This window comes from Zea mays, chromosome 7 (assembly GCF_902167145.1).
Source record: "Zea mays cultivar B73 chromosome 7, Zm-B73-REFERENCE-NAM-5.0, whole genome shotgun sequence".
Classification (NCBI taxonomy): Eukaryota; Viridiplantae; Streptophyta; class Magnoliopsida; order Poales; family Poaceae; genus Zea; species Zea mays.
In genome coordinates, this window is record NC_050102.1 from 50,861,347 (window position 1) to 50,933,435 (window position 72,089).

Sequence of the window (72,089 nt, forward strand, 5' to 3'; positions counted from 1 at the left end):
CACAAGAGGCGTAATAAAGAAAGGAAATATAGCAAAATCCGGCAGCATCTCCTTTGAAACTAACATAACAAGGAGGGGAAAACATGAAGTTCATACATGATATAAAGACATATAATTCACATAGTAGAAGCTAAATGCAAAGTGGTAAACTCATTTATGCCCCAACTGAAGCAAAACAAATGGGATGAGGAACTCAGCCCACCCCAAGATAAACGCTCAACCAAGAACAAGGCAAATCACTAGACTTGACCAATTCTGATTAACAACATTATTAAATGGTGATTCGTTTATTAAAGGTGTAGTGGCCGTGCTGCTACATCCCTCTATTCCCAAAGCAGAAATTAGGTGCCTGCATCAAACAATGCAAGATGTGAGATAATACATCTCAGCAAGTAAACATAACAACAACAAATAGGACATTGTAAATCAACTGTGCTTACACAACCACATGGTTCAGAACTCCTTTCTTTCTTTTGAACAGTAAATTGCAGCAAATAAACAAATAACTAAATTCTTAACGCCAAGAAGAATCACCATGCACAAGTCCAAATCAACCACATCCACATAATAGATTCCACACCTCTCCCATGAATGCACATGGCTACAGATGCAATAATGACTTCTGCCTCCATATCACTAAGGATATGAAGCTGCACCATACCCCTTCTCGGGCAACATATGATGCTCAATGTACCGGTACGGTCGGACCATAAGATCGCGACGAAACTTCAATGCAATGGATGATGAGTGCATTATGCATGACAACATCATGAGTTCTTTCCAAATAAAAATGTGCTAGACATATACTTCCACCCATTCCACATAATAACCACTTGAGTAACATAATCAAACCTCAAACTCAACATATGAAATCCATGAAACATGAACATTTCAAATGATGGTACTCAAAAAAAATATGAATATGAACACAATAGCACAACATAATCAAGTATAAGATTCCTCATCTGACAGACGGAATAACCATCACAGTTTTACTTGCCTTCACCGGAAGTTTGGGCAAATCCCTAAGAACGATCCGAAGTCCACCACCTGTTTTTGACACCCAACTTAGTGCACCAAATTCACATAAAAAGCCTCAAAACAACGCCGCACCTACGCGCAATCTCAAACCCCGCCGCGGGTAACAATTCTCCCCACACCAACCAAACTGCAGCGGCGCTGCTTAACAATTCCATAACTTTAAAATTAAGACAGCAGTGGTGTCTAACAAAAACTCCAGAGACAACTACATAAAATTCCCCACAAGTTTTGTATACAATTTATGATTAAATTCTAACATCTAATTACCCCTAAACGGTCCACAAAATAAACCCTGCAATCTGTTTTTCCTGTTTTGGGCAGCGACATACTCGGATTCAAACAGCGATAACTTTTAAAATATAATTCCGAATCAAGCGCATAAGTACTTGTTGGAAAGATAAGAAAGAGCCCTTCATGATTCTTATACTGATTAACACTAATTACTCCCGAAAAATCCCCAGAAACTGCTAATACTGCTGCTGTTCATCCCCCTGAAAATCTGTTTTTTGGACATCCACATACCCGGATTCAAACGGTGATAACTTTCAATTTATAACTCCAAATTGAGCGCATAAATACTTGTTGGAAAGGTAAGACAAAGTTCTACATGATCCCCCAACTGATTTCCATTAATTTCTCACGAAAAACAACCAGAAACTGCTAGAACTACTGCTGTTCATCCACCACCTAAAATTCTGGACAGCCCCCTCTACCCAATCGCAAACGCAACCTCTAATCAATTGAATTGCAGCGCAAATGAACAAGGGATGAACACAAAAATCACCTTGGATTCTCCCCCTTTCCTTCCTCCCTTCTTCCCTCCACCAAAACGATTGAAGATTCGCACCACGTGACGATGATCCGAGCGGCAAGGATTGGCACCTTGGGAGGAGGAGATTGGGGGGGGGGCTAGGGTATGGTGGTGTGGCTGCAAGGATTGAGAGAGGAGGAGATGGGAGGGGGGCGGCGGCCAAGGTGTGGGGGGAAGTGGGGGCGGCTGCACAAAGGGGAAGGGGGTTAGGAGGGAGGGCGGCTAGGGTTTGGGAGGAATAATGGGCCGAATCTCCAACCGCGGCCCAACTAGCCCACGCGACAGCTCCCGACCCCATCGCCAGCGCCAAACCAAATAAATTCTACTGCCATAATTGTGAATGTTTTCCACAAATTCCAAATCCCCAAAACAACAACTGGATGAGGAAGAAAAAAACTAAAAGAACAACCCCCAACTTCTCTTCTTTGCAAACCGGGTATCACAATAGTGCCCTCGTCCGCCTCCGATTCCTGCCTATCCCGAGACTCTTAATGAATGGCACCAATAGGAGTATGGTGTGCCATTCATTACTCCTGAAGATGAAGCTGAGTTTGATGACTCCTTCTTCAAGTCTGCATCTACTGTCTCCCCTGAACCTATTCCTGGTGACCCTAGCCTTCAGGCTCTGGTCACCCACCTCCTCCTCCGTTCCAGGGTCCTTCATCTTCGTTAGCTTTTCCTCCATCTAACGAGCCTCCACGGGACTTGACATATGAGGAAGAGTTGATGCATACCTTCTTTTTATGCTATCCTCCCTATCCTCCATATCCTCCTCCTTCGAGTCACTATGGTGGTATTGACCCTAGGGATTATTGAGTCTTGTACCTCTCTCTGTTTTTGGTACTTGCTGCCAAAAATGGGGAGAAGATCTGAGGGTGTAAGGGTAGTTAGTTTGAAGCAGGAAGCACGGTCTGGTAGTTTTTTTATTGCCTGGCCACTTTATGGCTTGTATCTTTCATTTATGTAATCTTGATGTAATAAACACTTGGTATGTTCTAAATATTTTAACTATGGGGTGTGATGGTCATCTGGCCATCAACATTTGTTTTTACTCTCATTTGTTAAAATCATTGTATGATCATATGCTACTTGTCTTGCTACATGATGTATGATGAGATTAGTCAAGTAGTCATATGCATCTCGTTTTATATATATATGATACTCTTGCACCCCTCGGATAATTGTATTTAGTATGGACTTGGTCACCTTCTCCAAATGTGTTGCTAGCTTGACATGTTAAGTCAACACGCTAATTCAAAATTTTATGCACACATTTAGGGAGAGCCATCTATATACAATTATCTAAAAGAATTTTACTATTTCAAATATTTATATGTTCGACCTTATATGTTTTGGCATCAATCACCAAAAAGGGGGAGAATGAAAGTGCAATCAACCCTAACTGAGGGTTTTGGTGATTTAATGACAAAACAAATAAGGGTACTAACAAGTTTGCTCCTAAGTGTATGCTCAGAATCTACAGAAATTAAAGGAGTTACAACTTTTTTTGAGAATTCAAATGGAAAGTTTCAAGGACAAAGCAAACACATGAGTGGTGCCTTGAAAAGACTCCATGCGACGAACGTATAAAATTTTATGTATATCTTGAGTCGTGGGACCTATTTCTTCCTTAGTAGTTTTCGCACAGGTAATGGTGTTTGCTATAGCTCAAGCCTCCAAATTCAAAAGCTATTTCAAAAACCAAAATCCCTTGGACACTCTATGTATGACTGTTGTTAGGATTGAGAAACAGAGAATGTTTCTGTTGAAAAGCAGTTGAGCTTTTTCAGCTGAGTTGAACTTCTTCAACTGAGTTGAGCTTTTTCAGCTGAGTTGAACTTCAACCGCAACTGTGGACCTCTCTGACCAAAAACCAGTTGAACTTGCCTCCGGGCCAGTTGAACTGGGGTTTTCTCTCCTAAACTTTCTCGTCAAAACCATTTGAACTGGTCCCTAGGGGCAGTTCAACTGGTCTCTAGGACATCTTCCCAGTCTGACATGTAGTCTGCCAGTTAGACCAGGGCAGTTGAACCGCCCCCTAGGGCTGGTTCAGCTGGTGTCAGGTCAATTTGACTAGACTGTCCAACAGTCTGCCAGTCAGACTAGCAGACAGGCTGATAGCCAGACAGGGGCGGTTGAACCGGTCCTCCCCCGAAAAATCCAACCCAATGGCTCTTTTTTAGGAGAGTATATATATAGCCTCCCACATCTCTCTCCTCATATTGGTCGCCCACACATTCATTGCACACCTAACTTGAGACAAAGGCACACTTCTTCTTCCTCTCACACCCAAACTAGCTCTCGATTCAAATCGATTGAAGGAGGAGCCCCTTTGGTGTGAGGTTTGTGTTTATGCTCTCGGATTTAGTTTTTCCTCTCCTCTCTCACTCTCATCTCTTGAGCTTATTGCAAACACCTCTTGTGCGTTATTGTTGTTCTTGAAACGCTAGGGTTTCAAGACGGGTTGAGGTTGCTTGGGAGTCTCCAAATTTGTGGACAACCCCAAGAAGTTTGTATTCCCCGCTCTTGTGAGCAAGTTTGAGAAAAGAATCCCTTGACCTTGGTGGTCGGGTTGTGGATGATTATGGTTGAAAAAGACCTGGCCCTTTGTGGGCTCCTCAATGGGGAGTACGGCACCTTTGTGGTGTGGTTGAACCTCGAGATAAAATCTTGAGTCTTGTGTTCTTGCTTGATCTGTGACTGTGATTTTATTTGGCAATATAGACATATAGGTTTATCCGTCGTGTGGATATTGTGGTGTATTAACTCCCATATTTTCACTATCCACACTTAGCTTATCTTTCGCGTTTTCACTATAAGAGATCCAACTTCCATTTTCCGTGTAATTCATAGTCTAGAATTATGCTAGCAGTTGGACTGGTTCAGAGTAGTTCAACTTGCCTTTATAGCAGTTGAACAGGCCTGCACCAGTTGAAGTGTAGATTTAACATTATCTCGAAGTTTGTGGTGATAAATTTTAGGTTTAGCCTATTCACCCTCCCCCTCTAGGCTACTTTCAGTATTGCCCCATCCCCTTTGGTGTATGGGTCACTGTAGAGACACTGATGCTGAGGTTTCTACGGTCGGGGTTGTCCGGTCCCACGAGTCAGCAGGGATACGTATCCATCGTCATGTTTAACAGGAACCCCTCGGTACCGCTTCCACAGTCCGGGCATGGCTCGACGATGTCATGTCGTGTCGACGTGGCTAGACTGTACCAGGTTGGCTCTTCCTATGAGTCGGCTGTCATCTTGTTGGGTTTCTTAGAGGACCAGTTGGTCGGCATCCTCGCCTTGCTAGATTATTCGGTGGGCAGGTTGGTCGGTAGCCCCGCCTCGTTGGGTTGCTCGGGGAGTAGGTTGGTTGGCAGCCCCGCCTCGCTGGGTTGCTCGGCGGACACTTGTTCGATGGGTCGACCGACTTGGTGGGCCATCCTCAGGTGGCCTTTTGGGCCTTCCCACCGAACCGCTTAACAGGCGTGCGGTTTTTTGGGAAGTCTTAGGGCCTTCTTTGGGTACCCTGTTCCCAGGTACCCAACATAATAAGAGGCACATCAAACAGACTGAATACAACATTATGTGATGCATTCTTGCAAGAAAAAATGATCATAGATATTGTCGCTGCCTCTTTTGGTATGTACCATTATGAAACATATTGGAACGACACAGGTTATAGAATTCCTATAGAATCTAGTTTGTCAATGGGTGATGAGGCCATTAGGAAATATGACATTTTGCTAATAGAACTTTGGGATGCATAGGTATGTGTTTGATCAATTGCACAATGTGCTAATTTAGTCATACATGGTTAACATCGACTCATAAGATGTCATCAGTGAAAGCTTTAGGTCTTTTTTATGGATGTGTGGTTGTCTCCAAGGTATGAGACATACAGAGGATCATTTGTACAGGTCAAAGGAAACTTGTTGTAGGAAGTTTGATAAATTTTTTAGTAGAATTAACAAGCTGCAGCTGATATTATTAGGCCACTGATCCTGAGTTTAGCATAGTGCATCTAAGGTTGCAATCTACCCTATTTTGATAATTGCGAAGGAGCAATATATGATACACATATACATGTTGTAGTTCAATCAAATCAAGCTGTACAACATACATGGAGAAAGGGCTACACTAGCAAGAATGTGTTGGCCATGTGACTTTGATATGAGGTTTACATTTGTTGTTGTAGGATGGCTTGACTTGGTACATGATGTTAGGGTGTTCGAGGATGTTGTTGACAAATATGACTACAAATTTCCACACCCACCACAAGATGAGGATTTCTTCTATAAACAGGACGCGACATGTATTTCGAACAACTAGAATTGAATTCAAATCTTGATACATTGGATGTGCGGGGAAGTTTTATTTAGTGGACGGGGGTACCTGAATAGGTAGGGTTACCTTCCTCCATATAGGAGTACAAAGTATCATCTCCTAGAGTTCCAACAAAATCTAATGCCAAGAGGTTAAAAAGATTTATTCATTATGCACACTCCTCACTTTGAAATGTTATCGAGCAGTCTTTTGGAGTGTTAAAAAACAATTGGAGGATTTTGTTAAATTTACCAAATTATCCAATGCGGAAGCAAAGGAAGATAATTATCATGTGCATGGCTATGCATAATTTTATTAGATAGAGTGCTACAACCGATAATGACTTTGATTTGTGCGGTGTTGATGAAAACTACATTCTGGTAGTCGATGAAGGTGCATTGGCTTTTCAAGCAAATGGAACTAAAACCCGACACCATCACCAAGACATGGATATGTATCAATTTAGAGATTGTATAGCAGATGGGTTGAGTAGTAGGCAATAGATTTCATGATTTGTAATGTTGTATTGAACTTTTTTGTAATACATACTTTTTCATGAATAAAAAAATCAAAAGGAGACGTTGACAAACATTTATACTAGCTTTGGCGGGGATGAGTACAATAATTGGTGGGAGAGGGGCAATTTTGTCTTTGTAAACAACAATAATGTTATTACTAACTAATTTAGTCACTTCATCTAAACAGACCATTACTAAAGTTTAGTCTCTTATTTTGGTCACTTTGTTTTAGCTTCATAAATCCAAACAGATTCTTACTAGTTTAAGGATTAAAAATGACTAAACTTTAGTAACTAAAGTTTAGACTGTGGTAACTAAGAGCATGTACAACCCCATTTAATATGACGTCTTTTAAAGGATATTTAGGAAGATATATGAAAAAAGTACAAGAGATAATCTCTTTGCGAAGTATATGTCTCTACTAGTATAATACCCGTGCGTCGCGACGGTACAGAATTGTATTTATTGGTTGGGAAGGGCAAGGTCGTACCCGCAATACAATCAATAGTTGAGCGAAGTAAACCATATGGATCCTCTCTAAAAAGTACCAATAATAAATAAATTTAATATCAAAGTGAGCATATTGTCTATAGAGCATATATTAAATTAATAAGAATGAACATTACATTTTATTTTAGCCAAAAGACCGAGAAAGATATGAGTTGAAAAAGAACTCAATCCCTATTTTTATAGAGCTCTCTATAGCTCGTCCTCCGTCAGCTAACGGGGTGTTACTATATATGTACGGCTTCGTGTCGTATTGGGCTTGGTGGCTTCCCACGGTCTATATATGGTTTAATAGCCTTAATGACTTATAACTCAAGATATTGACTCCATATAAACACACAGTATGACTGCCAGTTTCAAAGACCCACAACATCTTCCACTGAACCTATGCCCTTTTATTTTCTCTTAGACACACACATTAAATACACAATTCATGGACAGATAGAACCATAAAGATGTCTCTAGCTATTGCACAATAATCTGATAGAGAAGAAAACATGCCTCAACAATTATCAAACAGAGGCCATGCAGGGATTCATGATGCTGCATGCATGAGCCATACATGAGTTGAACGGTGTCCAGTATCGTCTTGCATCATGCACGAGGGGTGGTTAATTCCGATCCAGCTACAACATATGAGCTAATGATCCAAAGGCCTCGAACAACAACCATCCACTACGTATCTATCGTCCATGCTTTGCATCAAAAGCCACCAACCATCTCTATTTCGTTCTCAACCGGCCTAGCTCTGGCGAAACAGTACACGCTCAGCTTCGAATGGAGCTACAATAAAATGCTCGCCAAGGACCCTTCGCAAGCACGTGACGGCCTTGTAGCTCCTCACTCCTGAGGAAGCACTTCTCCTAGCCACTAGCAATGACTTGTGACACCTCGTCTCTCTTCTCTGCCACAGCGCTCGTGACGATGGCGCTCATCATGCTCATCGGCGACGGCAGCACTATGTGTCATTCCATGCAACATCTTGCTCATGCTCCCGTGCCCCATCGCTCCTGTCGTCGTCCCGGGCATTCCTATTGTGCTGAAGTCGCGCGATCGTGCTCGTGGCCACCCTTCCACTAATGCTCGCCATACTGACGGTTCCCATGGTGGGCGACGTGCCACAGATCCATGTGGTGCCGAACACCGCCGCATTGACCCCTATGCTGGCTGTAGTACCCGCCGTCATGCCAAAAGTGACGCTGCCACCAATGCCCTCCATCATGTCGAATGTTGGCGCCTTATCGCCAATGCCCGTCATCATGCCTAAGGTTGGTGATTTGCCACCGATGCCCTCCGTGTGTCCCGTGCCTAACCGTTGATGCCCTCCATCCCGACAGCGTCAGTCTCCATTAGGTCCCACAAACGCGACACGAACTCGGTGGACAGGCCTATGAAGATGCTCGTGGAGTCAGTGAGCCAAAAAAATCAGACGTACGTACATGTGTACCTTGGAGGACGTAGGCGAGTTGGAGTAGATGGAGAGCGTCAGGCCATCGGCGGCGAGCATATCCACCACCGCTATCGCTTGAGGGGTCTCAGTACAGCTTTTTGTAGCCAGGTTGGTGTGCAAATTAGGATGAGTAAAACGGCTCCACCCCCGCAGCTGCTGAACCGCTTTTCCCACGTTTCTATGCATGGAAGACGCGACATGTTTGGGGTTGCTGAAACCATTTTCCCCGTCCCCTACGGAGCGGCGTGCATGGGTTGTTGGGCTCCAGTCGCGGTACATTTGGCGTAGACCCACTTGCCATGCCGGTCTTTGCTATGAACGGAAGACATGGCACGCGTGGGTTTGTGTCATTGTGTGGGTGACTAAGACGCTCGCGCGACGTGTGGGGCGTGGATTCGCTAAGGACGGACGTGGATATACGAATTGGATTAGATACGATCGATGTGAAGAGAATGTGTCTTATGGACTATTTCAAACAATAGAAGAGGTTATTTGTAAAAATATGACGTGGGATGACCGTCGAAATTGGTGCTTTAATATATATTAGGAGCCCTGGGCTTCCTGTAGTTAGAGGAAGCCCAGGCCGACCACCCCTGCGATCTGGTCCAGCCCGGCGCGTCCACTGCACCCACTCGCCAAGCCATGCTGTCGGGCACATCCCCCACCACACGTCTGTGCATGCAAAAAAGGAAGGCATGCATGAGTCAAACACCTGCATGCGCGTAAATTTAGGAAAGAGATATGTGACGATTTCTATTTTTAAATGTTTGATTTCCTCCATAAATATAAGATCGCTGCAACAGACATACAGCTAGACTTGTCAGGACCAATTTATAATATATACTAATACTAATTATGCTGCACAATATAGATATTTATGCAGTTCCGTACACTACGTAAAAATTTGTTACATACTACATGCACAAAATTAGGATGACAAAAATGTATGATGAAAGGAAACAGATTGACATGTATGGAAATAAAAATCATATTTAATGCTTTATTTCCTCCATAAATATAGGATCGCTCCAACAACTATGTAGCTAGGCTCGTCAGGATCAGTTTATGATACATACTGATACTAATTATGCTACACGGTGTAGATATTTATACAATTCTATACAATGCGTACAAATTCTGTTACCTGCTACATGCACACAAAATTAGGATGACAAAAATGTACGATGAAAGGAAATAGATTGGCATGCAAGGAAAAAAATTGTATTTAATGCTTTATTTCCTCCGTAAATATAGAATCGCTCCAACAGCCATGCAACTAGACTCGTTAGAACCAGTTTATGATATATACTTATACAAATTATGTTACACAGTGTAGGTATTTATGCAATGTTGTACACTGCGTAAAAAATATGGCATGTGGTTCACTGGTGGACGCATCTCCAGGTTTGAGCCTAAAAATATTAAGTTTTGAGCATAAAACCCCTCGGTTATAAGCCTAAATACCAAACCAATGTGAGAGGTTGATATCTCTGGTGGGTTGTATTCACGATCCTATTTTTATGGCAGTTCCGAAAAATATGGGAGTCGCATCCATGGGTTTCTATTTTTATGTAGATCCAAAAATTATGTCAGATCATTGGAGTTTTCATTGCATGCGCGAAATTTTTGGATGATATTTTCGTTTCACTGGACGCATGCAAAAAAATAGGATGACATGGTTCACGCAGAGCATAAATTCATATAAAAAGTCGCATTAATACATACACTGTGTAGCATAATTGATAAAAAAACCTAATATCGATTCAACTAACAGCCCCCACAGGAATTAGGGACAGTTTTATGGTAACATAAAATTGTATTCATCGTCGTAAAAATCATCACTGAAATACATAAATAGTGTAAGTAGCACGCATAAAACATAATCATCGATGGCATAAACAAGCGACGGCGCTCCTGAGGCGGGCACCTAAATATGACGCATAAAACATATCATCAAATATGATGCATAAACACTGGCCCCCTAAAATCGTCGCCGCTCGCACGCCCGAGGGAACCGCCGCTGCCGCTAAAATCTAATCCCTAGCGGCGTGGGGGTATTTTTATAGCAGCCCGGACCTGGTCCGGCTTGACCAGATTGCACCGTTTGATACTTTGATCTGGGCTTCCTCTAGTTATTGAAAGCCCAGGGCCCGTAATCTCTACTACTTATTAAGTAAGCAATAGTAGTCTGCCTCTGACATGTTCTGCCTCCGGACGCGTTCTGCCAAGGGTTGTTCTGCCTCCACCTCTCCTGCATGTGGACCCCCACGGCCGCACGCATCATGCAGTCCCGCGCAACAAAATGAACAGTACATAGACAGGTCGCAACCACTACAGCCTCCCCCACCGTTCTGTTCCATCTCTTTCAGTGTGCAACATAAGAAACATAGCTGCGCTTATAAGCCATGTTCCGTCACTCTCACTAGCCGATGTGGCACTAATCAAATAAATGGCATACCAGCGCGCCTGTGGCAGCGGTTCGTGCGGCCCAATGATTTTCGTGTGGACCTAAGGCCCATCGTCCCATCGTGCAGCCCACCGTCCCAGCGTGCATCCCACCGTGCGGCCGACCGTGTTGTCGCATTTGACCTAATCCTCGCCGGCGGCTCCAGCCACGGGCTTGCGCAGCTTCCTCCACTGCGCTCAACTCCGGTGGTCTCCCCTCCCTCTCCTCCACCCCACCATCGGACTCCAGCGGTTCCTCTCCCTCCTCCACCTTGGCTCTGCGCCGCCACCCTTCCTTCCCCGTTGTTGATCGCCTCCTTCCACTCTCCATCCTCCTCCCAGATCTGTCCACGTGCGGCTGTGCCCGCGATTCCGCCCGCCCTTCTTACTCTCACAATTAGATCTGGGGACGCAAACCCCATCTCATCGCTATGACAGTCGCACGATGATCCTCTCGCCAGAGGGGCGTCTGATCTTGGTGGAGTACGCGATGGAGGCGATCGACAACACCTTGCCAGCCCTTGGGACCCTGGCGGACAATGACATGGTCCTCGTCGGTGAGTTCCTCTCCCTCCTCCACCTTGGCTCTGCGCCGCCACTGTCACACCCGGGTTTTAGGGGCACCAGGACCCGGGCGCGAACATAAACACCAGATATGCTGGGACCAAGTCTCACACATATGATGTATAGTGGCACAGGATCGAATGTCACATCTTTATATATAACAAGAGTTCTATACAAAATAAATAATTACATTATAAGGAGACAACGGTCCAGCAACCCAAAGTTGACTGGGAGACGACGACCTAGACCTCTCACGAACACATCGCAGCATCCTCCAAGCACCTCATCCTGTGGTACCTGTTCTTGACCTGTGGGGGGGTGTGAGACAGCAAGAGTGAGCTCACATACGTTCATCGCTCAACAAGTTGTGGGGAATAATGTGCATGAACTCGCCAAAGGTGGGAGCTCACGTGAAGTGTAAGGCTTACCAAAGAGGATGGTTAGAGCTGAGCATTGCTTTTAAAGTTGGTCAAAATTTTATTAGCAATTACTAAGTATAAGTAAATACCAACCCAATTAAATAGTAGAACAGAAGTAACAACATCACCTGCGATGCAATGCATATGACAAATTGAATTTAAGTTCCATAAATTAATAGGCAGGGTAACACTACGAGGCCTTTACAAAGTTCCACTAGCTTCAGAAAACCCGCTACAGTTTATAGGAAGCTCCAATGCAGGAATTCCCTTGCAGGACCGCCATCACAGCAAAATCCTCCCGAGGGTCTCCCTACACTGACCACTCCCCTACTGCCCTTGCCCCTTTCGGGTAAGGTAGTCCTCCACTAGCTTTCCTAATTAATCAGCCAAGGGCGTCCCATTATACCCTTGTGGTAGCACTGTTTTCCCGGGTGGTCGCTCCATGTTCCAATTAACATAATGATCTTATCATGAACGATAAATAACAACGGATAACAAAAGTATAATCATGAGTAATGTATCTTCATACCCAAAACCACATAAAGCACTAGCAAGTACTACCCAAAAAGTTCAGTGGTAACAAGGTATAAAGATAATCAAACTAGGGTAACCTATTGGGTCCCATCAAAATTAACCTATGCAGATCATTATGATTAATCAGAACATGGCTCGGTAAAAAGAAGTGATCAAGGGCACAACTTGCCTGGGACTTGAGATTCCAGGTACCAGGATGATCTTCAGGTGACACGTGCCTCACGCTAGTCGTAGCAATACAAACAAACAGTGTATAGGCAAAATTTAACATCACACCAAACATATATGCGAAATACATATTAATATTCTACATACTGAAATAAGATCACATGAACAAGAATTATTAATTTTGGAGTTATAGATTTTAAGTTATGAATTTCCAAAGGTTTTATGTGCCAGGTACAAGATTAATTAGGAGATAAATTTTAATATGACTATCATGTCAAAACAGTGACATAAAATGATAAACAATAATATTACAAAATTATAGGAACTGGAATTGATCAATTTGGACTTAATATGAATTTTCTATGAATTATACAAGTTTCTAGCATTTATTTTCTCATTAAAAATCATTTTCTAATTACTTTTACTGGATTTTCTATTCTCTGGACTGGGCGCATAAATATCAGAAACAACAGGGGCCATCTCGCAAAAGATCATAAGACTCAGGATTCCCCCCGCACAGGACGGCGGGTTTATTATAACAAAATCGAGGGGCTCTTTAGAAAGAAAGCCAGGGCGAAGGGGTATCACTCAATCTAGGCCGTTGGATCAACAGCTGAGGGCACGGATTAGATCGGGTCTTTAGGTGAAACGGTATTCAACCCGGGCCGCACGATCCGAGATCGACGGCCCACGATCCCCCAAGTTAGCTTCAGTCTACGTGTGATCTAGTCCCCACGATACCGATCTAACGGCCAATTGCTCACCCTCCCCTGGATTTAATCCTGGCCCTACATCTAGATCCGACGTCGCAGAGCACTCCTTCAACACCCGGTCACCAGAGCAGCGGCGCACAACCTACACGGCGGAGGACATGGCTGACCGAGAGCCCCACCCCCACACGGACGCGAAAACTCCCATCCCGTTGATGCTACGAATTGCGGAGACCAAGGCAAACTCTATAGAACCATACACTTACCGGCGACGAAGTCCGAGCGGCCCGACCATGATGAGGCGTCGCCCACGGCGAACTCTCTATGACGGCGATGAAATTAGCCCGCCCAGGATGCCTTCCTACGTCCGAGAGTATCTTCGCTTCCCTCCAGAGGCCCCCATCGAAGCGCCGTGGCCCGAGGACCAGCTCCAACAGCGCGCACGACCGGAACGGCTGTGCAGTCACTCCCTCCCATGGTTTCTTTCCGCTCGGAGTTCATGGCGTGGCGCGGTACTTTACTTCTGGGATTACGGGTGCAAGAGGGGGCACTAGTTCGCATTTATACACCGCAACAAGCGTATGTTAGTTGGGTTGGGGCGAGACATCCGCACCGACGACCCCCCAGGCGGATTCGGCGTGCATTTGGTCGGGGGTTCGGCAGAGGCAACAGAATCGTGGATGCCGGCGAAGAGGATAGATCCGACAGGTCGGGCCCATGTGCCAGTGAGTGTGGAGGCTGGTCGGGCGGGCGAGGAGATTCCGTCGCGTGGAATCCGTCTGGTAGGTGGGGCCCACATGTAGGTGCGACCAGAACCAAAGAAAAGGGGAGGGGAAAGAAGTGGGCCGCGCGGAGGTTAAGGGTTAATGGGCCGAATTCAGGTTCGTTGGCCCATCCAGGTATAGTATTCTTTTTTTCTTTTTCTTTTATTTTCTTTTATTTTCTTCTTTCTCTATTATTTCACAAATTCAAATTTAAATACTAATTTAAATTCAAACTTGTGACTAGTTCATTCTCAAACCATATTTGTGCAATTAACAGTATTAGGTTTGAGGATATTTATTCAAATATATTATTCATGTTTTCATATTCCTTCTCTTTTCTAGATTCAAGAATTTCTTTTAGGATTTAATTTCCCTTTTTGGTCTTTAATATTTTCTTGTTACAAAATGCACACAAAAATAAAATATTCAGCATGATGCAATGATTTATTAGCATATCTTTTTATTAATTGTTCTTGGACATGGTTCACATATGATGATGCATGAAGGTCAAACTCACATAAAGAGGAATTGTTTCTCTATTGGTATTATTTCTAGCAATTTACAAAGTGGGTGTTACAGCCACCCTTCCTTCCCCGTTGTCGACAGAGGAGCAACAACAGGCTTTAGAGGTGGTGTGCCCGCCGCCTCCTCCGTTGCTGCCGTTACTAGAGCCGGTGTGTGGGACCGTGTTCCTGGAGCTGCTGGAGTCTGCGTCGTGGGTCGCTTTGGTGAGCATGGCCATGGAGGGCGGGCCGGGTTGAGTACACTGGAGGCGAGGTTCTAGCGCAGCGCCCGGTTTGATATGCCTTTGATCCAAAATCTGCAATGGCACTCCAAAGATTAGTTCAAGCTGCTGTAAGAACAAAATTTCTGCTTGATTAATTTGTTCACTGAGCTTTGACTTTGAAACAACAGACTGATGTTTGGCCCATCAACTATTAGGTTTGGTTTCTAGGAGAAAATGCTAATTATGCTGCATCTGAGTATGCCTGGGAGTCTGCAACACCACCCGGTACTGCATTAATGATGCTAGATGCTGATAAAATGGTTGCTGCTGCAAGTTCCCGTAATCCTACACTTGCTAGCGCTCTGACAAGGCTTCAAAGGTGTGCATTTAGTGGAAGCTGGGAGGTAGGGCCGTTTGCAAAGGACAATTTATTTTCTTTATTGTTTAGAAAAACTTGACGATCGGGAGTGATATAGTATGTCATTTTATTTGATGCCTTTCTGTTTTTTCTCTCTCTATTGTACTGTTAAACTTGTAGATCCGCATTGCTGCTGTACAAGCCCTAACTACCATTGCAATAAGGTCTGGTGAACCTTATAGACTGCAGATATATGAATTTCTTCATGCTTTGGCTCTTGGAGGTGTGCAGTCAAACTTTTCAGAATTGCAGCTAAGTAATGGGGAAAATCAAGGTGCCAGTGGTACTGGTCTTGGATCTTTAATAAGCCCAATGCTTAAGGTCCTAGATGAAATGTATAGAGGCCAAGATGACCCTGCCAGGTATATTTGACACTAAAATCCCTCATGGCTGCTCTATAAAATGTCTTGACGTGGCCTCATTTTTGTTCTTTTTCTCTCTTATTTTTGCAGAGATATTCGCCAGCATGATAACAGCAAACAGGAATGGAGTGATGAGGAACTCAAGAAACTTTATGAAACCCATGAGAGGCTTCTTGATTTTGTTTCCTTATTCTGTTTTGTTCCAAGGGCTAAATACTTGCCCCTTGGTCCTACTAGGTATGTACTATGTATGTAACTATTAAAGGGCATTCATTTTCTAGATAAAGCTATTGTTGACTTGAAATCTTACTTTGTTGCTGAAATTGCCTAAGGAAAAACTTGACCAGCCAAGTAGGAACTAGGAGGCATTGTAGATAATAAGAAATACGCACCCAGGTTCGAGATAAAAAAACTTGAACCTGGTAGGTGGGGGGTGTACGACCAGGGCCATCAATCCTCATGCCTACACCAATGAGACTGTGTTTGTTCAGGTAAGATTGTAAGAACTTTGTGATTAGTGTATCCATTGCATTAACAAGGGTCAAGTTAAGCTGGTCCTTCAATTTTCAAATACAGGAGAGGGATGAGGAAGCTCTCAAGTACCTCAAGGACATCAAGTGGTACAGGATCAGCGAGCCTTAGGCCTTTAAGCTTGAATTCCACTTTGGTAGAAATCCGCTCTTCAAGAATTAAGTGCTTATAAAACATATCACTTTACTACTCAGGTATGTGTAGTGACGAAAGGTTAGAATTTTACTGCTCAATCAATTACTTTTCTCATGCAAATACCTCCAGCTGAGTACTACTTTGGCTCCTGAGCCTGATGACATATATTGGTCTAATCTTTGGTTCCCTACATGCAACTCTGGATTCGGCACATAGTCACACTTCTGTGTTTTATCGTTTTCATGGTTGTATTCCTTATACCAGTGAGTACTAGGTGCCTTAGCGCAAGTTGTGTCGTCCCCGGCTCCCTTTTCCCCAACCAACACAGTCGGCGGCTCACACACCGCACCTCCATCCTCTCGGTTGTGCAGTCGCCTCCCCTCGTCTCCTCCATCGCCACCTCTCCTTGCTCGCTCCCCAAGTCCCCACCACCGCTGACCCCTCCCCTCCCTTGCGCTCGCCGTGCAACGAACTGGTTGGGCTACCGCCGCCGCCACCCTACAGAAGGGGTTGAGGCCTTCACGGGTCTCTTCATTGGCCACGAGCATCCACTAGGTATACCCAGTTCTTCGCTTTGCATTCTGCTGTGCAAAACTGAACATCCAAATCCACTAGGTCCACGCCTTGGTGGGTATGCAATGCGTCAATGAAAAAAATCATTTCTTCAATCTTGTAATGTTGTTCCTATTGCGTCAATGAAAAAACTGTAATTTTTGACCGGGAAGATGGTAGCACTAGCATGTGGGGATTAAAGTTCAAACTTATGTGTTTGCTCTGTACATGTGAAAAAATGGGTCTGCATCAATGCCAATTTTTTATCTATACGTGTGTATTAATGCTGCACAATTACTAATAGCCAAACATTTTACGAGTTTGACTAGATAGCCTATGAAAACTATCACTAAATTTGCACTGTTGTACTATAACTTACTGCTAGCATGTCATCTTATGAACTCGTTAATGGAATCCTATCATTATTATTTAAAATTATGCTAATGTCCTAGGTATAGGAACAATCACTTCATGAAGGTATGCCATTTACTCAGAACGCACTACTGCTGATCTGCAGTTTAGGTCAATATTTCTAGATTGCTTTTACATTTGGTATTGAAATTGACCAAATGGAATATGATTTAATTGATCTAGGTAACATGTACGTGTTTCAGTATTTTAAATCTGACATTAAACAAGGCTCCATTTCATTCTCATTCCACAATAAAGTGAATCATGTATTGTGTTTATTTATGTTTTTAATTTTAAATCTGCATCCTTGTTTTGCTTATTCCTTTTTTAAATCATGCCCTCGTTTGCTGGCTTCTTCCACTACTAAATTCTTGCTTCCTTTCTTCCTTTTTTTGCTCCTTGGTCATATTTTTAATTGCTTTACATGTCAACGACGTGCAGTGTAGTTGAATTATTTATTTAGTATTCAGGGACAAACAAATGTCATGCAATAGTGAAATGACGATTCCAAATATTTTTGAATACAATTTCTTTTTTTTTGAAAAAGAAGACATTGCCTTGTGGACTTGTGGTTTCTGTGACATCTTATTAGCTCACTCCTCCACATGCTCACTTCACTTGCTAACTACTTGTGATCCCAGATTCCCTTCTCGTGTGTCATGTGTAGCTTACCGTGCAAGCTTTGTTGTTGAGAAAGCTAAGTATAATACACTGCACACTTTAGATGGACATAACTGTCTTAGCAAATTCAAACTTTTATTCGACTGTAAGGCATAGTATCATTTGTCTTTTTGTTTTCTTTTTGTATAACAGGGTCAGATTAAGACTGGAGCACCCTGCAGTTCAGACCGTCTTGCCAAATACAACGAGGCAAGTGATTCCTCGAGAACTGTACTACTAAAAAACACAACATTCTGATAATAATTTGTTCTGTGACTTGTGACACTTGAGGGCCATCTTTTATGTCATTCATGTTTTGGGTTTGGGGTTTAGGGTTTTTGTTTAGTGGGAACCAGTCTTAGAATGGTTATGTTTGGAGATGGTGTGTAATTTAGAATAAATAGCGCGTTTCTGGGTGGCCAATAAAAAGCACAAGTCCTCTAATACAGTCTCCTCAGCTGTGCTACCAAATGCATGTATTCTCAATCGAGCTGAATTTCTATTGAGTCGAGCCTAGATAAACAAAATGCTTCCTGTGTTTTGCTTAAAAGGTCTTTTTTCAGAATTAATTTGTTTTATTTCATGATTGTCAATTTGTGTAATTCACAAAATATTATCAGTGTCAGTTAAACTGCTTTTTGTGTGAATAAGGTGCTGGTGTGGAAAATCAATTCATTCCATGACTGGCTGTTTGTTTCAGTCGTTTTATAGCAATTTAACTATGGTAGAGAGAGTTTTTACTATGCAAGAGATAATGGTAAGACTTCTACTTTTTTGTCATCTACTAAAGATAATGCCTCGGTTTATCGCTTTCATAGACCTCACTTATGTGGGAGCCTTTGGCACTAGGTCTGCCATTTTGTTTATAGAAAGTTAGATTACAACCTTGCAACTGGAACTCTATGGATGTATTCAAGAATGAACCTTGTAAATTTATAGCAGGATGCGGTGCTCAGATCACTCTTGTAGTGAACTAATGTAACTCTCATGTCATTTCTTGAGAATGAAATGTACATCCTATTTGATTAGATGTGTGCCTACGATAAGAAGAGTGTTTTCTATGTAATATGCATCCACTTGTCTGTATACTTATGAGTTGCTACACTGCCAATTGGGTTCTGAGTATAATCTTATATCAAGCTGAAAGCTTGGAAATATGTCAAAAGTCAGCCATATTGTAGATTACAGTATTAAGAGCAACTGAACTTTCTAGCTTGATCTCTTAAACATACGAAGGCCCCTTCCACAGAATTCACTGGGCAGCATGCATTGCTGAAAGGCCTTCGTGTGAGGAAGTTTTGGTTTTATTAGGAGAAAATAGTTTTGTAATGGTAAGTAATCGGATCAGAAAAAATCAGTACTGAAAATATTTTTGGAGCAACATTATCATCAGATGAGAACCTTTCTGTTGCTTTTGTATTGTTCTTATGTCATTCCATTGCTTTTGTGACAATACTTTTATATCAATGGGATGTCCGTGATTGCTAAATTGGGTTATTTTTGTGCTTCCAGGGTTTGGAAAAGGTTCTGTACGGACACATGGTCAAAGTCTGCAATGATCAGTACAGTTTGACTAACAAATATACTGATGGCTGGCTGTCTTCAGGTATTCTCGTTTGAACATTATAGCACTATATGCTGCCCCTGATAATGTGACAGGAGAATTGGCTCGTAGTTTCTGAAAATTCTGCAACCCTTCTCCAATGGTGGATATATTTAAGTACGCTTCCTTGAAGCTTAAAAACCTATTTATTACACTTAAGGAACTAAAGTCTCTTCTCAACCTGTCATATTGTGCTATTTTTTAATCAAGAAAAATGAGTACCCTAAAAAACCACCAAAATTTTATGACGTTACAGTTGGTTCATGCGTCGTATTATTGGATAGCTTAGCACATAGAGCGGTTGAGATGGCACCTAATATAGCATGTTCAGGTTCTAGAATGTCTTCGTAATCTGCATTATTCCCCATATAGTGCTGGGAACTACAATTCTCACGCTGGTGTACCCGGCTGCATTTACATGGTTCACTACCAGGTATGTCATGCAAGTTTTTGCTCTCTATTAGTCCAAATTCACTTATCAATCTGTTAGCATGGAATAAATTCGTGGGATCAATGATCCATATAATTTATGGTATTTCCTTCATTGCTTTGAACTGAAGTATGGGAGGGAGCTGTTAGATTGGACAGTTCCCTTATGTTTCTGATCTTTGTCTCCCACTTTGATCAACTTATGTATTAAAGGTCTAAATTCATGCTTCTTTATATTATGCAGATTCCCCTTCCAAGGCTCTGTGCAGCTGTTCAGCCATTTCTCCCTTCGATGTCGGTGTTTGCCACTGCTCTGTGTGTTGGATCACCATTGACAATAAATATCAAGGTTGTTTTGTCGCCTTTTGGATTAACCATATTGTTGCTCCTTTTTTCATTCCACACCTCATCTTTCGTAGTTTACTGACATCAAGATTGAGATCAAACGTGTCCCCAAGAAGACAACCCTGATCAAGGCGATGGAGGAAGCTGGTAACGATAGAGCTTATGCTGTGGACCTCTTTAGCACCGCCACACTTTATTCATCTTCTATATTATAGATGATTGCCCATAAGAGAATGGTGACACTTATTTGACCTCTTGCTATTCTTTTTTCAGATGTGAAGACCAAGTGGGAGAACAGCTCATGGGGCAAGAAGCTGATTGTCCAGAAGAGGAGAGCATCGCTCACCCAACGTACATAATCGGGCAGATTGTTCTCATCAAGCAGCACACCAGGCTCCTAGGACAGATGAGAGGAGCTTCACACCCTGATAGCAGCGGTGGTCATCGGGCACCCACATCCATGCTCATCCCCTACATCCTACCAGGGGGTTGTGAGTACCAGGGGCACCCTGATAGCTTCACGCCCTCATATTAGAGTGATCGATTGCCAAGGCAGGATTCAAAACAACAATCAGTAGTACTGAAATTTGTGGAGTCTATTTGGAGTATGTTGTGTAGTCCTTATGTATGTGACTGAATTGTATCCTTGGTTATGTGTGTTGTGAGAACTTGCTTATGTATCCCTGGTTATCTGTGATGAATTTATATCCCTGCTGTTTCTATTGCACTTCATTATGTTTGGTTGATCATGAACCTACAGTTTGAGGTCATATTCATGATTTTGTATCCTTGCCTATTTTTGTTTTCATGAACCTGCAGTTTGAGGTCGCATAAAAACCTGGAGTTTAAGGTCACTTAACTAGCTCCACCGCCTGCAGTTTGAGGTCACCTTGCAACAACAACAGTTTTGGTTTCACAATTATTTTGACACATGTTCAAACACACAATGACATGAATCTAAACTGAAAACACAAGCAAGTGCAGGTTCTGACAAGTGCAGGCATATTCTCACACATTCACTTCGCTGAAACTTAAAACACACATGTTCTCACATTAAACTGAAAACACACATTTGCTACTACACATAGGCTATTGTGCGAGAACACACATTTGCTACTACACAATCACTTGATGACCCCAATCAATTTCAGGGACCTGCAAAACAATTATTTTATGTTATGTAAACCATTGCTCTGTGTATGCTAAACCCTGAATACATGAAAGAACTATAATAACAGAACCCTAAACCGATAGGTACAAATGTGCTACAAATTAAACAACTAATGGTATGGATCTAACCTCAGTTCCATTAATAGTTGTAGGATCTGAAAATCCCAAATTCAGACTTGAAGTAGAGGAATCCAAAACAGCAACAACATCCATTGCTTCACAATGTGCACCAGCAAGAACATCAGTGCCAATCCCATCCAATCCTCGTCAGTTCTAAAATTGTCTTAAACATCACTTCGCCACCCAATCCTCGTCAGTCCTTGCCACCAATAACATTTTCTTATAACAGTATAACACACATTTTGTATATAAGTTATCATGGTATTATATGTCCCCGTTGCAACGCACGGGCACTCACCTAGTATACAATATATATATATATATATATATATATATATATATATATATATATATATATATATGTGTGTGTGTGTGTGTGTGTGTGTGATTTTCAGATTTAGGATTATATTATTGTCCCTTAGACCATTTTAGTGAGAGTTTTATCATAGTTTCATTTTTATTAACTTAGATAACATATCACCATATTTATGATATAACACGATATTTATGATGAGAGAGATAGAGTTTTATGATAGAAGAGAAGGTTTTATCTAAATGAAACTTAAGATACACGATTTTATAGATAAAATTTGGTGTGTCACTTTTGAAAACTGTGCAATAAAACTTTCAATGGAAATGACCTTAGCTGTCTTTTGTCAGCAGAAAACTGATTAAAGTGCTCAATGTTGTACAAGCCCTAGTTGGAGCCTAAGGCTGTCAACAGCCACGTACGCCAGGCCGCCCCCTCCCCTTGATCTGGCGGCTACAGGAGCCCTCCACGGCTGCAACGACGTCCTCTACAAGACCCTCTAGCCAGCAGATGTGAATAGGAAACGGCCACAGCCAGCGTGAGGCCGCCATCCCTTTATTCACTGTTCATTCGTACGGTGCTTTTTTAATAAGTGAAGAAAAAATGATAATAGATGATGAATATGGTTAGATAATGATATTTTATAGTTATAGTGGGTATAGGGAGAAAATATAGAGGGAACCGGTGTGGAAGATAAAAAATAAGATAAAATGTTTATGATGTGACTTAAAAAAATGATATATGGGAAAAATTTAGAGAGAACTAGGACAACAACTAAGTGCTAGTTTGTCCATGTGTTTGGAGCAGTAGACCAAGTAGGCTAGGCACGAAAAGACCTTACTCACCGGTCATTCAAGAGACGGATGGAGAGGCACTAGTGTGCAGAGTGCAGTGCAGCTGCTGCGTGTCGCTGCTCCTGTCTGGGGAACCCAAAAAGATGTTGGAGGGAAGCCCAAAAAATCAAAGCCCTGGACGGCCCTCCTCACCACGCCGCTCGCCGCAGCACTAAAGAAGCCGCTGTTTTGCATGCGTGTCACTCTCTCTCTCTCGCTCCTCCCTCTCCCTCCCCGTTCTCTTTCTATCTCCTGTTCTCCTCTCAAACCTCAATAAAACCACGCTTTCCCTCCTCTCCACTTCGGATTCTGCTCTGCCTTCGCCTCGTCACTACCCACGCCACTGCATAGACCGAGAAAAAGGACGAATTTTTTCCTCGCCGCAACCTCACACCATGGAAGAGGCGATGCCGCCGCCGCCGCCGCCGCTCTCATCTTCCTCCTCCGCCGCCGTGGCCTGAGCTCTCCCATCGCTCGCTCTCTCCATCGGGCCTACCTATCCTAGCAGTGAATAAGTCATGGCAGCTTTCGCCGCGTTGTTCGACCCCCTCTACTGCCCGGAGGAGCACCTCGATCTGTACCACGAAGGACCCGTCGAGGTTGTGGACGAGCAGTGGCAGGACCAGCGCGGACAGCAGCAACCGGCGGCTCTTGACGACGAGCTGCCGGCGCTGTTCGAGGCGCTCCGGGACAAGGAGGGGGTGGTGCTGGCGGGTGATGGGGAGGAGGATGGGTACGGCGGCTCGGCAGGCCGGGAGGCCGCAGTCGGCTGGGCGTCACGCGCCGCGGCACGGCTGGGCTTCTCTGCGCTCACTTCCGCGCTGTCCGCCGCCTACCTGGACCGCTGCTTCCTCCCCGGGGGCGCGCTCCGTCTCGGCGACCAGCCCTGGATGTCGCGCCTCGCCGCCGTCGCCTGTGTCGCGCTCGCCGCCAAGGTCGAGGAAACGCGCGTGCCGCTGCTCCTCGACCTCCAGCTCTGCGCCGCCGCCAGCTCCGACGCTGACGCAGCGGACGCGGACGTGTTCGAGGCCAAGACGGTGCGCCGGATGGAGCTGCTCGTTCTCTCCGCGCTAGGGTGGCGGATGCACCCTGTCACGCCCTTCTCCTACCTCCAGCCTGTCCTCGCCGACGCTGCGATGCGCCTACGCAACTGCGAGGCCGTCCTGCTCGCGGTCATGGCCGGTGCGTGCTTCTCCTCGCGAGTTCCAGGCTTCCAGCCAACGTAGCGTTGTTGCATTTCCGTGCCAAAGACTTGTTTTTTATATTCCAAAAAAATATGGCAGATTGGAGGTGGCCTCGGCACCGGCCCTCGGCGTGGGCCGCCGCCGCATTGCTCACCACAGCCGGCGGCGGCGACGACGACTCGGAGCTGCTCGCGCTCATCAATGCCCCCGAGGTCAGCGCAGCGCAATGCTATAGCATCAGCGGTAGCACTGTAGGTTGCTGCATCCTTCTTGTTGTGAGACCGCGTTGCTTACCAACCATTGGACGCATCGCAGGACGAGACCGCGGAGTGCGCCAAGATCATCTCCGAGGTGACAGGCATGAGCTTCCTTGTCTGCGACGTCGGCGGCATGATCGCCGGGAATAAGCGTAAGCACGCGGCGGCGCGGATGTACTCGCCGCCGCTGAGCCCGAGCGGCGTGATCGGCGCGCTGTCCTGCTTCAGCTGCGAGAGCTCGTTGTCCGCCACAGCGGACTCGCGCACCCTCGCTACTACGGCTGCGGGGGTCGGCCCGTGGGCACCGTCAGCGCCCGTGTCCGTGTCGTCTTCCCCTGAGCCCCCAGGTCGGGCCCCCAAGCGCGCTGCGGCGGCGGGGGTCCCGCATCCGCTTCCCCCCGACGAGGAGAGCCGCGACGCCTGGCCGTCCACCTGCGCCGCGTGACGCACCGTGCCGGAACGGTGCCTATGGCGAGATCCCCCGCTCAGGTAGTCAGGTGGCGGTGGGGATATAAAGGAGCATCAGAATCTCGCGCCGGTGACGAGAACGAACCATTTTGCCCATTGCCGCGAGAGATGGGGGGCTAGATTGCAAGAAGAAAAGGATGTAATGTCTGCATGCTCATGTATGGCAGCACATTTTGCAATGATGGTTCTCGATCGTAACTGTTTGGGGGGATCGTAACTGTTCGGCTGGCTACAAGCCGACACTGTTGCAGCTGTTTGGACTGCTGCAGCTGCAATCCATAGAGAGAAAAATACTGTAGAAGCCGCAGCCGCAGCCGGATTGCAGCCGCAGCAAGCCGCAGCGAACAAGCTTATTATTAGTTGCAATTGTAGTGTTGCTAGTTCTTGTTGGTTCTTGGCATTGCTTGCTTGGAAGGCCAATGACAGGGGCCGCCTTTGTCCTGACCGTGCTGCTGCGACCACTATGTAGCAGCACTGCCTCTCTCTGCGCCTGCCGCCTGCGTTGCTTCTCGATTTCCATTTCCCTCCTCTCTCTCTCGATCTCGATCTCGATCTCTCTTTTGTTGATGCAAATGCTGTAGGTCTCCGCTACCGTCCATGAAAATGTAAACACTTTGAGATGAGCCTTCGTTAAGTCGCACACGGGAGATAAGACTTCGTTAAGTCAATAGTCTAGTTCTAAGGATGAACAGGACCATATACGGTCAGACTATGCGACATCAACTATATATACGGTCAGACTGCTATAATATATCGACTGTATCAGTTTTTCATCCGAGCGTTATATCAGTTTTCTCTATAAACTTTTAGTTGATATAAAATATGTCATTTTATTTAAAAATATATTTTATTACATAAATAAATAAAATCACATAATTTATAAAAAACGATTAAAATTTATGTAACTTAAACATAAAAATAAAAATTACATAATTTATAAATATAATTAATAAACTACTACTCATCTTTCTCTTGTACCTCACCATCACTTCTTCCCCCACTAAATTAAGTTGCTTTGTTAACGTTTTCATAGCTAATATATTGGTCATTTTCAGACAATAATATGAAGGAAGATGGGTGAAATGGAGTGTGAGGGCTGTGAATGTACCTAAACATCCTCTCCATTTATAGGATGGATTCTAGATTTTTTTATTTTTTTACTTCAAACGATTGAAAATAGATACAATGCAAGGCTAGTTGATGTAGCGCACGTGTGGACCAATCAAAACGTGCCACCTCAAAAAATTTAATTGATTGGATCAGTACTAGCCAAACCGACCAATTAGGAATGACTGTTAAGCCTGTCGATCAGTGTCGATCCCATCATCCGAGGTATCGATTGGTATCACCTATAGGTATCTATCGACTCTGGCTCCAATGTGGTCCGTACCTATTGATAGGTAGAACTGAGCAACATCTAGCTGAGCTTGATATCTACTCTCATAAGAGCAAGTATAATAAAATGGTGTAGGCGGGCTATAAGAGATGACACGTCAAATTTATGATAATGTAGAAGAAAGATAAATGAACAGAGAATGGAAGCAGATTGATCACTAGTAGCCACTTGAAATCAGGCTCCTCACAGACTCTGAGGTATTAAATGTATAACTTGTATCATGAGAGAGCTATTACATGACTAGACTTTTAGTTGGCTATACATGGCATGATAACATTATAAACCTTATTTCATTGTACTGCTGCTATCTCGGCATGTATAACCTTATTTAATATAGGGTTTCTAGGGTGTTGCTCAAAAATACATGAGACAGACTCGTGTCGTGAAGAGTCTGTCTCCACCAGACTATATACATAATGCTTCTTAAATTTATTTATGTTTCAAAGGATCAGAGTTAAATCATGCTATCTCTTAGTTATTCCTTGTACTTGAAAACTAATTCATAATCTATAAGTATAATCTATAAGTTGTACTTGCCCTAATTCTAAATAATGATAAATAAACATAAATAAGTTACACTGTAGCTATAGCTGTTTCAGCTGTTCGAACTGCTACAACTACAATCTATAAAGACAAAATACTGTATAAGCCGGGAACCGCAGCCAGTGCGAACAAGATTGTTGCTGGGGCTGGGAATGTCGTCTCCGAACTCGGGCGCATTGCGCATGTGCATGTGCTGGGCGTATTAACGAGCAGGGACAGAGGGAAATTAAAATTATGACACGAGGGATATGTTTCTGTCATTATTAGTGCCTGTCAATGTCATTTGTAACACTGGTTCCATTAATAAATGTACTAGAATCGAACACATGCTGGCCCCTGGATTGCTCACAAGTTCTGAAATCTTGGATAAAGTCCTCGCGTTATCTGACTCCCTCCTTTAGTACTCGGGAGTCGGGATACTCCGCGAAAAGCAATTATTTTTAAAAAAACCCTTGGCTGATGAGTCATCATGCTTTGCCCAAATGGCGTGTCAAATGAGGTGGCGTTCAACGTGGACTTTTGACTTCTCTCGCAGCAATCCAAAATGTGTAACCACAGCATACGTCCAAAGAAAAAGCGATGGACAATGTTGACAGAAAAAAGAAGAAAAGTTGACACAGAAGAAAAGTTGTACTCGGCACGAGTGTTCTTCTCTCGATCTCGAAATAGTTATTCTTTATTTTAAACTAATTTTCACCATATATTTATACAGTTCAAACCTTCATAAACTTAATTAATTTTATAAAAAAAATATTAATTTTACAAGAGAAGACAAACGGCGCGACGTGTACTGTAGTTCCAGCACTGCTCTACACCATGCGAGGAGAGAGAAACTATTTTTGTGATCTTTATTGTTTGCAAAGGCACAAATTAGGTGAAGGCGGGAAATGTTGGGGAAGGTCCACTTCCTATCCGTGATATGGTGGTGGCAATGATTTGAGTATCTTGGTAGATTAGTTCTTTATATTGTTGCCAATTCTGAAGCGGCAGGCTTTATCTTAAGATCTGAATACCAACATGCAAAGACTCATCGTCCCCGATGGAATCATGGTCAACTCATTGCTTCTCCTCCTAAAGAAAAAAATGCTGCTATATGTTTATAAAATTAAATTTAATATATACTTCCTCCATTCTAAATTCACCATTCGAATTTGTAGTCTTAGATATACTCTGTATCTATCTCTGTATGCTATTTGTGCGAAGTTTCACTCAATCCGTAATTATTAAACGATTTTCAGTAGGTAATTACTCTGTATCCTCCTAAAGATGACGTTTCGGTAACGAAAATGTAACAGCCTTTATGCCGATTTGTTTTGTCTACAAGGTCATGTTTCAAGGTTATAGGTAGTGTCGGGGACTATAATTAGGATACCCCAAGACTCCTAATCTCAGCTGTTAACCCCTATCAGCACAAAACTGCAAAGGCCTGATGGGTGCGATTAAGGTCAAGGCTCAGTCCACTCAAGGGACACAATCTCACCTCGCCTGAGTCCAGCCTCGGGCAAAGACAGCCGATCCCGGAGGATTCACGTCTCGCCCGAGGGCCCCCTCAAGCAACGGACACACCTTCGGCTCGCCCGAGGCCCAGTCTTCGCCGAGAAGCAACCTTGGCCAGATCGCCACGCCAACCGACTATATCGCAGGAGCATTTAATGCAAGGATGGCCTGACACCTTATCCTGATGCTCGCCCTTCAGTCGACAGAGCCGAAGTGACCGCAGTCACTTTGCCGCTCCACTGACCAACCTGACAAGAAGACAGCGCCGTCTGCGTCGCTCCGACTGCTGTGCCACTCGACAGAGTGAGGCTGACAGCAGCCAAAGTCCGGCCTCGGGCGCCATAGGAAGCTCCGCCTCGCCCGACCCCAAGGCTCGGCCCCCGTCTCGGCCTCGGACGATGAACTCCGCCTCGTCCGACCCCAGGGCTCGGACTCAACCTCGACCTCGGAAGACAGACTCGACCTCGATCTCGGAGGAGCCTCTGCCTCACCTGACCCAGGGCTCGAACCGACCACGTCACAGGGGGGCATCATTACCCTACCCCTAGCTAGCTCAGGCTACGGGGAACAAGACCGGCGTCCCATCTGGCTCGCCTCGGTAAACAAATAATGATGGCGTCCCGCGTGCTCCATGACGACGGCGGCTCTCAGCCCCCTACGGAAGCAAGGAGACGTCAGCAAGGACTCGACAGCCCCGACAGCTGTCCTTCCGCAAGGCTCCAGCGCTCCTCCGACGGACACGACATCACATGAACAGGGTGCCAAAACCTCTCCGACTGCCACGACGGCTTGTACTTAGGGCTCTAGCTCCTCTCTGCTAGACACGTTAGCACACTGCTACACCCCCCATTGTACACCTGGACCCTCTCCTTACGCCTATAAAAGGAAGGTCCAGGGCTCTCGTACGAGAAGGTTGGCCGCACGGGACGACGGGACGGCGCGTATAAGGCCCTCGCTCTCTCCCACGCGGATGCTTGTAACCCCCTACTGCAAGTGCACCCGACCTGGGCGCAGGACAACACGGAGGCCGCAGGTTTCCCCTTTTGCCTGTCTCCTTTTTCCCCCCTTCGTGCTCTATCTCGCGCCGACCCATCTGGGCTGGGACACGCGGCGACAATTTACTCGTAAGTCCAGGGACCCCCCGGGGTCGAAACACCGACAGTTGGCGCGCCAGGTAGGGGCCTGCTGCATGTTGACGAACAGCTTCCCGTCAAGCTCCAGATGGGTAGTCTCCAGCAACCTTTCCAACCCGGGACGGTTCTCCGTTTCGGGAGTCTTGAGTTCATGTCCCTCGACGGCGGCTACGACATGATACTCCTTCCTCCGCAGCGCGACAGCGACAATGGCGGCCGTCAGCCCGCCCGCCGGCGGCGGAATCAACGACGTCTTCCCCACGTGGCGGAAGAACAACATTCGGGTTTGTCCCGTCACCTCCCCTGCCGACGGAGGAGGAGGCGGGGCAACCATGGCCAAGCAGGAGGCGGCACCTCGTCGGCTGTCGAGCGAGTCGACGGCGCCGGCGCCCCAACGGGGGACACGTCGGACGACGACCTCGCGTCTGAGACGAAGACGAGCGTCGTTTCCCCGCAACACGCCAACTCCAAGCAGACGAACGACGCCAGCACGCTCGCGAAAGACCTACTGGGCGTCGCCCTTGTACCTGAGACGACGGTGCAGTCCGCCCCTGACGCGACTTCGTCACCGCCCGTCGACCAAGAGGTACTGACCAGTTCCCATCTCGTGCCTTTTAGATCCAGCTGCGACCCACCGAGCGACCCCGCTTTGGTGGACGCTTTTATAAAGGCATGTTCAAACCCTCCGGGGTATCATATGCGGTCACCCTAGGACAGGCTGACGGCCGTCTCGACCTTCGAACCCTCGGGTTCCGAGGAAGATGACGAGCCCGACTTTTGTTGGGATTTCTCCGGGCTCGGTAACCCCAGTGCCATGCGGGACTTCATGACTGCATGCGACTACTGCCTTTCCGATTGTTCCGACGGTAGCCGCAGCTTCGGCGACGAGGACTGCGACCCAAGTCGTGAACGTTTCCACGTCGATCTAGGGGGTCCCAGCGAAGGCAACCATCTTGGTATACCAGAAAACGGTGATCCCCCTAGGCCTGCGCCTCGCGTTGACATCCATCGGGAGCTAGTTGTGGTTCCAGTCCCTGTGGGGGGTCAGGACGCGCAGCTCGAGCAAATCCGCGAGATGCAGGCCAGGCTCGACGAGGGAGCAGGAACACTTGAGCCGTTCCGGCGGAACATCGGGCAGGAATGGGCAGACCAAGCTCCGGCCGGAGAAGCGCGTCATCTACCCTAGGGCATCCAGCACCGCATTGCCGACGACGTCAGGGCAAGGCCGCCACCGGCATCCAGTGGGGTCGGGCAGAACCTGGCTGCAGCAGCAATACTACTCCGCGCGATGCCGGAACCATCGACCACCGAAGGGCGGCGTATCTAGGGAGAGCTCAAGAATCTCCTGGAGGATGCCGCGGTCCGACGGGCCGAAAGCTCTGCCTCCCGAAGGCAGGGGTACCCCTCGGACCATCGCGTCGTGACTTCCCGATTCATGCGGGAAGCCTCGGTCCACACCGGTCGCACACGCAACACAGTGCCTGCGGCCCCGGGTCGCCTCGGCAACGACCACCACCACCGCAACCGTTGAGCCCACCTCGACGAGAAGGTGCGCCGAGGCTACCACCCCAGGCGCGGGGGATGCTACGGCAGCGGGGAGGATCGGAGTCCCTCGCCCGAACCACCCGGTCCGCAGGCTTTCAGCCGGGCCATACGACGGGCGCCGTTCCTGACCCGGTTCTGTGGGGGACAGATATCCCCCGGGTCCACTGGAAGGATAAAAGACCTCACGAAGGGCCCAATGGCCCAATAAATCATAAGGTCATCCCTTCATGGGCCTGGAGAAGAACGACCAGTGAAGCAGATCGACATAAGGCCGGGTCGGTGCGAGCCCGGATGGCCCAACAACGTTGAGCAAGCAACCACAACAGAGACCCGACTTTCCCGTGCTGGAGCCCCGTACAACAGAACTAGGCGAGGATAAGTCGATAGAACTATAGGAAGATAGACTCAATCAGTTCACTATCTCTTAGGTGCGCATTGTTATCACATCCGCATGTATTGCCTCACGGTCGAATATATAAGGCCTAGGGGCACCCCTTCAGAACGATCGATCTCACTACTCAGCCATCCATCCCAACTCTCTACCCTCTAGTGTTAGAGAGCTCCCTTGTAATCCACCACGTAAAGCATTCTCACTAGGACGTAGGGTGTTACACATCTCCAAGCGGCCCGAACCTGTAAACACTGTCCATTGTTCCTCGTGTATCCGGCACGAACCATTTAGCTACAGTCGGCGACACCATCCTACTCCTAAAAACACCTTGAGGGGCAACCCCGGGAGTGCGGTCGGACCCAAAACACCGACAGCTGGCGCGCCAGGTAGGGGGTGTGTCGCCGATCTAAGCTAGCTCAATGGCCGTCACCTTCCACCGCAAGATCACCCTCCGTCCTGGATCTGTATTCCGCTTTGGAACTATCTCATCCGTAGTAGATGAAGAGGGAACTCTACACCGCATCGCAGATCCGCCAAAGAAGAAGTCTCCTCCAACAAACTCCGAGAATATCGGAGTAAGGAAGGAAAAAGCGCAACCTCCAGCGCTCTGAAAAAAGATCGCCTTCAGCAAGCCAGGGGCCGAGGGCCCGCTGACCCGAAGAACTCCATTGTCTACTTCCCCGACGAAAGAATGGACACAAATCGCAAGGAAGAAAGAAACAAACAAAACCGGGAGGAAGCAAGTTGTTCTTTCCGTGCCTCCGCCCTCAAAGGAGAACGGAAAGAAGATCGCCACGACAGCCGCACCATTCTACCCCGACGTTCTTTTCATCGGGAGAGTGGAGTCACCCCCCGTCTCCGACGACGAGCCGACTGCGCCCGGAGAAGAACCACCTCAGCGGGAATCCCGTCGATGGAGGAACCGGCGCCGAAATATCCGGCGACATCATGAGGCCGGAGAGCAGGATCTAGAGCAGCCTGTCTCGCGAGACGAGGTCTCAGAGATAGGAGAAACTCCAGAGGAACGCGTCTTCAGAGAACGAAGGAAGTCCTGACGGCGTGATCGCCGACGAGCTCAGGAACAAGTCGAGCAGGAGGCAAGGCAACATCGGGAAAATCCACTCTTTGGGCGCAACCTGAATCCCGACTTCGCCCGAGCCATGAACACGCCGAGTGAAGTCGGAGGGGTACTAGCTCGGATAGCTGATGGACTCCCTCGGACTCCCGACGCCGAGGGCTATCGACGACTGTTCACCCAGGCAGCCAACCATCTTCTACCTCTCGCTCACCCGCTGAACGACCTACGACACGCCATCAACAGCCGCCGGGACGTGCGAAGCTCCATCAATGCTTCGCGTGAACGACGACATGAGAACGAGATCCGTCGCCGGGAGGAGTACGACAGGGATCATGGCATCCCAGCTCGGAGTCAGGCCACCAGAACTGAGTCGGCAACGGCCTCGACTGGCGGTACTACCCGGGGACGGTCGAGGAACCACAACAACTACTCCCCTCCCTGGGACAGACATCATCCCCGACGACAAGAAGACACGTGTGGAGTGTCTGCCCTTACTCCATGCCTTAGGGCCATTCAATGGCCCCCTAACTTCAAGGTATCCAATGTCGACAAATATGAACCTAAGCAGGATCCAGGAGGCTGGCTGGCCGTCTACACCATCGCTGCTCGAGCTGCCGGGGCGTCCGAGGACGTGATGACCGCATACTTACCCATTGTCCTCGGGCAAGACGCGCTACAATGGCTGAGACATCTTCCCCGACACTGCATCGACAACTGGAGCGACTTCAGTCGATGCTTCACCGCCAACTTTCAGTCCCTCTCCGACAAACCAGCGCAACCATGGGACCTCAAATCCATCAAGCGCCGGGGGGACGAAACTCTCCGGTCGTACCTCAAAAGGTTCCAGACCATGAGAAATCGTATCCCCGAGGTCACGGAGGCGGCCGTGATCGAGGACTTCTACAGAGGATCCAATGACTCGGCCTTCGTCCGAGCCATATTGCAGAAGGCGCCGACTACCTCTGAGCAGCTGTTCCGGGAAGCCGACCTCTACATCACCGCCGACGAGCGAGCTCAGGACCTCATCGGGGGAGCGAAGCCCGCACCGGCAGCACCACGACGTGACGCGAACCAGCAACCCGACAAACGCTGGGAGAAGAGGCCTCGCGAAGAAGTGCACGCCGCCGGACCACCTGCCTCTCGCGCCCGGGGAGGACCTCGTGGAGGCGAACACACGCTGGACGACATCCTCGACGCCCAGTGCCCGTACCACAAGGACATGCGCCACACCCTTCGGAACTGCAGGGACTTCAAGCACTCCGTCGGACACGGCCGGCCCTTCTAGCCTCTACCTCCTCCTCCGCCACGGGGAGGACCAGGAGAACCGCGACAACCCCAGCAGCAGGAGGAGGGAGGATGTGGAGCCTTCCCGCGTGTTGACGGGGAGGTCAGCGTCATCTTCGGCGGACACGGATCGCAGGAGAACAGAAGACAACAAAAGCTCAACGATCGCCAAATATTGGTGGCGACCACCGGTCCTCCCGCTCCGTACCGATGGTCGGAGCACCCGATCACCTTCACTCGGGCAGATCAATGGCTCAACTTCGACCACCTAGGCAAATATCCGCTCCTCGTCGATCCGGTGATCCGAGAGAGCAGGGTGAAGAATGTATTAGTGGACGGGGGGAGCAGCATCAACGTCACCTTCCCCCGGACACTCCAAGGCTTGGGAGTTCACCTCAAAGAGCTCCACGAGTCAGACACTCCTTTCTTCGGCATCGTGCCGACTGAAGGGGAATACCCGCTGGGCCACATCTACATGCCCGTCACCTTCGGAACTCCGGAGAACTACAGAACCGAGTTCCTGAGGTTCAAAGTGGCGAACTTCAACTGCGGGTACAACGCCATCATCGGGAGGCCGGGATTGGCAAAATTCATGGCCATTCCGCATTACACGTACATGATATTGAAGATGCCAGGACCGCAAGGAATCATAACTGTGCGCGCTGACTTCCAAGGCGCCGCAGAGTGTTTCCGAGTGGCCATCCAGGCGGCCCTCACCACCAAACCGTTAGCGACTTCTTCAACGCAGGCAAACTCTAAGCCTGAGGAAGACCTTGCAGCACCTGCAAATGAAGCTCAAGCCGCGACCTCTATGCGGCCGATTGAAGAAACTAAAAGGATCAACCTTGGGTTCGCTGATGAGCGCAAGACTGCCATCATCAGCTCCAGCCTGGACGATAAATAGGAAGGCGCGCTCGTCTAGTTTCTGCAAGATAACCGAGACGTATTCGCATGGCAACCTGCGGATATGCCGGAGTCCCGAGAGAATTGGCCGAGCACAAACTGAAGGTCTATCCCCAGGCGAGGCCGATTCGACAAAAACTACGTCGCTTCACGCCCGACAAGAGAGAGGCCATTCACGCTGAGCTGGCTCGCTTGGTCGCGACTGAGTTTATTAGAGAGGTGTTACATCCCGAGTGGTTAGCCAACCCTATTCTTGTACTCAAAAAGAATAAAGTGGATTGGCACATGTGCGTCAACTATACGGATCTCAACAAACACTGTCCAAAGGATCCCTTCGGGCTTCCTAGGATAGATCAGGTGGTAGATTCCACCGCTGGATGTTCTGTGCTGTCTTTCCTGGATTGCTACTCCGGATATCATCAGATTAGCTTGGCAAAAGAAGACAAGGAAAAACAGCGTTTATCACTCCGTTCGGTGCTTTCTGCTATACCTCCATGTCGTTCGGCCTCAAAAACGCTGGAACGACTTATCAGAGAGCCATTCAAACATGCTTAGCCGATCACTGGGGCAAGCGTGTGGAAGCCTATGTAGATGATGTGGTAATCAAAACGGAGAACTCGGAAAACTTCATCGAAGACTTACAGCTGGTTTTCAACAGTCTACGACAATATCGATGGAAGCTTAATCCCAAAAAATGTGTCTTTGGGGTACCAACAGGAAAGCTACTCGGATTTATTGTCAGCCACCGGGGAATTGAAGCTGTTGGGGACTTGTTCTCAAGTGCTAAGAGTTAAGAACAAGGCAACATAGAAAATGTTAATCGTTAACGTCCTTCGTCCTCCGAAGCATTATTTCCCTTAGGATATAATGACTTGTGGACGAAGGTTATGAAGGACATACCTTTATAAATTCATCAAACAATAACGAAGGATAAAATATAAAGAATGTAAAAGAGAACATGAACAATCATTTATTATTACTGAACATAAACAAAAATATCATTGAACTATAAGTGTACCTTCAATCGGAAGGAAATGACAGTACAAGCGTGACGCAAAAAGCAAATGCCAAGTCAGCGTGAACAGTACGGGGATACTGTTCACCTATTTATAGACACGGGACACAGCCCTTACAAAATTACATTCATGCCCTTTACATTTGATAATAACTTTATAGTAGTCTATCGAGGTCTGAATAGCCTTTTCATCTTTAAGTCGGTTCCATTCTTTGCTGTTACGCCGAAGCTTTCCTGCTCAACACCTTCGGCTCTGTAGCAAGCTTCGTATCATTCCAGTCTACTGCAATGCCGACTTTAGTCCGAGGGTACCTGTTCACACATTGTACTACAGAAATACTGTTAAATCCTGTTTTTGAGGACCTTCGGACGCCGAAGGTCCCCAACAGTAGCCCCTCGCAATATTAATTTGTTTAAAATAATAAATTTAGATTGCGATATGGACGAAGGCTTTACGCCGAAGGTCCGAAAAAACACCTTCCCTTTGCTAGAATAGCAACATTCAATGACAAGTGGGGTCTTTCAACTTTCAACACACCGAGCGTATAAATACGGCCATACCGCAAACTCATTTTGCACGCTTTCTGGCCAACCACTCCCGCTCACTCAATTTTTAGCTCTTGTGCACTGTGTTTTGCTAAGCTTTTAGCTTTGAAGCTTCGGATTTGAGAATAGTTTTTTAGTGCTTCCGAAGATGTCTGAAGCTGCTAAGAAGGCTGCTGCTGAGATGAAGCTGAGTCTTGATGAAGAGAAGAACTTAGGATTTCTTATAGCGATGTCGAAGACTAACACAGAAAAAATCACCAATGAGATTCTAGAAGGACTGTCTGAAGATACTGGTGACAGTGAAAGTTATGATGTAGACAGCGGTGGCGAAGACTCCGAAGATCGCCCCTGGCGACCAAGCCATTCAGTTTATGGTAAATCAACTATCAAAGAAAATCATCTTGTCAATATGAGAGGAAGGTATTTCCGGGATTTGTCCGTTGTGAGGGCCGACGAAGGGGAGAAGACTTGTCCACACCCTGAAGAGAATGAAGTCGTAGTATTCCGAAGCTTTTTGAAGGCTGGGCTGCGATTGCCCTTGAGCAGCTTCGTCGTGGAAGTGCTGAAGATTTTTGAAGTTTATCTTCACCAACTTACCCCCGAGGCTATCATAAGGCTGAACATCTTCGTGTGGGCCGTGCGAAGCCAAGGTCTGAAGCCTGATGCAAAAAGTTTCTGCAATATGCACGAATTATCATACGAGACAATACCTTGGGGTAAGGAACAGTATCACAATAACTTTGGCTGCTACAGTTTTGTTTCTCGATCTGGGTCAAGCTGCCCCGTGCCAACTTTTCGGAAGAGGTGGCCTAGCGACTGGATGACAGAATGGTTTTATGTAAAAAATGATCTGAAAGCACGGGAAGACATCAAAGGTATAATCATGCGACCTATTTGGCAAAGCTTCGGCCTTCGGAGGCCGAAGGTTGAAATGAATGACGTCGTCGAAGAGTGCCAAAGAGCCTTCGGCGTTGTCTGCTCTTTTATAGGAACAAGGGACTTAGTACAAGAGCATATCGCTTTCAGGGTGTGGCCGCTTGCGGAGAAATGGGAAATGCCACAAGAAACCATTAAAGAGGCCGACGAAGGTGGACTTATCAGATTTAAGTACACTTTTAAATTTGGAGATAAATTTATTGAGCCAGATGATGAGTGGTTGAAAAGCATTGACAATTTAAGTGATGAGCTGCTCGGGACCTACTCGAAGGCTGAAGATAATGCAATGTCAGCAGCCTTCGGAGGCCGAAAAAAGAAGAGACTGAATCGAGTATTTGATGCCATCGGGTTTGTCTACCCTGACTATTGCTATCCCATTCGGAGGCAGAAGAGAAAAAACACAACCTCTGCAAAAGAAGAAGCTGCAGCTGCTCCTAGCGAGCCAGAACCGAAAAGAAAAAAGATAAAGGTTCTTACGCATCGGCCGCGTTATATTGAACCAGCTTCGGTGCCCGAGTTTACCGGGAAAACTTCTTCGGCCACCGAAGCTGAAAAACCAACCGAGCCAGCCTTGTTGCCAGAGATCGCAGAAACGGCCGAAGTGCCACCAAAGATAGAATCAGAACAATCAAACATTTTGTTGTCAGAAACAAAAGAGAAAACCGAAGCGCCGTCCACAGAAAAAATTGAAGAGGTAAAAGAAGCAACTGAGGGCTCCAAAACATCAGAAGTTTTGAGTCCTACAGCAATCATTGGGACAGCAAAAAATGAAAAAGTGCCAGCCGCAACTCCGAAGAGGAAGAGAATGGCTAATGTGCTAGATGTACTGGAAACGATCAAATCTTCGAGCACACCTCCGAAGAAGGCTGCTGGTACTCCTGAAACAACAGCTGAAATTTCTGGTTCTAGAGCTCCAGAGCAAGAAATTGAAGCCGAAGCTGGGCCCTCAGAGCCCGCAAAAACTTTGGAGAGTGAGGCAGAAAAAATAACAAAGCCAACTTTTGAAGAAACTGGTGTTGTTACCCCCGAAGCATCCTCCAATATTCGTGATTATATTTTTCGTCATGCTTCGGGGAAAAAATTATCAGAAAAAGAAGAACAAGAGGCCCAGCACTATGCCCAAAAGCTGAAATATCCAAAGGGGGCGTTAATATTTAATGGCAGTGGAGAAGAAGACTTCTTGTATTGTCTTCCCGACAGCAAGGAAATTTCTGTCTGCCGGGAGATGAGCAAGAGCTTCGGATTCCTGACTTTAGAAGACGGGCTCTCAGTGCTTTCGAAGAACGATCTGGCCGATAGCCTGGCTTACAATAGCTTAAAGGTACGATATATGAAATCCTTGTATTTTTCCGTTCGTTTAAACCCACTGACACACATATTTCTTTTTGCAGGGCTTGATACTTAGCAATGCACTTAGAGCACAAAAAGATGCTGAAGACGAAGGGTGTACAATAGCCCTGAGCAACCTTCGTTCCGAAGTAATTGAACTGAGGAACGAAGGTCTCGAAAAAGACAAAATATTATATTCATTGATAAATAAAATAAAAGAGGACGAAGCTGCTTCTAAAATTCAAGCTGAAGCTCAGAAACGCGAAATTGAAGACCTTCGGAAGCAACTGGCCAGAGCCAAGGAAGAACGCATACTTGAAGAAACAAAACGTGAACTCAGCGATCAATGGGCAGATCACCTAGAAGTGACTGTTGAAGAGCTTCGTTCGTCCAAAAAGAGATGCTACAGTAAATCTATAGATTGCGTCAAGAAATTAAAGGCTAGCTTCGCCAAGGTCGGCGCATTCTCAAGTGAGGAAAACTTTTCAAGAGGCAATCCCGAAGGTGTCATCGAATGGATTAACCACGAAGCTGAAGCTTTTGAAGAAATTTTAAATAGCCGAGGAGATATATGTGCCTTCTCTGGCGCCAGAGGGATTGCCACTATCTTAGAGAAGGAGGGCTGTGAACATGTAAAAATTTTAGCACAGTCCGAAGCTGCTTTGTCCTTTGAAGATACAAAAGATCCTTCGGCCGAAGCTAGTATAATTGGTGGAAAGTTTTTTACTGACATCTGGGATAATGGTGGCCGAGAGATGGCCGGAGAAATTATTCGAAGAAGTGAAAAGGGTATTCACGATGCTAGGGAAGTAGCTGAGGCTGCTAAAAAGAGCGCAGAGGCCGAAGGTCAATTAGGTATCAACTAATAGTTTCTATCGTGTTGTAATCTTAGGCTTTAAGATTTGTTTATGATGTGTAATAGCAAAGTAGCCGTGTTCTGTCCTTCCTTAGATCCTACTGAAGTACCCCCGGGTGCCCGGCCTAAGGGTGACGATGAGATTAAAAAGATGGCTGAAGCTATTATGGATGAGGTTGTCGATCGACTGTTGAACGAAGCTGCAGAAGTGGTACTTAGGGAAAACTAGGTGCTATTGTAAAAACATTTTATATGTAACATGTGTAATATCTTGTAATCCTGTATATAACATATTTGTTTTATTTTTCTTTCAATTCTTTACGATGCATGAAACTTTACATACGTACCTTTTTTGAGCCTTTGGCGAAAAAAACACCTTCCCTTCTTTTCATGCTTCGTGAAGAAGAATTACCATTTATCACAACAATATCCGAAGCATCCTGGAAAGTTTTTGAAGCTTCGTAGAAACATTCTTCAAGGCTATACTTCAGAGATCGATATTGTTTCTCCTTGTTACTTGGCATAATTTGCCCCTTTTTCAAAGCGTTTTTCCGAAGATTGATATCATATTTCCTTATGCCAAATGCAGTATGATGTATGATGCTTATGTTATGCAAAGATGATGTGATGATGCTATGCTATGTAAGGTGATATCCCGAGGATACACGCATATTTGCGCGATAAAACACATAATCTTTTTGTGAATCAGCATTGACTTTTCGCTATAAGCCTCCCTTAGGAGCTTCTTCGCCTTTTACTTCAGCGGAATCAGCGTTGACTTTTCGCTGTAAGCTCTGCATTCCCTTAGGAACGTCTTTGGAGCTTCTTCGCCTTTTACTTAGGCGGTATCAGCTCTGCATTCCCTTAGGAACGTCTTTGGAGCTTCTTCGCCTTTTACTTAGGCGGTATCAGCGTTGACTTTTCGCTGTATGCTCTGCATTCCCTTTGGAACGACTTTGGAGCAGAAAACTTACACTGCGCTCCCTTCGGAACGACTTTTGTGACTTCGTCAAACTTACTCTGCGTTCCTTAGAACGACTTTTTGTTGCTTCGAAGAATTTTCGATAGTCCGAAGGTCCTTTTTTATTATCACAAGTCTGTGAAGAAAACATATTTTTCTTGTAGGAATCAACGAAACTAATTACATGAAACCTAAACAATGTCCTTTATTACAGAAAATAAAACTGAATGAAAAAGATTGCTATTAAGGTAGGATATTTGTCAATAAATGTGCTTTGATTCTGGCACAGTGCTGTTGACCGTGCGAGCTTCGGACTGTTCTCTGAAGTCCCTTTGATGCGGAGCATATTGGCTCCCTTCTGGCTGCTGGCCTTGTTGCAACGGAGGTGGAGGCGGAGGCTGTTGCCAGGAAGCTTGAGGCTGACTCGCCGAAGCAGCAGAGACTGCAGGATGGTTGCCCACATACTCTGGGATGTAGGGCGAATGATACGAAGCTGTATGCATGACCTGCTTCGGCTGGGCTTGTTGTGCTGCTGCTTCAGCTATTTCCTTTTGCTTCTGTATAGTAACATGGCACATCCTGGTAGTATGGCCTTTGTTCTCACCGCAGAATAAGCAAAAGATTCTTCTCGGTTGATCGCCAAATCTTCCTCCGAAGCCCCTGGCGCCTCTGCCTCTTGGAGCTGGTGGCCGGAAGGAGCTTTGCTGTTGTCCAGAAGCCTGTGAGGAGCATTGTGGCCTTTGCTGTTGACTTCCTCTGTCATCATTTTGTGTAGAATTGTGAATTGATCTCACATGCCTCGGGTAAAACCTCCCTCCGAAGCCTCTGGTCATTTCAGAAAACCTGAAAGCCTCCTCCCTTCTTTGGCGAAAATCATTGTCGGCCCGAATGTATTCATCCATTTTCTGGAGAAGCTTCTCCAAAGTTTGAGGAGGCTTCCTGGCGAAGTACTGAGCTGACGGACCTGGCCGAAGCCCCTTGATCATGGCCTCGATGACAATTTCATTGGGCACCGTTGGTGCCTGTGCCCTTAGACGCAGGAACCTTCGGACATATGCCTGAAGGTATTCTTCGTGGTCCTGAGTGCACTGGAACAGAGCCTGAGCAGTGACCGGCTTCGTCTGAAATCCTTGAAAGCTGGTTAACAACAAATCCTTCAGCTTCTGCCATGAAGTGATCGTTCCTGGTCGAAGGGAGGAATACCAGGTTTGAGCAACACTTCTGACAGCCATAACAAAAGATTTGGCCATGACTGAAGCATTGCCACCGTATGAAGACACTGTTGCTTCGTAGCTCATCAAAAACTGCTTCGGGTCTGAGTGGCCATCAAACACAGGGAGCTGAGGCGGCTTGTAGGACGGGGGCCAAGGTGTAGCCTGTAACTCAGCGGACAAGGGAGAAGCATCATCAAAAACAAAATTCCCATGATGGAAATTGTCATACCAGTCATCTTCGTTGGGAAAGCCCTCCTGATGAAGGTCTTGATGCTGAGGCCTTCGGTGTTGCTCATCCTGAGCAAGATGACGAACTTCTTCAGAGGCTTCGTCTATCTGCCTCTGCAGTTCAGCTAGCCTGGCCATCTTCTCCTTCTTGCGTTGAACCTGCTGCTGAAGGATTTCCAGATTTTGAATCTCCTGATCTAGATCATCCTCCGGAGGTGTTGGACTGGTAGCTTTCCTTTTCTGGCTTCGTGCCTCTCTAAGAGAAAGGACGTCTTGATTGGGGTCCAGCGGCTGCAGCGTGCCAGCCCCTGGTGCTGAAGCCTTCTTCGGCGGCATGACGAAGGTGATGCTTGCCGAAGGTGTTGAAAAGCTCAAGAAATGGAAGTGAGTTCACCGGAGGTGGGCGCCAATGTTGGGGACTTGTTCTCAAGTGCTAAGAGTTAAGAACAAGGCAACATAGAAAATGTTAATCGTTAACGTCCTTCGTCCTCCGAAGCATTATTTCCCTTAGGATATAATGACTTGTGGACGAAGGTTATGAAGGACATACCTTTATAAATTCATCAAACAATAACGAAGGATAAAATATAAAGAATGTAAAAGAGAACATGAACAATCATTTATTATTACTGAACATAAACAAAAATATCATTGAACTATAAGTGTACCTTCAATCGGAAGGAAATGACAGTACAAGCGTGACGCAAAAAGCAAATGCCAAGTCAGCGTGAACAGTACGGGGATACTGTTCACCTATTTATAGACACGGGACACAGCCCTTACAAAATTACATTCATGCCCTTTACATTTGATAATAACTTTATAGTAGTCTATCGAGGTCTGAATAGCCTTTTCATCTTTAAGTCGGTTCCATTCTTTGCTGTTACGCCGAAGCTTTCCTGCTCAACACCTTCGGCTCTGTAGCAAGCTTCGTATCATTCCAGTCTACTGCAATGCCGACTTTAGTCCGAGGGTACCTGTTCACACATTGTACTACAGAAATACTGTTAAATCCTGTTTTTGAGGACCTTCGGACGCCGAAGGTCCCCAACAGTCCGGATAAGATTGAAGCTATCATGAAAATGGAGGCACCACGATCACAAAAGAAAGTTCAGAGACTTACCGGATGTATGGCAGCCCTGAGCAGATTCATATCCAGGCTGGGAGAAAAAGGTTTACCATTTTACAAGCTACTCAAGAAAGTGGATAAGTTTCAGTGGACTTCAGAAGCACAGGAAGCCCTAGATGCACTGAAAAAATTCTTGACGACACCACCAGTGCTGAAGCCGCCACGGCGAGCCACGTCAACTCAACCAGCTGAAGATTTGCTGCTGTATATCTCTTGCATGACTCACGTGGTAAGCACCGCATTGGTAGTCGAGCGAGCAGAAGAAGGACATGCCTACCCAGTGCAACATCCTGTTTATTTCATCAGTGAAGTTCTGGGCCCCTCGAAGAAAAAGTATCCTCAAGTTCAGAAGCTATTATATGCAGTACTTCTAACTGCCCGCAAGCTACGTCACTATTTTGACGACCACAAAGTCATAGTAGTCACTGGTTTTCCGATAGAGGATATTCTTCACAACAAGGAAGCCATTGGCCGAATAGCCAAGTGGGCCTGTGAACTGGGATCTCATGACATCGAATTTCGACCTCGCACTGCTATCAAAACTCAAGCGTTGGTTGACTTCGTATCAGAATGGACTGAACAACAAGTGCCAGATAACCCAGAAACCGCAGAAGTATGGCGAATGTATTTTGATGGCTCGTTGAAACTGCAGGGAGCAGGCGCGAGAATTCTCTTTATCGCACTTGGAGGCAATCACCTCAAATATGCCCTCCAGTTGCTATTTCCAGCCTCCAACAACGCAGCCGAATATGAAGCTCTGATTCATGGACTGAACATCGCTATATCACTAGGCATCAAGAGACTGATGGTATACGGAGATTCTTTGGTAGTCATAAGCCAGATAAACAAAGAATGGGACTGTTCGAGCGATTCAATGGGAAAGTACTGCACCGCCGTCCGGAAACTAGAAGATAAATTCGAACGTCTGGAATTTCATCATGTAGAAAGAGATCGAAACACGGCAGCTGATGTATTGTCCAAGCTAGGATCCTGTCGAGCTCAGGTCCCACCTGGAGTCTTTGTACAAGAAATACCACATCCAAGCATCTCAATGGATCAGGCAGAAGAATGTAATATCGTGAATCAACCAGAGTCAGATTCCGATGACTGGAGAAGGCCGATCATCAGATATATAAAGAATGAAGAGGAACCAGATGACAAAAATGCAGCTGAGCGCATCGTTAGACAGTCAGCTCACTACACACTCATTGGGGAGACACTATACAGAAGAGGCGCATTGGGTGTCCTCATGAAATGCATTCTCTCATCTACGGGGAAGTAACTTCTAGATGAGGTCCATGTTGGGCAATGTGGAATACACGCAGCATCCAAGACACTAGTCGGGAAGATATTCAGGTCGGGATTCTATTGGCCAACAGCGAAAAGCGATGCAGCCGAGTTAGTTCAGAGGTGCGAAGCTTGCCAGTACTTGTCAAAGCAACAACATCTACCAGCACAGCAACTGCAGACCATACCAGTAACTTGGATGTTCGCATGCTGGGGACTGGATATGATTGGACCTTTTAAGAGAGCTCAAGGAGGATACACTCATGTACTGGTAGCAATCGACAAATTCACTAAATGGATAGAATTCAAACCCATTGCTTCTTTAACCTCAGCCAAGGCCGTGGAATTCATACAAGACATAATATTCAGATTCGGAATACCGAATAGTATCATAACTGACCTAGGATCCAACTTCACAAGTTCAGAGTTCTTCGATTTCTGCGAGCAAAAGAGCATTCAGATCAAGTATGCTTCGGTAGCACACCCAAGAGCCAACGGGCAGGTTGAACGAGCTAACGGGATGATATTGGAGGCACTCAGGAAAAAGGTCTTCGATAAAAATGAAAAGTTCGCAGGAAAATGGATAAGGGAATTGCCCTACGTCGTTTGGAGCCTAAGAACTCAACCTAGCCGAGCTCTGCATGGAAACACTCCTTTCTTCATGGTCTATGGGTCAGAGGCAGTCTACCCGCTGATCTCAAGTTTGGGGCGGCAAGGTTGGTCTTTGAAAGCATAGCAGAAGCCGAAGCTACTAGGCTTGAGGATATTGATATACTCGAAGAAGAACGGCTGAACACAGTAATTCAATCAGCACGATACCAGCAGACTCTGAGACGCTATCACGACAAGGCCGTGCGACGACGACCCTTTTCAGTGGGAGATCTCGTCCTCCGCCGAATTCTAACGGAGGAGGGACGACACAAGTTATCACCCTTATGGGAAGGACCATTCATAGTAGCAGAAGTCACTCGGCCGGGATCATATCGTCTCACTCAAATGGACGACACAGAAATTGGGAACTCCTGGAATATAGAACACCTCAGGAAGTTTTATCCCTAGCTGTATTTCAAAAGCTATCGGGACGACAATGTACTCTGTAAAATGGGAAATATGTCATCAATAAAAAAGGCTTCAAGAATACTCAGTTTGTTCATGATCGACCTGCATTCTTATTTAACTCGGGGTGACCACTATGCCCTGCTAATGGAGCAATCGGCTTAAGTCGGCAGCGACTTAAGACAGTGCAACATGCTCGCGCTTACTTAACTCGGGGTGACCACTATGCCCTTCTAACGGAGCAATCAGCTTAAGTCGGCAATGACTTAAGACAGTGCAACATGCTCGCGCTTACTTAACTCGGGGTGACCACCATGCCCTGCTAACGGAGCAATCGGCTTAAGTCGGCAACGACTTAAGACGGTGCAACATGCTCGCGCTTACTTAACTCGGGGTGACCACTATGCCCTGCTAACGGAGCAATCGGCTTAAGTCGGCAGCGACTTAAGACGGTGCAACATGCTCGCACTTACTTAACTTGGGGTGACCACTATGCCCTGCTAACGGAGCAATCGGCTTAAGTCGGCAGCGACTTAAGACGGTGCAACATGCTCGCGCTTATTTAACTCGGGGTGACCACTATGCCCTGCTAACGGAGCAATCGGCTTAAGTCGGCAACGACTTAAGACGGTGCAACATGCTCGCGCTTACTTAACTTGGGACTACTACTATGCCTATTAACAAAAGCAATCGATTTAAGTCAGCAACAACTTAAGGCTATTTCACATGCTTACGATTACTCATATAGGGGTGACCTCTATATCCCGTGAAGAAGTTTCAAAATCATCACACAACATTTTACTCCTGCAAATTTACGTACTGTTGAATTCTAAAACAATAGAAGAGTAACAGTAGCATTCAAATGTCGAGCTGGTGTCCTCTAACAAATATCCGAGCATGATAACCGCGCGCTCAAAGCACGCAATGTTTCTCTATTTTGCAACATCCTTCTCAGGAGCAACCGACGAAGAAGGGCGACTTGAGGAATCAGGAGCAGCGTTCACATCGGCCCTTATATCGTCGGGAACAACCACGCCGGGTCTCCTCATCAAGATCCGCCCCACGCGAATGGCTTTATCCATGGCTCTGTCGCGTTGGGCCCTCAGAGTAACGGAAGTTTCTTCAGCAACTTTGACAGCCAACTGAGTGGTCTCTAGCTCCTGGGCGATGGACTTCTTGGAAGCACACAGTTCCTTGATAGCAGCATCCTTAGCTGATATCAACTGCCTGAGGCGGATCACGTCGTCCGTGGATTCCTGCAGCTTACAGCGATGATTGTCTAACTCCTCCATGGTGAAGCGATGACTCCTCTCCAGGATGGTCAACGAGTTGCTAGAGTCACGATACAGCCTATCAAGATTGTCACGAGAAGCAACAAGGGCACGTTTGTCTTCCTGCAAACAAGAATCAGCTTCTTCAAACATCAAGAAAGCAATAAGAACACGTCAATACAAGGCACAGTTTCATAAGTCACCTTTTCAGAATCAAGCTGAGCGCGAAGAGTAGAGTTCAGCGTGTTAGCGTCATTCAGAGCAGCAGAGGCCTGGGCCAGCTCAGTCTGGCTTTGGGAATACTTTTCCTCAAAATCAGAGCACCGCCGGACCAGTTCAGCCTACTTTGAGAATGTTTCTCTTCAAGAACAGATAACTGCCGAGCCATATCAAGCGAGAAACAATCAAGCAAAAGGGTCAAATTGAGAAGCAGTTTAATAAGGTAGACAAAGGGAAGCAGAAAAGCACTAACCAGCATTCGTCGCCTCTAAGTCAGAGACACGCTGTTGAAGCAGCACCAGATTCCAACGTGCCAGAGATGAAGCTCTTTCTGGAACAGAAACACCCTGTAACTTCAGCTGACTAGCCATCTCGTCCACCAATGCCTGATATTGAGAGCAGATGAGTGCAAAGACAGCAGTTCGTTAGGTGCTAAAATCAGACTAGAATAGATCATAGTGCCTGGAGGTTGGAGAAGAATGAGGGGATTCCAAAATCATGAGAAATCAATTGATGGCTTGGCGCAGGGTCACCATCCGGAGCAGCTTGCAATGAACCAGCAGGAACCAATTCAGTGTCATCAGCAGAGCCCAAAACTTGGTCGTCAGGAACGCTAGCCTCTAAAGCGATTCCCTGACCAAAAGCTTGGGCTACCACCATGCAACCAGAGTGTGGAGGAGATCCTGCGTGAACATCCATGGAAGTACAAGAGGGAGACCCCGCTCGGACACCCTCGGGGGCTGGGTCATAGTTTGTGCTATCCACTTGAGCCGGATCATCTCCGGCAACACCCTCGGGGGCTGGGCCGCGGCTTACGCTTCCCACCCGAGCCGAATCATCCCTGGCAACACCCTCGGGGGCTGGGTAAGTGTCAACACCATCCTCGAGGCCCAAGTTCTCTGTGGTAGCCGCCTCTAAGGCTGAAGGTCCCTCAGCTACTTCCATGGGAGCAAGACGATTCAAGTCAGTTTTCTGACCCTCAAGACCGCGCTCCAAGGTCGATGAGGCGCGAGACGCTGCCCGGGATGACCCCAACCCGGCGTCGAACGCATCAGCACAAACATCCATCGCGTCACCATCCGCCAACTCTGATAACAGATCCTCTGGAACCATATCTTCAAGAGTCTGATCAAAGTTCGCCAGAGACAATTCTTGTAGACCAATGAGGGCAGACAGGGCAGGAGAAGGAACTCCACTACTTTCCCCATTGGCAACATATTGCCGACTGTTCTTCCGAGTCAAAGGGACCTCATCTTCTTCCTCCCCGTCGTTTTCATTAGCAACACAGACAACACACCCATTGGGGTCAGCGTCAGTAAATTTAGGCACAGACACTTCCTCAGCAGCAGGAACCGAAGGACCAACATCCCGATCCAAACTAGATACTCGCCGAAGACGTATCTTTTTCTTTTTCTGCTCATGAGCAGGAGAATCAAGTTGATTGGCTCGGCAAGGGCGTTTCGGGCGAACACTGACAGGCCTATGAATATCCAAGGTTGTACCAGCTTCCGGGAGAGGCGCCACCACCAATGTCCCAGCAGGAGCAGCATCAGAAGAGTCCTCAGCCAGCATATCAAGCATTGCACTTATCTCTGCATCACTAGGATCCAAAGGCACCTCAAAGTGGACCTACCGTTCATCATCAGGAATTTCTCCAAGCGAGGCAACCAAAGCACTAACTTCTTCGGCAGAGGGTCGCACTCTAAGGCCCAAACCGCCGTCAGCAGCAGGAGGATTCGACACAAAATGCGTAAAGGCCTTGGAAGGAGGCAGGTTTCAGGCCGAGTATGCGACAGGGGCGCCAACATTTGATACCTTGCCTCTGAGTATCATTTCAAGCCGGTTCACCAAGTCTACAGCAGGAATTCTTCTGTTGGCGACCCGGGTTGAGTCAGCTAGACCTCGCTACAGGTAGGCCGGGTATGCCCTATCCTTCAACGGCTGAATGTTCTTGAAAACAAAATCAGCAACCACAGCCTCCGCAATTAGACCCCTCTCCTTCAGCAGTCCAACCTCAGCCAGCAAAGCCCCTGCCTCAGCCACCTCCTGGTCTGTGGGAGACTCGGTCCAACTCGGAGTACGAACATCCGACTGTCTCCCTGACCGTGGGGGGAGAGAATTTCCGTGGTTCTCAACAATAAACCACTCCAAGCGCCATCCCTTGATACTATCCTTGAGTGGGATTTCAAGATAGTCAGTCTTCCTCCCACGGCGCATTTCCAAACTCGCACCCTCCACCAGCTGATGCTGCCCCCCGGCCATCCCAGGGCGACAGTGATACAAGTACTTCCACAATCCAAAATGTGGCAGGACGCCAAGAAAAGCTTCGCATAAATGAACTAAATGGAAATTTGCAGAATGGAATTGGGATTCAGATGGGTCAAATTAAGACGATAGAAATCAAGGAGACCGCGGAAAAAGGGAGAAATAGGAAGAGCGAGACCGCGGAGAAGAAAAGGAACATAAATCATGGATTCGTGGGTATCCTCTGTTGGAACAGTGACCCCGTGGCAAATCCGCCAAGAACAGAGCTCCTTCGGAGGAAGGACCCCGATGGACACGAGATGGAGAAGGTCAGACTCAGAAACAACAGACATATGGTTACCTGCGAAAGGCAACTGGCTGTTGGGGTCGATAGGGGGAATCACCGCAGTAGATGAACTCGAGGCCTTTCGCTTGGGCGCCATCTCAACTCCACCGGCGAACAGAGCAGGAGCCGAAATGCAAAAGGACAGAGAAGATCTGGAGGCAGGAAAGCAAGAACTAGGGCACGGAAAGCAGAGGCGGCTGAAAGCGCAGTACATATGGGGTCTTCTCGGGTCGGATACCGTTTCCAAAAAGCGCCCAGTCATCACTCGGCGGTTACTTCTAAAACACCGGCGTGCCATGTCATCACCCGGCGGTTACTTCTAAAGCACCGGTGTGCCACATCATCACTCGGCTATTACCTTCAAAGTGGCCGACGCAGCCCGTTCTAACTCGGCTGTTATTTCTAAAACGCCGACATTACCATCATTCACTCGGCAGTTATCTCTAAAACGCCGACGTCGTCTTCAGTCACTCGGTAGTTATCTCTAAAACGCCGACGTCGTCTTCAGTCACTCGGCAGTTATCTCTAAAACACCGACGTCGTCATAAGTCACTCGGATGTTACCTCTAAAAGCGCCGACGTGGTCATCAGTCATTCCAACGCTGATGTGGCTTCGTCATCATTTGGACGCTACTTCAGAAGCGTAAATGTTGACAATAATAACTCGGCCATCACCCCTAAAAGCGACGATATGATGCCCGAGTTACTCAGCTACTATTCCAGAGGAATCGACTCCACAGATAAGGCAAACGGAGGAATGATTCGAGAACTCCAAGTTACGACACAAGCATAACAGATAGAGAACATCACAGACAATAAATTTCGCGATAATCATCAACTGACTATGAAGCAAAATAATCAACACAGGAGGAGACGAAATCATTCTTCATTAAGGGAAGTTACAGAACTTACAAATCAACTCGTTATGAGTTGATACTTCCCTACTACTACTACTACTACGCTACAATCTACTACTCTACACTACTAACTACTACTACATTATTTCATTATACTACTTCTAACCTATACTAACATCTAAAGACCAGTGGCATCTAGCCACTGGCCTTGTTGCTGCCCTTGCTGCTGCCGCCACCGTTGCTGCCCCTGCTGCTGCCGCCGTTGCCGCCCTTGCTGCCGCCGTTGCCGCCCCTGCTGCCGCCGTCACCGCCATCGTCGCCGTCGTCACCGTCGCCTCCTTCGTCGTCGTCGTCGTTTCCGCCATCGCCGCCACCGCCCTCCTCGGACGAGTCCGAAGAGTCCTCCTCGTCCGAGGAGTACTCCGACTCATCCGAGCCCTCGAGCCCGGAGCGCTCGACGGCCCGGATATAAGTCCAGACCTCTGCGGCAATCCCCTGGGAGTTATCTAAATAGTTAGACAACGCCGGTGGAGAGACGGGAGCCGGAGACCCCTCGGACTCGGAGGAGAACTCCTCCTCCGAGTATTCCGAGTCGCCGAAGTCCTCCGATGGAGGAGTCGGCTCGCGCTTGCGTTTGTTACTCTTGCCCATGGTGGAAATGAAGGGAGAAGAAGAAAGCAAGCAGCAGAGAACAGCAAGAGATGTGAAAAAACCGAAGAGGCAAAGGCACTATTTATAGAAGAAGAAGGCAACCGCTCACCTCCTACCACGGTCACTGAACAGTCGCAAAATTTTCAATATACGCTTCAACCCGTCTGAAGATACGTCAGACGGCTGACGTCGTTTCACGCAACGCAACACCCATTGGGACTCCAGTCAACTGCGCGGGCGATATGATTACACCCGCCGTCACATCACATTACTACTCAGAAGCAGCCGGCTAAAACACTCAGCGTACCAAGCCATCCCTTGCCCACACCCATTGGGGGGGACGCCCAAGAATTATCAGTATATTTTTCAAAACTGTCACATCCGTGCAGGGCATGCAATGAATACCTCAAGACAAAAATGAGATATCAGTAAGGATCAAAGGAAAGCCAAATATAGCCGGTGAAGTACAAAGTCTGACCGACAGAAGTGACATGAAGACTAGCCAGGGAACGTCCATCGAACGTCCAATCAGTCGTAGATCAAATAAATTGCACCACCTAGCAAGATATGGGCAGATCACGAACTCGACCTCAAAGACAAAATACATGCTGACCTCTAAAGCATAATATCGATCACATAATGCTGACCTCTAAGGCATTCAGAAAAAGAAAGGATGACTCTCAGCAAAAGGACACGAAATGAAGACCTTCGAGTGGATTATTTTCAAAAAACCACTCGAAGCTCGAGGGCTACACCCATTGGGTGCACCTCCGGTGCACCCCATGAATCGCCATTTCAAGTCAAGATAATGCTAACTTCTAAAGCATATGGCAAGATTAAAGGCAAGGCTGACCTCCAACAAAGTGCAAGCGGAAAATAAAAATGTTTTCTGATGAAGACCTTCGAGTGGATTATTTTCAAAAATCCACTCGAAGCTCGGGGACTACACCCATTGGGTGCACCTCCGGTGCACCCAATGAAGTTCAGGGTCCTACAATACGAAATGCTGATCTCCAAGGCACGAGTGTGAGACAGAGCACCCGTTTTCGAGTGATCAAAGCAGAAGGAGACAGTAAGAAATCATTTTTACCAAACTGCCCGGAAAGCATTTCTGGTCATAAACGAAGACCGCAAGCTGGACCTAGGATCTTTGGGCCGATTATCTCAAAATCAACCCAAAGATCGGGGGCTTGTGGGGGACAGATATCCCCCGGGTCCACTGGAAGGATAAAAGACCTCACGAAGGGCCCAAGGGCCCAATAAATCGTAAGGTCATCCCTTCATGGGCCTGGGGAAGAATGACCAGTGAAGCATATCGACATAAGGACGGGTCGGTGCGAGCTCGGATGGCCCAACAACGTTCAGCAAGCAACCACAACAGAGACTGGACTTTCCCGCGCTGGAGCCCTGTACAACGGAACCAGGCAAGGATAAGTCGGCAGAACTATAGGAAGATAGACTCAATCAGTTCACTATCTCTTAGGTGCGCATTGTTATCACATCCGCATGTATTGCCTCACGGTCGAATATATAAGGCCTAGGGGGCACCCCTTCAGAACGATCGATCTCACTACTCAGCCATCCATCCCAACTCTCTACCCTCTAGTGTTAGAGAGCTCCCTTGTAATCCACCACGTAAAGCATTCTCACCAGGACGTAGGGTGTTACGCATCTCCAAGCGGCCCGAACCTATAAACACTATCCATTGTTCCTCGTGCATCCGGCACGAACCATTTAGCTACAGTCGGCGACACCGTCCTACTCCTAAAAACACCTTGAGGGGCAACCCCGGGTGTGCGGTCGGACCCAAAACACCGACAGGTTCCGAACCCCGACTACTATCACAAAGTACTCGGGGGAGACGAGGCCGGAACTGTGGCTCGCGGACTACCGGTTGGCCTGCCAACTAGGTGGAACGGACGATGACAACCTCATCATCCTCAACCTCCCCCTGTTCCTCTCCGACACCGCTCGAGCCTGGCTGGAGCACCTGCCTCCGGGGCAGATCTCCAACTGGGACGACCTGGTCCAAGCCTTCGCCGGCAACTTCCAGGGCACGTACATACGCCCTGGGAACTCCTGGGATCTCCGAAGCTGCCGCCAGCAGCCGGGAGAGTCTCTCCGGGACTACATCCGGCGATTCTCGAAGCAGCGCACCGAGCTGCCCAACGTCACCGATTCGGATGTCATCGGCGCGTTCCTCGTCGGCACCACCTGCCGCGACCTGGTGAGCAAGCTGGGTCGCAAGACCCCCACCAGGGCGAGCGAGCTGATGGACATCGCCACCAAGTTCGCCTCTGGCCAGGAGGCGGTTGAGGCCATCTTCCAGAAGGACAGGCAGCCCCAGGGCCGCCAGCCGGAAGATGTCCCCGAGGCGTCCGCTCAGCGCGGCACCAAGAAGAAAGGCAAGAAGAAGTCAGAAGCGAAACGCGATGCCGCCGACGCGGACCTTGTCGCCGCCGCTGAGTACAAGAACCCTCGGAAACCTCCCGGAAGTGCCAATCTCTTCGACAAGATGCTCAAGGAGCCGTGCCCCTATCATCAGGGACACGTCAAGCACACCCTTGAGGAGCGCGTCATGCTTCGGCGCCACTTTCACAAGGCCGGGCCACCTGCGGAAGGTGGCAGGGCCCACAACAACGACAAGAAGGAGGATCACAAGGCAGATGAGTTCCCCGAGGTCCATGACTGCTTCATGATCTACGATGGGCCAGTGGCGAATGCCTCGGCTTGGCACTGCAAGCAAGAGCGTCGGGAGGTCTGCTCGGTAAAGGTGGCGGCGCCAGTATACCTAGACTGGTCCGACAAGCCCATCACCTTCGACCAGGGCGACCACCCCGACCGCGTGCCGAGCCCGAGGAAATATCTGCTCGTTGTCGACCCCGTCATCGGCGACGTCAGGCTCACCAAGGTCTTCATGGACGGAGGCAGCAACCTCAACATCATCTACGCCGAGACCCTCGGGCTCCTACGGATCGATCTGTCCTCGGTCCGGGCAGGCGCAGCGCCTTTTCACGGGATCATCCCCGGGAAACGCGTCCAGCCCCTCGGACAACTCGATCTGCCCGTCTGCTTTGGGACTCCCTCCAACTTTCGAAGGGAAACCCTCACGTTCGAGGTGGTCGGGTTCCGAGGAACCTACCACGCGGTGCTGGGGAGGCCGTGCTGCGCCAAGTTCATGGTCGTCCCCAACTACACCTACCTCAAGCTCAAGATGCCAGGCCCCAACAGGGTCATCACCGTCGGCCCCACGTACCGACACGCGTACGAATGCGACGTGGAGTGTGTGGAGTACGCCGAGGCCCTCGCCGAATCCGAGGCCCTCATCGCCGACCTGGAGAGCCTCTCCAAGGAGGCACCAGACGTGAAGCGCCATGCCGGCAACTTCGAGCCAGTAGAGACGGTTAAGTCCGTCCCTTCGACCCCAGCAACGACGCCTCCAAGCAAATCCGGATCAGCTCCGAGCTCGACCCCAAATAGGAAGCAGTGCTCGTCGACTTTCTCCGCGCGAACGCCGAAGTCTTTGCGTGGAGTCCCTCGGACATGCCTGGCATACCGAGGGATGTCGCCGAGCACTCGCTGGATATCCGAGCTGGAGCCCGACCCGTGAAGCAGCCTCTGCGCCGATTCGACGAAGAAAAGCGCAGAGCCATAGGCGAGGAGATCCACAAGCTGATGGCTGCAGGGTTCATCAAAGAGGTATTCCATCCCGAATGGCTTGCCAACCCTGTTCTTGTGAGAAAGAAAGGAGGGAAATGGCGGATGTGTGTAGACTACACTGGTCTAAACAAAGCATGTCCGAAGGTTCCCTACCCTTTGGCTCGCATCGATCAAATCGTGGATTCCACTGCTGGGTGCGAAACCCTGTCTTTCCTCGATGCCTACTCAGGGTATCACCAAATTAGGATGAAAGAGTCCGACCAGCTCGCGACCTCTTTCATCACACCTTTTGGCATGTACTGCTACGTTACTATGCCATTTGGTTTGAGGAATGCGGGTGCGACGTACCAAAGGTGCATGAACCACGTGTTCGGCGAACACATTGGTCAAACGGTCGAGGCTTACGTCGATGACATCGTAGTTAAGACGAAGAAAGCCTCCGACCTCCTTTCTAACCTTGAAACGACATTCCGGTGTCTCAAGGCGAAAGGCGTAAAACTCAATCCCAAGAAGTGCGTCTTCGGAGTCCCCCGAGGCATGCTCTTCGGGTTCATCGTCTCCGAGCGGGGCATCGAGGCCAACCCAGAGAAAATCACGGCCATCACCAACATGGGGCCCATCAAGGACTTGAAAGGCGTACAGAGGGTCATGGGATGCCTTGCGGCTCTGAGCCGCTTCATCTCGCGCCTCGGCGAAAGAGGCCTACCTCTGTACCGCCTCTTAAGAAAGGTTGAGTGCTTCACTTGGACCCCTGAGGCCGAGGAAGCCCTCAGGAACCTGAAGGCGCTCCTTACGAACGCACCCATCCTGGTGCCTCCCGCTGCCGGAGAAGCCCTCTTGATCTACGTCGCCGCTACCACTCAGGTGGTCAGCGCCGCGATCGTGGTTGAGAGACGAGAAGAAGGGCATGCATTGCCCGTCCAGAGGCCGGTCTACTTCATCAGTGAGGTACTGTTCGAGACCAAGATCCGCTACCCCCAAATTCAAAAGCTGCTGTACGCGGTGATTCTGACGCGACGAAAATTGCGACACTACTTCGATCCTTCCCCTTGGGGGAGATCATCTAGTACCGAGAGGCCTCGGGTAGGATTGCAAAGTGGGCGGTGGAAATCATGGGCGAGACAATCTCGTTCGCCCCTCGGAAGACCATCAAGTCCCAAGTCTTGGCGGACTTTGTGGCTGAATGGGTCGACACCCAGCTCCCGGTAGCTCCGATCCAACTGGAACTCTGGACCATGTTTTTCGACGGGTCGCTGATGAAAACAGGGGCAGGCGCGGGCCTGCTCTTCATCTCGCCCCTCGGGAAGCACCTCTGCTACGTGCTGTGCCTCCATTTCCCGGCGTCCAACAACGTGGCTGAGTACGAGGCTCTGGTCAACGGGTTGCGCATCGCCATCGAGCTAGGGGTCCGATGCCTCGACGCTCGCGGTGACTCGCAGCTTGTCATCGACCAAGTCTTGAAGAACTCCCACTGCCGCGACCCAAAGATGGAAGCCTACTGCGACGAGGTTCGGCACCTGGAGGACAAGTTCTACGGGCTCGAACTCAACCACGTCGCCCGACGATACAACGAGACTGCGGACGAGCTGGCTAAGATAGCCTCGGGGCAGACAACGGTTCCCCCGAACGTCTTCTCCCGAGACCCACATCAACCCTCAGTCAAGACCGACGACACGCCCAAGCCCGAGAAGGCCTCGGCCCTGCCCGAGGCGCCCTCGGCTCAGCCCGAGGTGCCCTCGGCTCAGCCCAAGGCACCCTCGGCCTCCGAGGGTGAGGCACTACACGTCGAGGGAGAGCGGAATGGGGTCCCGCCTAATCAAGACTGGCAGACCCCGTACCTGCAATATCTCCACCGAGGAGAGCTGCCCCTCGACCAAGCCGAGGCTCGGCGACTAGCACGGCGCGCCAAGTCGTTCGTCTTGCTGGGGGACGGGAAGGAGCTCTACCACCACAGCCCCTCAGGCATCCTCCAGCGATGCATATCCATCGCCGAAGGTCAGGAGTTATTACAAAAAATACACTCGGGGGCTTGCGGTCATCACGCACCGCCTCGAGCCCTTGTTGGAAACGCTTTCCGACAAGGTTTCTCTGGCCGACCACGGTGGCCGACGCCACTAGAATTGTCTGCACCTGCCAAGGGTGTTAATTCTACGCAAGGCAGACCCACCTGCCCGCCCAGGCTCTGCAGACAATACCCATCACCTAGTCGTTTGCTGTGTGGGGTCTGGACCTCGTTAGTCCCTTGCAGAAGGCACCCGGGGGCTACACGCACCTGCTGGTCGCCATCGACAAATTCTCCAAGTGGATCGAGGTCCGACCCCTAAACAGCATCAGGTCCGAACAGGCGGTGGCGTTCTTCACCAACATCATCTATCGCTTTGGGGTCCCGAACTCCATCATCACCGACAACGGCACCCAGTTCACCGACAGAAAGTTCCTGGACTTCTGCGAGGATCACCACATCCGGGTGGACTGGGCCGCCGTGGCTCACCCCATGACGAATGGGCAAGTAGAGCGTGCCAACGACATGATTCTGCAAGGACTCAAGCCACAGATCTACAACGACCTCAACAAGTTCGGCAGGCGATGGATGAAGGAACTCCCCTCGGTGGTCTGGAGTCTGAGGACAACGCCGAGCCGAGCCACGGGCTTCGCACCGTTCTTTCTAGTCTATAGGGCCGAGGCCATCTTGCCCACAGACTTAGAATACGGTGCCCCGAGGACGAGGGCGTACGACGACCAAAGCAATCGGACCAACCGAGAAGACTCGCTGGTCCAGCTGGAAGAGGCTCGGGACATGGCCTTACTACACTCGGCGCGGTATCAGCAGTCCCTGCGACGCTACCACGCCTGAGGGGTTCGGTCCCAAGACCTCCAGGTGGGCGACTTGGTGCTTCGGCTACGACAAGACGCCCGAGGGCGGCACAAGCTCACGCCTCCCTGGGAAGGGTCGTTCGTCATCGCCAAGGTTCTAAAGCCCGGGACATACAAGCTGGCCAACAGTCAAGGCGAGGTATACAACAACGCTTGGAACATCTGACAGCTACGTCGCTTCTACCCTTAAGATGCTTTCAAGTTGTTCGTACACCTCGTTCACATACGAAGTCTAACCATCAAGGAAGGGTCAGCCTTGCCTCGGCAAAGCCCGACCCTCCCTTGGGGGCTAGAAGGGGCGAACCCCCTCTGCGTCAAAATTTTCCTCGAAAAAGGTCTTTCTGCCAGAACGTCTTTCGTGCTTTTCGACTACTTCGAAAGTGGGATCCTGAAAACGACGGAGTACACGTAAGCAGCCAAGGCCGACCGAGCCGAGGGACTCCTACGCCTCCGGGATACGGATACCTCACTCATCACCTTCTGCGATAAGTAACTCACGCTCAGATAAGCGATTCCGCTGACCGAACAAGTCTTAATGCTCGGAAACTTTTCTGCCGAAACGATTTTTCGGGCCTTCTTGACTATATCGATAACAGAATCCTACAGACGAGTAAGAGTACACGTATGCGGCAAGGCCGACTGAGCCGAGGGACTCCTACGCCTCCGGGATACGGATACCTCACTCATCACCTTCCGTGAAAAGTAACTCTCGCTCGGACAAACAATTCTGTTACCGACAAACGAGTCCAGATACTCAAGACAAGAGGAAAAGAAACATAGCTTTACAACACAACGACAGTATGTTTGGGCCTCGGCGGCCGCAGAAAACATACGCACACTACAAGATGAGCCGATCCTGCAGGCTCAAACGTCGATGGAGGGGGAACAGCAGCACCCTCGGCGTCAACTCCACCTTCGGCGAAGTCCGACCGAGCCTCGGACGGCAACGCGGTCGGAGGATCTCCGCTCCGAAGGACGACATCAGCACCACGCCCGGGCCATCACCGCCAGGGTCTCCTCCAGGGACCCGGCCCGAGCAGACGGCTCGGCCGGCCGCCCCGAAACCTTAGCCAGCTGTCCTCCGAGGACACCAGCCCGGCTCATGGCCTCGGCAACCCGACTCCAGCGCTGGTCCCGCCAGTGGACAACCCGGCCAGGCTCCGACCGACGAAGTCTTCTTTTCGAGCCAACTCTGCCTCTGTCCATGCTGACACCGCTGCCTCCGGCTCCAGCTCACCGCAGAGCGGCCGAGGGTTCCTTTAACTAAGCAAGAGAAGCCTCGGGCGGCAAGGTCGACCGAGCCGAGGGACTCCTACGCCTCCGGGATACGGATACCTCACTCGTCACCTTCGCACGAGGCAACTCACACTTGGTTAAGCGGTTCAGTTAGCCGACAGGCGAGTTCTAGTGCTCGAAATGAGGAAAAAACACGGCCCCGTGCCAAAAATACATACATGTTCAGGCCCCGACAGCCATAATGAACAGACACCGGCACTCAAGGTGCCATTACAAGCGGAACTCCGGTTCCACCCCCACAGATACGAACAACCCCCCACATTGGAGGGCCTGCGGGGCGACGAAACCCCTGGTGGCTCGCCGACACCCGCTCCGGCAGCCGCGACAATGACCTCCGCTCCAGGTGGCCAAACAGCAGCAGCGATGGCCTCAGGGCGGACGCTGCTGCAACAAGGCCCTCGCCCACGTCCCCACTCGAGGGGCGAGGACAAGCTATCAAAGCCAAAGAGCCGGAGAGCCAGACACGCGGCAGCTGCCAGCGCCATGAACGGCGAACGCCCTTCCCCCCGATCACTGAGGGAAGGAGGGGGCCGCTGCCCGCGCGGAAACCGACCCCAACTCAGCACACTCCCCTCCCCAGCACTGATGATGAACATCCTTGAAGCTGAGGGAGGGGCAGAGGCCGCAGCCCAGCTTGCTTCTCCCCACCCTAGAGCTGGTGGTCACCGTCTTGGGTGACCACCGGCGAGGGGACGCAGCCGGGCTGCCTGATGAAAATCCTTGAAGCCGAACGATGGCTGAAAGGTACCAACTTCCGTGAAGTTGCGTTCCTCCAACGACGACAAGGCGGAAGAACCGCGGGCGCCCCCCATCTGGGGGCTCGGAAGGTGGAAAGACGCGATGCATGAGGGGAGTGCGAAGACATGGTTGCCTTCCAAGGGGGTCACCCTCCTTTTAAAGGCAACTCTCCCCACTTGCGTCCTCAGCTGTCGCGGACTGAGTCTTCTCCAACACGCTCCATGGTCTTCCCCCTACGACATGGGGGCTGGGTCCCACGCGTCATGCAAGCTGGCCTAGAACAGAAGGAGCCAAAACCGCCGCGCGCGGTGCGCGAAACTGCCCAGCGGTTACAAGCGCTCCTCCACTTTCGCCCAGACCAGCGGGTGAAAGAGCGGACCGCCATGCAGGCGGCATGCAACCGCACCAAGGGGGCACACCCTTTTGACTTCGACACGTCCAGCATGGAGGCCCAGGCCCACACGTCATGTAACCGACGCGCCGGTTACTACGTGCAAGAAACTGCACCGCCACTCGCGCCAGTGCCGCGCCTTCTCGACTGCGGAACCGGTGCCGCGACTCGAGGCGACCCTGCGCATGACCTGACAGTGCCAACCGGGCACATCGGTCACGAGTCAGTCAGCCGCGGGAGAAGGCGCGATGGTCGATACGGCCAGAAATGGGCCGACAGTAATGGCGGTGCAGGCGGGCGGAAGCAGCAGTCACGTCGTCAGCAAGCTCACGCCCCCTCCTGGGACAGCGAGAGAACCCTCTCCCACGGCGTGAAGACGACGCGCCCGCGTCCCGTTCCTCGAATGGCTCGCGCACGCACAACGGCTGCCCCGCGAACCACTCGTCCCGTCGCATTAACTCTGCGGCAGGACAGGCGACACCTTTGGCAGGCGAAGCAGGCGACGCTTCACCTCCGCCATGATGACCGCGTCAAAAAAGGTGCGCCACGTCATTCAATTTCGTATCCTTTTCCACTTCCTCTTTCTCTCTCTTGCCACAGGGACCGGGAAAGGGGATACTCCGAAAGGGATCCTTCTCCGTGAAGGAAGCGGGCCCCAAGCCCCCTACTGATCAGAGGTTCGAAGGCTAGCCCCTCGGAAGGGTTCAACAGCTGCCTCAGAGCACTCGGGCTCCGCGCCCACTACTGGTCAGAGGTTCGAAGGCTGGCCCCTCGGAAGGGTTCAACGGCCGCCTCAGGCCACTCGAGCTCTGTGCCCACTACTGATCAGGGGTTCGTAGGCTGGCCCCCGAAGGGTTCAACAGCCACCTCAGACGCAGAGCGAGAAATGACCCTGGGTACGTTCGATACATAACCAAGGCTCGGGCTACGCTCCCGAGGTACCCTAGGACATTTCCGAGACCGACGGGAACGATTTTGTAACGGAATCCCACCAGAGGGAGGCATCGAGCCCTCGAACCCCGTCAAAAGGGGACCGGGTCCGGCAAATCACCCGCAATTACTTTTGGAGCACGCCTCCGGGCCACTAGCCGACCCCTAACGAATGGGGCACGGGCGTCCACTCGGATTACCCGTTAGCAACTCACTGGAGACACCATGTTCGGCGCCCTCCGAGGGCAACATGGCGCTTTCCCCCCTCCTCCTTGCGGAAAGGCGATGCAGGGGCGTATGTAAAAAGCCGAGTCTGTCCTTGACCGTCCTCTCGCTCTGTGCGGAGGCTCGGGGGCTGCTCTCGCAAACCCAGCTCCGGCCAAACCGTTGACAGCGTCAACATACCAGCCCGAGAACTTGGGACTCGACTGTGCACCCGGGCTACGGCCAGTTCGCATGAGGGAACAACCAGACCGGCCGAAGCATATCGAAACGCACTAAGACCTCGAAGGAGTCAAACCACTCCTCCGAGGCCTCGGGGGCTACACCCAGTGGGTGCGCTCGCGCGCACCCACCGGAACGAAACGCAACCAAGAAAGGCCGGTCCCCTTGCAAAAAAGTGCGGCAAAAGCATCCAAGCGAGTATCAACACTCCCTTCGAGGCTCGGGGGCTACTGTCGGGGACCATAATTAGGGGTACCCCCAAGACTCCTAATCTCAGCTGGTAACCCCCATCAGCACAAAGCTGCAAAGGCCTGATGGGTGCGATTAAGGTCAAGGCTCAGTCCACTCAAGGGACACGATCTCGCCTCGCCCGAGCCCAGCCTCGAGAAAAGACAGCCGACCCCGGAGGATTCACGTCTCGCCCGAGGGCCCCCTTAAGCAACGGACACACCTTCGGCTAGCCCGAGGCCCAGTCTTCGCCGAGAAGCAACCTTGGCCAGATCGCCACGCCAACCGACCATATCGCTGGAGCATTTAATGCAAGGATGGCCTGACACCTTATCTTGACGCGCGCCCTTCAGTCGATAGAGCCAAAGTGACCGCAGTCACTTCGCCGCTCCACTGACCAACCTGACAAGAAGACAGTGCCGCCTGCGTCGCTCCGACTGCTGTGCCACTCGACAGAGTGAGGCTGACAGCAGCCAAAGTCCGGCCTCGGGCGCCATAGGAAGCTCTGCCTCGCCCGACCCCAGGGCTCGGCCCCCGTCTCGGCCTCGGACGATGGACTCCGCCTCGCCCGACCCCAGGGCTCGGACTCAGCCTCAGCTCCGGAAGACGACGAACTCCGCCTCGCCCGACCCCAGGGCTCGGACTCAGCCTCGGCTCTGGAAGACGATGAACTCCGCCTCGCCCGAGCCCAGGGCTTGGACTCAGCCTTGGCCTCGGACGACGGTCTCCGCCTCGCCCGACCCGGGGCTCGGACTCGACCTCGACCTCGGAAGACAGACTCGACCTCGACCTCGGAGGAGCCTCCGCCTCGCCCGACCCAGGGCTCGGACCGACCACGTCACAGGGGGGCCATCATTACCCTACCCCTAGCTAGCTCAGGCTACGGGGAACAAGACCGGCGTCCCATCTGGCTCGCCCCGGTAAACAAATAATGATGGCGCCCCGCGTGCTCCATGACGACGGCGACTCTCAGCCCCTTACGGAAGCAAGGAGACGTCAGCAAGGACTCGACAACCCCGACAACTGTCCTTCTGCAAGGCTCCAGCGCTCCTCCGACGGCCACGACATCACATGAACAGGGTGCCAAAACCTCTCCGACTGCCACGACGGCATGTACTTAGGGCTCTAGCTCCTCTCTGCTAGATACGTTAGCACACTGCTACACCCCCCACTGTACACCTGGACCCTCTCCTTACGCCTATAAAAGGAAGGTCCAGGGCTCTCGTACGAGAAGGTTGGCCGCGCGGGAGGACGACCGGCGCGTATAAGGCCCTCGCTCTCTCCCACCACTACACCAAAATAAGCAACTTCCGAGAGGCAAATAACTTCCTACGGTTTTTTTTCGAAACCGTAGGAAATTAATAATTTCCGAGTGGCGACTAGTGCCTCTCGGAAGTTAAGTTAACTTCCGACGGCCGGCCAAGAGCCTCTCGGAAGTTAAGTTAACTTCCGACGGCCTCTCGGAAGTAACCCCCTACTGCAAGCGCACCCGACCTGGGCGCAGGACAACACGAAGGTCGCGGGTTTCCCCTTTTGCCTGTCTCCTTTTTCCCCCCTTCGTGCTCTGTCTCGCGCCGACCCATCTGGGCTGGGACACGCGGCGACAATTTACTCGTCGGTCCAGGGACCCCCCCAGGTCGAAACGCCGACAGGTAGAGATGTCAATGGTACCCGGTACCCGCCAACCGACAACCCGTGGGGAATTCTCCTATTAGGATACGGGTATGTGACGAAAATTGTCCCCATGGGTATGGATATGGGACAAAATCTCCACCCATTGGATAAACGGATATGGGTTTGGGAAGCAATAATCCAAACCCGATTACCCATGGGTATTTCATAATTGTATGTCGTGTTTGTATGAATGAGTTGTGGCCGAGCCGGCCACCAAGCCAGCAGGACAGCGCATCAGGACCCAGGTCCTAGCCCAACAAGGCAACTAGCAGACTAGTAAAAAACAAAACCCTAAAATAACCAGCCATATGCTACGCCCTGCCCAGATGACGGTGACGACCATGAATTCTCAGACGCCAACGAACTCAGATGGTGACCAAGGAAGGTGAGAAAACTCTATTTCTCCATTTCTTCTATTGGTCCTGAAGTACTTATGTCTTTTCTGATGGATGGATGAATGGATCATGGTTCATGGATGAGTGCTTGTCGATGTAGTGATGTCTGAAATATAGATTGTTTGTGCTACATGTTAGTACCTAGTTATCCCTCAATTGGGGATGGAGACCCATTGGAGACCCGAAACTCGAATGAGGATGAGTATGTGATGAGTTTTGTACCCATGATGGGTATGAGGATGGATCAAATATGATGAAGATGGTTATGAGATGCTATAATCCGATGGGGAATTCCCATTGACATCTCTAGTTATAGATAAGTACCACGTGTTACATTTATCGTTAACAAAACAGAGCTAGTACATTTTCGATCGGGCATGTATTACTACTACTAGTACAGGATTGGTTATGCAAGTATACCGTTAAGATAGAAGCAAAGCCAACCAAAAAAAAAGAGCTGCAAACTGAGCTTTGAGTTTAACTTGGGTCTTGGGAATCGGCCATTTATTTGCATTGCATGTGAAAGAGTACACAGAGACGACGACGACGACGACGTAGCTTGCAATCCACGAAGAGCACGCACACTAGTAGTACAAAAAAAAACACTAGCTAGCATGGCCTTGTGTGTGTGTATGTGTTGTAGACGACGATGGATCAAAGCTAAAGCAACGTGTGTAAACAAAAGCGCAAGCAGGCTAGGTAGTTGAGCCGCATGGTTGTTAGTTAGGAGTATGTTTTAAGCCAAAGGGAAACCAGCTGCCGGCCGGATTCGCAACTTAAGAGCTTTCTTTGCTCCTAGTCTCCTGCTTGGACTCTTGTACGTTGTACGTAGGCTTTGACCTCGATGGCAGAGCGCGCGCGACGGTGTGGTGGTGGTGCCGAGGCGAGGCGAGGGGCCTTTGCCGCTCGGAACAGATGGATCCGTTTTCCTCCAAAGACTAGTAGACGCCTGCCTCAAAGGAGCTAGTGAGTGTCACCCTGTCCCCCGGCCCTCTCCATGGCACCTTCTCTTCTCGTAGTAGGAGGCAGTACCGCTGGAGTAGCTGTGGCATCTTTGCTGTTTGGCTTTGGCGTACTATACTGGTACTCATGAAATGACAAGGTTATAAAGCAAGAGCGTGGATACCAAGACAAAGTGCGTGTTGCCACTAATAAGCAACTTTAAATATTTGGCAGTCATTCATGCACCCCCACCCCACCAAAGGTAAGCATAAAATCAATGGCTGATCCTTGTCTTTCTCTGGCGTCCCTCACAATTTGCCCAAAATGTTGCTTGCTTCTCACTTCTTTGATCCAAACTACTATAAGGTGTTTGGTTTGATGAATCACTCTATTTAAAATGAGGTGGTGCATCATGAGTCCATTCCTTAAATTTGGTGGGATGACTCAATTCCACATATTAGTACTAAACAACTAAATATGAGGAATGAGGTGGTGATAGATTAACTCACTCCATTCCATAAACCAAACAAAAAAAATGAGTAGTGAAAAGATGATGGACTACCTAATTCCTCAGACCAAACACTCCACTAATATTTGGGTTTGAGACTTTGAGTCATCACGTTCATCATCCTCGATCTTCTTCCTTCCGCTCTACTACTACACTACCAACGCATCCCATCATCACCATTGTTTCCGCAAATGAAGCCATGAATGATTGACAGATATGTCAGTCATGTTGTTGACCGGGAGACCACGCCTTGACCAAAGCCTCCATGACGTGTGTTGATTGGCACCGTATTTCTACATCTATTGCTTTTTAAAAAAAATTTGTCTGACATCCTACTCTTTCTGTCAACAACCTTGCATGGTTTTCTACAGTTTTGAGTCGAGAGCATGCAGTGCAACCGCAGATAATTTGGTTCCGTTTGTATGTACTATTCTACTACTACACAATTTACCTATGCCTGAATGTGGTTTCCTTCTCAACAATATGAATTCAGAAATAAGGACCGTCTTCTTCCCATGTGCTAGCTAGCTGTTACCCCCTACCTGTTTCCCTCTCAAATCATTTGTTTGTTTCTACCTGTTTGCAAGGCAATATTGCACTTTTTTCGTTCGAAATAAATTGTAACTCTTAAACTATATCATATTTTAATATCTTAAGTTTGTCTAGTCCTAGTTACAAATATTTATATATATGATATTAAATTCATATTATTAGATTAATTATGGAACATGTTATAACAATGAATTAATTTACAGTATAAATGCAAATATTGATCACTAGAAATTTAGTCGAATTTAAACCATTTTAACTGCCACGCAATACAGGGGTGCATACTTTTTTGGTAGGTAGGGAGTACAGGCAGTATATCCTATCACCTTTTGTTCATGGGTAAATCACCATTTGTCACGGCTGGTGCTTTACTTGGACTAATTAAACAAACGCTACTAGTACTTTCGGTTTATGGTAATAAAAGGTACAGCTTTGTTTTGTCCTATGGCGGAGCAGACCAGACAAGTCAGGACTCAGGGAGAAGGGGAAGAAGAAAAACTAGAAAGGCAGTGCAGTGATCAGAGCATGCATGCATTGCAGATGCAGGAGGAAGTGGGCACAGGGCCACACCACAGGCGCCTCTCTCTTCTTGCCTGACCTGACCTCCACAGCTGATGGTCAGCTGCACTGCACTGCTTTAGGCCTAACAGCATGGAGTACTACACGAGTAAAAAACTCTAGGCCTACCACCATAGTGCACTCCGTACCTTCACGTCAAGTACAGTAAAACTATACTGCACTATTGTAGACAGACCCCTACAGGAAAATGCTGACATTTTTATTTGTTAGGGCTAGTTTGTAAATAATAGGTAAATATGATCGATATGAAAATTCCTACCCTTTATCCACTTTAGGGCTGGTTCGGTTACCTCTCAATCCATGTGGATTGAGTGAGATTGGATAGGTTTAAATCCCAAACAAGTCAAACTTATTCTTAATTTTTTTCAATCCTATCCAATCCATGTGTATTGGGAATAACCGAACAAGCCCTTACTTAACACAGGTTTTCCGGGAGAGGCAAATATCCTTGGAAGGAAAATATCCTGTCTGCTATTTGGAAGCCGACACAGAAAACAGATACTACACTATGAAAAAACAAATACTGCACTATGTACATGATCGATCGTATTTCTGCAATACAACAATACTTCACTAATACTACACTATGAAAAAATGGCAAGATAATACCAATACGAAGGATTCAACTCATAACTCCAAACACCAATATTTGAGAATTGTCTTTCTGACATCAATATGCCCATCACGATTCTAATCATTTTTACCTTTGAAATTTGGATTATCTTTGTGATCATGCATCACATCGACTAAGCCTTTCTCGTACACATTATTTCAAATCATCCTTTTTTCAGAACTGAAATTGTGGAAATAATAGTACATAACTAGGCAACTTTATAAGTTCATAACTAGGCAAGTTTAAGTTCATAAGTAATATTTGTACATAACCAAGGAACTAGGCAACTAGCTGTTGTTCACTTATTTTCAACTGCTGTGAATAAAAAACAAGACAACATATTTATTATATGTTAAAGTTTTTTGTCATCCGAAGCATTATTCCCTCTTGGTTATAATGTATCTTAGACGAAGGTCATAACTAACAAGCTTATATTACTCACAAATATAAAAATATACTCGTAAGGTATAATTTCATGCCATGTATTCATCTCATGATGAATATAAATATATTTTCAAAGATTGTATTACAATGATACCTTCGGCTTGTTCGAAGGTAATGACGCGAGGGCAATTACAATCCAGCGTGAACAATACAGAGGTATTGTTCATCTATTTATAGGCAGTCGTAAAGCTTCGTGCATTATTAAATTCATGCCCTCAACAATTACATACAAGGTTTATAAATGTTACAAGGACATCATCGTCAATTCTATTTAATGACTTGAACAACACCTTCTCCCTACGATGTCTCCCTGTTTCACCGTGATGGAGCTTGCTTGATGAATCTTGATTTGTCGTACTTCTCTTGTGTTATGAAGCTTCTCTGGTGACGAAGCTTCTGTAATGTTTAGTAGTATGCTGAAAGCAAATGGTTAGCCGTGTTTTTGAGGACCTTCGGAAGACGAAGGCCCCCAACAGTAGCCCTCACAATATTAGTTTGTTTCTTTGTAACAAATTCAGACTGCAAAAAGAATGAAGACCTTTAGCTGAAGGTTCGAAAAACATCTTCCCTTCGCTAGAATAGTGAGTCGTTCTGTATTGTGGGGTCCATCGTTCAATGGTGCTTTATGTATATATATGAGGGTTTGCGTTGAAAATATTTTTCGTGCTATCAACAAGCTTTGTGTTGGGTTTGTTGTTTTAGCTTCCTGATTTTGTAATCGCGGTTGCTTTTGGAGCTTCGGTTTTTTGTTGCAATCACCACCGAGATGGCCGAAGAAAAGAAAAGCGCGGATCCCGCTCTGGCTGGTTTCTATGAAGCCATGGAAAATACCAATGTTGAGAAAATTACTGATGAGATGATAGCTGGATTGTCTGGAGACTCAAGTGACACTGATAGCTTCGATATCGAGAGTGACAATGATGATGCCTGTTGGGGACTTGTTCTCAAATGCTATGAATTAAGAACAAGGCAACACAAAATGTAGATGTTAACGTCCTTCGTCCTACGAAACATTATTTCCTTTAGAATATAATGATCTTCAGACAAAGGTCACGAAGGACATACCTTCATGATTGCAGTATGTGTTAATAAGAGAAAAAGCATACAAAATATAAGGGACTGAAAGGGAAATGTGCCTTTGGGCCATTTCTAAGTATTTTGGTGATTGAGTGCAACATAAGTGCTTAAATGAGAATTTATACCCATGGATGAACAAAGTGCAAATCAAGAGTAAAGGTATGTTTCTAAGCCTTAGTACATTGGTTTTGTGTACTAATATACTTGTCTAAGTGTTAGAAACAGAAAGAAGAAGAAAAGAAAAGAGGTGAAAAAGGCTTGGCTGTGTACAGCCAAGACTCAGCTCAGTCTGGCACACCGGACTATCCGGTGGTGCACCGGACAGTGTCCGGTGCGCCAGGCTGACTCGGCGTGAAGTGGCCGCTCTCGGGAATTCGCCGACGGCGTACGACTAAAATTCAACGGACTGTCCGGTGTGCACCGGACTGTCCGGTGAGCCAACGGTCGGCCGGGCCAACGGTCGGCCGCGCGATCCGCGCGGGACACGTGGCCGAGCCAACGGTCGGAAGGGGGCACCGGACTGTCCGGTGCGCACCGGACATGTCCGGTGCGCCAACGGCTCCCAGATCTGCAACGGTCGGCTGCACCGTTTAAGGAAGGAAATCGGGCACCGGACAGTGTCCGGTGTGCACCGGACTGTCCGGTGTACCCGACGACAGAAGGCAAGGATGGCCTTCCAGATTTGCTCTCAACGGCTCCTAGCTGCCTTGGGGCTATAAAAGGGACCCCTAGGCGCATGGAGGAGTACACCAAGCAACCTTAGAGCATTCTTGATCATCCACACTCAGTCTTTGCGCATTCGTTTGTCATTCTCAGTGATTCGAGCTCCGTTCTAGTGAGAACTTTGAGATAGTCTTTTGAGCTCGATTCTTGGCCGTGTGTGTGCGCATTTCGCTGTGGATTTGTGTGTGTTGCTTCCCTCCCTTACTCCGTGCTTCTTTGTGAAATTCAATTGTAAGGGCGAGAGACTCCAAGTTGTGGAGATTCCTCGCAAACGGGAAAAGATTAAAGTAAAGAAGAACATCGTAGTATTCAAGTTGATCATTGGATCACTTGAGAGGAGTTGAGTGCAACTCTCGTCCGTTGGGACGCCACAACGTGGAGTAGGCAAGTTTTGTACTTGGCCGAACCACGGGATAACCACCGTGTCATCTCTGTGATTGATTTCTTGTGGTTATTGTGTTTTGACTCCTCTCTAGCCACTTGGCAATTATTGTACTAACGATTAACCAAGTTTTTGTGGCTTAAGTTTTCAAGTTTCACAGGATCACCTATTCACCCCCCCTCTAGGTGCTCACAATTGGTATCAGAGCCGTTCTCTTCACAAAGGGACTAACCGCCCGAAGAGATGGATCCTAAAGGGAAGGGAATCGTGATCAACGACAAGGAGAAGGAGTCCTTCGTCAACGAGCCAAGGGATGACAAGTCCAACGACTCGGGCTCGGGCCATAGACGCAAAGATGGGAAGAAGAAGAAGACAAGACACATCAAGGAGATCGTCTACTACGACGACAGCGATGAGTCTACTTCTTCCCAAAAGGACGACGACAACGACTACAGGAAGACGGTCAATTCGAACTTTTCATTTGATTATTCTCGCATTCCACATAGTTCGAATTCGCATTTGCTTTCCATTCCTCTTGGCAAACCTCCACACTTCGATGGGGAGGACTACGGATTTTGGAGTCACAAAATGCGTAGTCATTTATTCTCTCTCCATCCAAGCATATGGGAGATTGTAGAGAATGGAATGAAATTTGATAGCTCGGATAGCCCTATGCTTATAAATGAACAAATTCATAGAAATGCACAAGCTACTACTGTTCTATTAGCATCCTTGTGCAGGGAAGAGTACAATAAGGTGAGCGGCTTGGACAATGCCAAGCAGATATGGGACACCCTCAAGATTTCTCACGAGGGGAACGACATCACCATGCTTACTAAAATGGAGTTGGTGGAGGGCGAGCTTGGAAGATTTGCGATGATAAGGGGCGAGGAGCCAACCCAAACATACAACCGGCTCAAGACCCTTATCAACAAAATCAGGAGCTATGGAAGCACGCGATGGACGGACCATGACGTCGTCCGACTATTACTAAGGTCCTTTACCATTCTTGATCCTCATTTGGTGAATAATATTCGTGAGAATCTCAGGTACACCAAAATGACGCCCGAAGAAGTCCTTGGAAAATTCGTAAGCGGGCGAATGATGATCAAGGAGGCGAGATACGTGGACGACGCGTTGAACGGTCCAATCCATGAGCCTCAACCCATTGCTCTCAAGGCAACAAAGAGCAAGGAGGCGTTACCTAGCAAGGTGGCGAAAATTGAGGCGGCAGGGCTCAATGATGAGGAGATGGCCCTAATCATCAAACGCTTCAAGACGGCGCTTAAGGGTCGCAAGGGACAGCCAAGCAAGACCAAAGCCAAGGGGAAGCGCTCATGCTTCAAATGCGGTAAGATTGGTCATTTTATTGCTAACTGTCCCGATAATGAAAGTGACCAGGAACACGGGAGCAAAAGGGAAAAGAAGAAAAATTACAAGAAGGCCAAGGGCGAGGCACATCTAGGAAAGGAGTGGGACTCGGATTGCTCCTCCTCCGACTCTGACAATGAAGGACTCGCCGCCACCGCCTTCAACAAGTCATCCCTCTTCCCAAACGAGCGTCACACATGTCTCATGGCAAAGGAGAAGAAGGTATGTACTCAAGACGGTACTACTTATTCTTCTAGTGATGATGAGTCTAGCGATGAGGAAATAGATTACTCTAGCTTGTTCAAGGGATTGGATAGAAATAAAATTGATAAAATCAATGAATTGATTGATGCCTTGAATGAGAAGGATAGACTCTTAGAGAAACAAGAGGATTTATTGTATGAAGAACATGATAAATTTATAGAGGCACAAAAATCCTATGCTTTAGAAGTTAAAAGAAATGAAATGCTTTCTTTTGAACTATCTACTTGTCATGAAACCATTTCTACTTTAAAAAGTGTTAACAATGATTTAAATGTTAACTTAGAAATAGCTAATAAATCTAATTCTTGTGTAGAACATGTTATAATTTGTACTAGGTGTAAAGATTTTGACATTGATGCTTGTAGTGAACACCTAGTTTCAATTTCCAAACTTAATGATGAATTGGCTAGCCTTAATGCTCAACTTAAGACTAGCAAGAATGATTTCGATAAGCTAAAATTTGCAAGGGATGCCTACACGGTTGGTAGACACCCCTCAATTAAGGATGGGCTTGGCTTCAAGAGGGAAATCAAGAACTTAACAAGCCATAAGGCTCCCATCTCCGCCAAGGAGAAAGGGAAGGCCCCTATGGCTAGTAGTGCTAAAAAGAACTATGCCTTTTTGTATCATGATAAGAGACAATCTAGAAATGCTTATCGGAGTTATAATGCATATGATGCTTTTGATTCTCATGCCATGTTTGCTTCTAGTTCTTCTTATGTGCATGATAGAAATGTTAGTAGGAGAAATGTTGTTCATAATATACCTAGGAGAAATGTTGTTAATATTCCTAGGAAAGTTAATGAACCTTCCACAATATATCATGCTTTAAATGCTTCCTTTGCTATTTGTAGAAAGGATAGGAAGATAGTTGCTAGAAAATTAGGGGCAAGATGCAAGGGAGACAAAACTTGCATTTGGGTCCCTAAGGATATTTGTGCTAACCTTGTAGGACCCAACATGGGTTGGGTACCTAAGACCCAAGCCTAAATTTGCCTTGCAGGTTTATGCATCCGGGGGTTCAAGCTGGATTATCGACAGTGGATGCACAAACCATATGACGGGGGAGAAGAAGATGTTCACCTCCTATGTCAAGAATAAGGATTCCCAAGATTCAATTATATTCGGTGATGGGAATCAAGGCAAGGTAAAAGGGTTAGGTAAAATTGCAATTTCTAATGAGCACTCTATCTCTAATGTGTTTTTAGTAGAGTCTCTTGGATATAATTTGCTATCGGTTAGTCAATTATGCAATATGGGATATAACTGTCTATTTACAAATGTAGATGTGTCTGTCTTTAGAAGAAGTGATGGTTCACTAGCTTTTAAG

At 48.2% G+C, this 72,089-nt stretch overlaps 2 protein-coding genes across 2 annotated transcripts; both read left to right on the forward strand.

Moving 5' to 3' along the window:
* Nucleotides 1–15,056: 15,056 nt before the first annotated feature.
* LOC118473020 (uncharacterized) lies at nucleotides 15,057–20,410 on the forward strand. Its single transcript, XM_035961228.1, has 10 exons — nucleotides 15,057–15,102; nucleotides 15,190–15,378; nucleotides 15,513–15,754; nucleotides 15,845–15,991; nucleotides 16,200–16,245; nucleotides 16,331–16,374; nucleotides 18,197–18,257; nucleotides 19,556–19,649; nucleotides 20,019–20,079; nucleotides 20,320–20,410. Exons 1-10 carry the CDS (start codon nucleotides 15,073–15,075, stop codon nucleotides 20,408–20,410), a joined length of 1,005 nt encoding a protein of 334 aa, XP_035817121.1. The 5' UTR covers nucleotides 15,057–15,072.
* Nucleotides 20,411–23,103: 2,693 nt separating this feature from the next.
* On the forward strand, nucleotides 23,104–24,881 carry LOC100502214 (cyclin10). Its single transcript, NM_001196691.1, has 3 exons — nucleotides 23,104–24,035; nucleotides 24,137–24,249; nucleotides 24,353–24,881. The coding sequence occupies exons 1-3, from the start codon at nucleotides 23,372–23,374 to the stop codon at nucleotides 24,737–24,739; spliced, it is 1,164 nt and encodes a 387-aa protein (NP_001183620.1). The 5' UTR covers nucleotides 23,104–23,371; the 3' UTR covers nucleotides 24,740–24,881.
* Nucleotides 24,882–72,089: the final 47,208 nt, after the last annotated feature.

What these genes read in the sequence shown, in the direction of transcription:
- LOC118473020 (XM_035961228.1), top strand. Translation starts at nt 15,073, where the DNA reads ATGGCACTCCAAAGATTAGTTCAAGCTGCT. An exon ending in AAAGATTAGTTCAAGCTGCT is followed by an intron (nt 15,103 to 15,189) that starts GTAAGAACAAAA and finishes ATCAACTATTAG; the next exon opens with GTTTGGTTTCTAGGAGAAAA. An exon ending in CATTTAGTGGAAGCTGGGAG is followed by an intron (nt 15,379 to 15,512) that starts GTAGGGCCGTTT and finishes TTAAACTTGTAG; the next exon opens with ATCCGCATTGCTGCTGTACA.
- LOC100502214 (NM_001196691.1), top strand. Translation starts at nt 23,372, where the DNA reads ATGGCAGCTTTCGCCGCGTTGTTCGACCCCCTCTACTGCCCGGAGGAG. An exon ending in CCTGCTCGCGGTCATGGCCG is followed by an intron (nt 24,036 to 24,136) that starts GTGCGTGCTTCT and finishes AAAATATGGCAG; the next exon opens with ATTGGAGGTGGCCTCGGCAC. An exon ending in CGCTCATCAATGCCCCCGAG is followed by an intron (nt 24,250 to 24,352) that starts GTCAGCGCAGCG and finishes GACGCATCGCAG; the next exon opens with GACGAGACCGCGGAGTGCGC.